Below are 72,089 nucleotides of genomic sequence, written 5' to 3' on the forward strand. Positions count from 1 at the left end.
TTTGAACTATTAGAGTTACTTTTGGAAATTGTAATTAGACCTAATACTTAATGATATTATTTTGAGACATTTGATTTTTGTTTAGACCTTATGATATTATTTCGAGACATTTGTTCTAAGTTAAAGAACACCTTGATGTGTTGATTCATGTTTTTGTTTTCTATCAACTGTGTTATTTTCGTTTTCTTGGTTTCCTCCCTTGTTTTTGTTTTGTTTAAGCACTTGAATTTGGTGATAATATATAGATTCAGTGACATTTCTGGAATTAAAGAGGAGTTTGTTTCAGTGACAACATTGCTTGTGTTTAATGTTGCAAGGGTGGCTAGAGTATGTGGTTGGCAACACTTGGTTGCTCACATTAACCTTGCAACATAGGTATTCTCATCACTAAGTTTATAAATTGAGTGAAACAAATGTTGCTTTAAATGGTACAGATAATATATAGTATAGATAACATTCCTTGACATTTTTTTGTCACCATAAATAAATATATAGTAGTGAGGAGTGAGTGGTTGATTGGTTCAAGAATCAATGTGGATATGTTTTATTTCAAAAGGTATTGTATGATTTGTCTTGTTGATGATATGAGATGGCAAATGCATCCAATTTGTTCATGAATTAATTGGACTAGGTATTTCATAAATCTTGAGTTTAAAGTATAAATATAGAATTTTCGTGAAGCAATAAGGGAGTAAAGCAATTTAAATTCTCTATTACTAAATTCACATAACAATAAATATGCTAGTGCCCCTGCATATCTCAAATACAAAGGAGGCATCAAAAGAAATGTTACATTTTTACATGCAAATTATATATGTATGTTGAATATAAACATGATTGATCATCACATGATAGATTAGGTAGTTAGGAAACAAAAATTTTAAAAAAAAATTGTTGCATAGCGACGATTTCAAACATATTCAGCAGTGGTTTTAACCGCCATTAAGTAAAAAATAAAAAAATTACTTTACGGCAATTTGAAACCACTACTAAGATGCTATGCATTGTATCCTACACTTTGGCTCAATGTTGGTTTAAACCACTGCTAAGTTTTTTTGCAGCGGTTATTGATAACCGACGGTAAATATCTTTGCATATGCAAATTCAATGGCGGTTTTACAACTGTGAGAATTCTAGATTAGCGACAGTTATAAATGCCAATAAGTGACATGATTAACCGGTGTTAAATCCCACTTTTTTGTAGTGTAAAAGCTATATTTGTTTTCCAGTTTCATTGTCTTCCTATATTAGTAAAAAATCTCATCAAATTCACTATATTTTAGGAAGATAAAAAGAATAATGCCTGAAATAACATTTAGAAGATAAATACTCAAAATGATAGTCGATGCAACCCAAAACACTTGGGAACTATACTTTGATGGTCTTTATGAGTTCTTTATATGATAAATTAAGGAATGCTAGAAACACATTCTCTTTTATTGATTAAAATTATAAGAAAAACTATAAAATTAGGAGAAAGAGTCATTAAGTAAAATGTGAGACTCACCAAATTTTACAATTTTCAATAAACTTCAAATGATGAAAAAAATATTTTCAATTTTTTTTGAAAAGACACTATTAGATGGATCACAAGGGCTTAAACCTTTTTCAAATTGCAGAACACAAGTGAAGATGTCATAATTAAATTAGCAAAGTTGGGTATGGAGGGGTCAATCATCAATTGGTTCAATCTCTTAAGAGAAACTAAGAAACCTTTGACTGGATAAATTTTAGAAGGTTGTGGTTGCAAGATTTGGAAGACTAAGGATGGTTGAGAGATTGATAAAAGTGAAACAAAATGGTCTAGTGGAGGAATACATTAAGGCCTTTGAAAAGGTTTGCTCTTAAGTTCAATGATTACCTTAGGAGCATGAGTTAAGGTACTTCCTTGGTGGACTTCAATGATAGATTAAATGTCAGATTCATATTTTTCATCCCCAATCAGGCATTCAAACCATGCAATTATTGGCAAGAGACATAGAAGAATTGGTTTAATCACACATAAAGAAAGAGCAAAAAATATAAGGGGAAAAATAATGATTGGCAACAACTTGGTGTTTGCAAAAAGTGTCATTCCATTACTCCCTTCATTCCTATTCATAAGACCCAAGTTTGAAGTGATGCTTATTCATTTTTACAAGACTCAATCTATAATTTTTCTTGCATTAATTATTTTTAGACTAGAAATAGCCCTAATTTAAAGAAAAGAGAGAATGTGTTGGTTAATAATTAGAAGAGAGAGAGAGAGAAAGAGAAATATTAGTTATAGGGATAATCTTGAAAAAAATTTATCAATTTAAAATAAATTTATTGCTACCAATTAAATTAACCAATTTTCTTGATCTTGATTTATTAAATAATTGAGTCTTATACATAAGAACGAAGGAAATATCATGGAAGTCCTGTATTAGAGGTGTTTCTTCTAAATCATAGGGAGGAGGTTAGAGCAATGGGTAAAATCAAAATAGTTATGGGTAAGGTTTGGTTAACTCTTTAGGGAATCATAATGGTCCCCTTCCAATATGTCCACACTGAGTAAAACTAGAAAAGGATTGAACTGATGTAAGCTCCATTGGAGCTTGTAGGCCTAAGATCTTCTTCATCAATGGATTCCTTTGCTTCTTGGAAGATGAATGGCAGCGGAATGGAGAAGGAAGAGAGAGAGGAGATGCCACTTCAAAGAGAAGATGAGTCTAGAAGAAGCTCACCACCATAGGAGGCCACGGATAAGAGCTTGGAGGAAGAAGGAGATGAATGAAGGGAGAGGAAGAGAAGAGCACAAAATTTTGTACTCTAAAAGAGCTCTGAAATCTGAAGTTTAATTTTCAAATGATCAAAGTTGAAAAAAATGCACACACATGACCTCTATTTATAGCCTAAGTGTCACACAAAATTGGAGGGAAATTTGAATTTCAATTCAAATTTCACTTGAATTTGAAATTGAATTTGTGGAGCCAAACTTTGGAGCCAAAATTTCACTAATTATGATTAGTGAATTTTAGTTATGGTTTAGCCCACTAATCCAAGATCAATTCCAAGATTCTCCACTAAATGTGCTTAGGTGTCATGAGGCATGTAAAGCATGAAGGACATGCACAAAGTGTGACTATATGATGTGGCAATGGGGTGTAGTAAGCAAATGCTCACCTCCCCCTCTAAAATTTAATTGGATTGGGCTTCTACCAATTCAATTAAATTTATTTCCAACCACACACATCAAATATTCACTTAGCGCATGTGAAATTACAAAACTACCCCTAATACAAAAACTAGTTTAGGTGCCCTAAAATACAAGGGCTGAAAAATCCTATATTTCTAGGGTATCCTATCTACAATATGGAGCCCTAAATACAAGGATCAAATATAATGATATCCTAGTCTAATATGTACAAAGAGAATTGGACCCAAACTTGGCCCATGGGCTCAAAAATCTACCCTGAGGTTCATAAGAACCCTAGGGCCTTCTTCAACAGCTCTAGCCCAATCCTCTTGGAGCCTCTTGCTCATGGCTCTAGTGACTGGTCCCTTCCTAGGGAGGATTGCATCATCCCCTTCCCCTTGAAAAGGATTTGACCTCAAATCTATTAGTTCCTCCTCCTCAATATCAGCTCCACCTGCAAAAGGAATTAAATCAGAAATGTTAAAAGTGGTGCTGACTCCATACTCTTCTGGGAGGTCCAACCTATAGGCATTGTTATTGATCCTCTCCAAAACCTGAAAAGGTCCATCCCCTCTAGGGATAAGCTTGGATTTTCTTTTAGTAGGGAATCTATCCTTCCTAAGATGGAGCCAAACCCAGTCACCCTTATTAAGAACTAGCTCTTTTCTTCCTCTATTGCCTTTAGTTGAATACACCTTTGTTTGGTTCTCTATTTGGTTCTTAACCCTCTCATGCAACTTCTTTACAAACTCTGACCTAGATTCCTCTTCTTTATGTATAAAAGAAGTGTCTAGTGGGAGGGGAATGAGGTCTAACGGTGTTAGGGGATTGAACCCATAGACAACCTCAAAAGGGGACTGCTTGGTGGTTCTATGAACCCCCCTGTTGTAGGCAAATTCTACCTGAGGAAGACACTCATCCCAAGACTTATGGTTGCCTTTCAGAAGAACCCTTAAAAAGGTGGATAAATACCTATTCACTACCTATGTTTGCCCATCAGTTTGTGGATGACAAGTGGTATAGAAAAGAAGTTTAGTTCCTAGCTTAGCCCATAGGGTTTTCCAAAAGTGGCTAAGGAACTTAGCATCTCTATCTGACACAATGGTCCTAGGCAAACCATGGAGTCTCACAACTTCCCTAAAAAAGAGTTTTGAGATATAGGAAGCATAATCCACCTTGTGGCATGGTATAAAGTGTGCCATCTTGCTAAACCTATCCACCACCACAAAGATAGAGTCTACACCTCTTTGGGTTCTAGGAAGCCCAAGGACAAAGTCCATACTAATGTCTACCCAAGGTGCAGATGGATGGGTAAGGGTGTGTATAGCCCATGAGGCATCACCCTAGACTTGGCTTGTAAACAAGCCACACATCTAGTGCAATGCTTATGGACATCTTTCTTCATATGGGGCCAATAAAACTTTTCTTTGAGTAAGACAAGGGTCTTATCTATCCCAAAGTGGCCCATGAGCCCACCCTCATGGCTCTCTTTCACAAGTAATTATCTAATGGATCCTTGGGGTATGCAAAGCTTTCCCTCTTTGAACAAATACCCCTCAGCCAAATAGAATCCATCTTGGGCCTTTTTCCCACAACTCTCATAAATGGGAGAGAAATGTTCATCTAAAGCATACAAGTCCCTAATATTATCAAATCCTAAAATTTGAGCTCCTAGGGAGTAAAACAATGTGTGTCTCCTAGAGAGGGCATCAGCTACCACATTTGTTTCTCCCTTTTTGTATTTGATAACATATGGAAATTGCTCTAGGTACTCTACCCATTTTGCATGCCTCTTGTTTAACTTGCTTTGCCCTCTAATGTACTTAAGTGATTGATGATCACTATGAATGACAAATTCCTTGGAAACAAGGTAATGTTCCCAAGTTTGGAGGGCTCTTATTAAGGCATAAAGCTCTTTATCATAGGTGGGGTAGTTAAGGGTGGCACTATGAAGTTTTTCACTAAAATAAGCAATAGGGTGCCCACCTTGTAACAATACAGCTCCAACTCCCACACCAGAGGCATCACATTCTAGCTCAAAAGTTTTAGAAAAGTCAGGAAGAGCTAGAACAGGTGCCTTAGTAAGCTTTTCTTTGAGCAAAGCAAAGGCTTGCTCTTGTTTTTCACCCCAGGTAAATGCCACATTCTTCTTCACCAGCTCATTGAGAGGTGATGCAATTGTAGAGAAATTAGGAACGAACCTTCTATAGAAGCTTGCTAACCCATGGAAGCTCCTAATATCTCCCACACTTTTTTGGGGTGGGCCATTCTTGGATGACCTTGATTTTCTCAGGGTCCACTTGGACCCCATTTCTACCAACTACAAAACCTAAGAAGACTATATTATCTACACAAAAGGTACACTTCTGTATATTTGCATAGAGGGTGTTTTTCCTAAGGACTGAAAGAACTTGCCGGAGATGTCCTAAGTGATCATCTAGGCTCCTACTGTACACTAAAATATCATCAAAATAAACAACTACAAATCTACCTATGAAATCCCTTAAGACATGATGCATAAGCCTCATAAAGGTGCTTGGTGCATTAGTGAGCCCAAAAGGCATCACTAGCCATTCATACAAACCAAACTTGGTCTTAAAAGCGGTTTTCCACTCATCACCCTTTTTCATCCTGATTTGGTGATAACCACTTTTAAGATCAATTTTTGAAAAGATATTGGCACCATGCAACTCATCAAGCAAATCATCAAGTCTAGGAATGGGGTGCCTATACTTTACAGTGATGTTGTTGATGACCCTGCAATCTGTACACATTCTCCACGTACCATCCTTTTTGGGCACCAACAACACTGGCACAACACATGGGCTTAGGCTCTCTTGGACCCAGCCCTTCTCCAACAATTCTTTAACTTGAGACTCTATCTCCTTAGTCTCCTGAGGGTTAGTCCTATAGGCTGGCCTATTAGGAAGGCTTGCTCCTGGGACTAAATCTATTTGGTATTCTATTCCCCTTAAAGGAGGTAGCCCAGGGGGTATCTCTTTGGGAAATATATCACCAAATTCATGTAAGAGTTCTTGGACCTTTGGGGGTAAGGTCTCAAATGTAGGAATTGTGGCAGTGCTAAGGGATGTTTCCCTTGATAGGAGAAGGTAGAAAGATTGTTTAAGAAGGAGTGCTCTTTTAATATCACCTTTTGTTGCAAAATGATTTTCCTTCTTAACAATCTTCTTGGAGGAATCCTTTTCCTCTTTTTCCTTCCCCCTAGCCTTTGAAGACAAGGCCTTACTATCCTTCTTTTTCTTTTGTTTTTCTAATTTTTCTTCCTCATCCCTCTTATCTTTCATAGTTAGTTGATCTTTGGCCACCTGTGAAGGTGTTTTAGGATGCAACAAAAATTTAGTGCCAAGATGGGTGAGGGTAATCTCATTAGTTAGGCCATTATAAATGATCTTCCTATCAAATTGCCACGACCTTCCTAAAAGAATATGTCCTGCCTCCATAGGAACTATATCACAATTAACTTCATCCTTATATGTCCCAATGGAGAAAGGTACCTTCACTTGTTGGTTAACTATCATTTCCCCTTGCTCATTGAGCCATTGAAGTTTATAAGGTTTTGGGTGGGGAATGATAGTGAGGTTCAACTTGGAAACTAATCTTGTGCTACAACAATTGCAACAAGATCCACTATCCACAATGAGAGAACAAGTTTTATCTAAAATTTTGCATCTTGTATGAAAGATGCTCTCTCTTTGGGATTGAGATAGATCACAAGATTGACCTCCAAGGAGCCTTCTAACCATTAAGAGGTCACCTTCTTCATGTGGGTAGACTTCCTCACTAGACTCTTCACCCCTTACTTCATCTTCACTTCCACTAGAGGAAGGGCAAGAAGTAGTCTCCTCTTGACTACTATAAATGTCTTGACCCCTCATGATCATGGTTTTCTTTGTGGGGCATTGAGAGGGAATGTGACCTCTCCCAAGACATTTGAAGCATTTAATGTTGCTAGTCCTTTCTTGGGAACTAGTCTTAGGGGTGTATTTCTCTATGGTCTTACCCTTATCTTCCTTGGGTTTTGAAGGTGCAGCCCCTAAAATTCCATGGGCTTGGTCCTTCCATGGATAAGAGTGAGAGTCATAAGATTTTGAAGAAGGCTTTCTTTTAAGTTGTTGCTCCACTCTTATACAAAGTTGGACTAGCTCATCTAGGTCCCTATATGGAAGGAGTTCAACCTTGTCCCTCACTTCCATATTAAGCCCACTAAGGAACCTAGCTATGCTTGTTCTTTCCTCCTCCCTAAGTCCAGCTCTTAAAAGGAGTAGTTCCATTTGTTGTCTATATTCTTCAACACTCATACTCCCTTATCTAAGCCTTTGGAGCTTGTCCATAAGCTCCCTCTCATAGTAGGAGGGAATGTGTCTCTTCCTAAGGGAACTCTTAAGATCATTCCAATACTCTACTGGAGGATCCCCATGAATCCTTCGTTCCCTAACAAGGAAAGTCCACCAATAGAGGGCATACCCTTGAAAGCTAAGGGTAGCCAATGGAACTTTTCTCTCTTCGCTAATATGATGGCAAGCAAAGAGTTGTTCAACCTTCATTTCCCAATCTAAGTAGGCCTCAACATTATCTTTTCCATAGAAATATGGGAGGCTAATGTTAACCTCTTGAGGCCTTCTATCCTTTTCTCTTCTTTGCGAGTGATGTTTAGTATGTGAACTATGACGCCCTCTATAATAGTCGCTATGTTCTTCACTTAAACTCTTGCAAGAGTCATGACTACTATAGGAGGAATGCTTTTCTCTTTTCATTTCTTTCATTATTTTTCTTCTTTCTTCCTCTCTTATTTTCTCTCTTTCATCTTGACTTATTTCTTCAACTCTTTTTTTACCTTTTTCTTTTCTCTCTTGTTTTTCTTTCCACAACTTAAGGGATCTCAACTCATCTAATATCTTATACAAGGGGTCCTTAGGAGTAGAACTCTCACCATTAGCACTAGATGAAGAATGAAGACTCAAGTTGGTTCCTAAGTTATGGTTCTTTCTTGTTGGGGGTTTGAAAAAAAGGTAAAAGAAACTATGGTTGAAACTAGCCAAAATAAACACTAAAAGAGGTGTGAAAGATAAGGTAAAAACTAATTGGTAAAAGGCAAGTTATCTAGGCGGTTTGACAATGGAGGGTAAAGGAAATAAGCTATGAAAGTAAGCAAGAAATTAAAGTGCAAGAAATGCAAACTAGGTGAATCCTAAGAGTGTTTGGATGACCTCATTTAAGGTTCCCAACAAAACACTCACTATCCTAAGGGAAAATTGCCTAAAATTATTACACAAATGGAAGTAGGGTGACCTATTGGAGGCTCCCAACTTACTTCCAATGAAAGGCCTTTTTGTTACAAAATTTGAAAGCAAAACAAATTGCCAATTACAAAAAAAAAAGTCCTCAATTGTGGTGGTTATTCTCTCTTTAGTGTTTCACTCAATTTGGAGTGCTTCTTAGTCCAATAGCTCTTAAGGTGGTTGGCCCCTTGCTTCTTTACTCAAATTCTTCAAGATATGGCACCAATACTCCTTTCCAATTCCCTATATGGCAACTCACAAGCAAGGAAACAAGGAGACAAGCAATAACCAAAGACAAAAAAAAATGAAATGAAAGCTAAACCAATAGAGTTTTAACAAGACAAATTTCCAAGGATTACTCAACAATTAAAGCAATGAAAAGCACAAAAAAAGCAAGTTAGGACTCAAAGAGAAACCTAGAATGGCTCTAGAGTAGAGTAGAAAAACTAAAAAAACAGACTCAAGAAACCTCTAGTTTTGGCACTTGTTTTCACAATAATTTTCAATTGAAATTTCAGAACTAGGATTGGTATAAAATAGGCACCAATTATAGAGCAAATTTTGAGCCAAAACAACAAGCACACTTTCCTTTCACTTTTTTTTTTTACTGGACACTGATTTTTATGCTAACTTGTGCGATTTTTATTATTTCTTCCTTTAATCCAAATCGCTTGGTTCTTTTTTTATAATTTTGGTCCAGATGTCTAGAAAATTCAGTAAAACTTTCAGCTCAAAAAACGTAGTGACCAATTCCCAGTAATTTATACAAGTTCGTATGTTCAAGCTGCCAGCACCATCGATTTCAACCTAGAAATCAAGAGTAGTGTTTATGTTGCTTAAGGCTTGGATAGTTACAATTTGTGTTTGCTTATGCTCAATTATCTTGAATAACACAATTCAGGAGAGCTTAAGAATTATTTTGATTCACAAATCCAGCCACAACTTAGCACCACAACTCAACTTCATCATAGGCATCATGTAGGAAACTTTGAAAACAAAAAAAAGTTCAAGAACAAGACTACTTCTAGGAATTGATTTAGAACATGTTATGAACTAAATAACATGCATGAATTAGACTCAAAATTCAAAATATAGGCTAAGAATGACAAGAATACATGAACAAATGTATCTAGAATTCAATCAACAAAATAAAAATTCAACACAAACTTAGAACATAATGTGGCAATTACTATGACTAAACATGACTCTAAGACAACTTGGATTAAGTGATTTACACTTAGATTTTTGTGTTTTTTTTTCTAATCAATATTTTGGAAGAAAATTTAGATCTAAAGGTTCAGCACAATAATATTATGAATGAAAAATGATATAACCTAAAATCAACACAAAAAACATGATTCAAGAGTAGATCTACAAAATTTGAACCATAGAAATGCAAGAACAAGTGTAGATCTAAGATTTAATCGGTTTATTTTTTTGAATCTACTCTAAACAGCACCAAACCATAAGACAATGGAGGATATACAAGGAGAATAAGATGGAGAACAAGGAATTAAAGAGAATTCACCAAACAAAAAGATAGAGGAAGCAAAAGAACATCACCTAGATGAAGATGCTCTTGATACCACATGATGTAAGCTCCATTGGAGCTTGTAGGCCTAGGATCTTCTTCATCAATGGATTCCTTTGCTTCTTGGAAGATGAATGGCAGCGGAATGGAGAAGGAAGAGAGAGAGGATACGCCACTTCAAAGAGAAGATGAGTCTAGAAGAAGCTCACCACCATAGGAGGCCACAGATAAGAGCTAGGAGGAAGAAGGAGATGAATGAAGGGAGAGGAAGAGAAGAGCACGAAATTTTGTGCTCTAAAAGAGCTCTGAAATATGAACTTTAATTTTCAAATGATCAAAGTTGAAAAAAATGCACACACATGACATCTATTTATAGCCTAAGTGTCACACAAAATTGGAGGGAAATTTAAATTTCTATTCAAATTTCACTTGAATTTGAAATTGAATTTGTGGAGCCAAACTTTGGAGCCAAAATTTCACTAATTATGATTAGTGAATTTTAGTTATGGTTCAACCCACTAATCCAAGATCAATTCCAAGATTCTCCACTAAGTGTGCTTAGGTGTCATGAGGCATGTAAAGCATGAATGACATGCACAAAGTGTGACTATATGATGTGACAATGGGGTGTAGTAAGCAAATGCTCACCTCCCCCTCTAAAATTTAATTGGATTGGGTTTCTACCAATTCAATTAAATTTATTTCTAACCACACACGTCAAATATTCACTTAGTGCATGTGAAATTACAAAACTACCCCTAATACAAAAACTAGTCTAGGTGCCCTAAAATACAAGGGCTGAAAATCGTATATTTCTAGGGTACCCTACCTACAATATGGAGCCCTAAATACAAGGATCAAATATGATGGCATCCTAGTCTAATATGTATAAAGAGAATTGGACCCAAACTTGGCCCATGGGCTCAGAAATCTACCCTGAGGTTCATAAGAACCCTAGGGCCTTCTTTAGCAGCTCTAGCTCAATCCTCTTGGAGCCTCTTGCTCATGGCTCTAGTGACTGGTCCCTTCCTAGGGAGGATTGCATCATGAACTCTACAACAACAAAAAAAAAATAGAGGTTTACCACATCTAACATGTCAAGAAGTGATGGAAAGAATAAAATGAAGAGTTTTGGTTTAGGTGGGGAGAAATGTTTCATCATTTTCATAAATGTGTAAAGAATGAGTATTAGGAGTTGATGAAGCTTTAAACAAAGATGATGAAATAAATGCTACTTAAGTAGATAAACATATGTGGAAGAACCAATTTCTTGCATTCAACCTTGAGAACAAGACTAATTTTTCAACTAACAAAGTGACAATAAAGTCAAGATTAAGACTAGTTATTGGTAAAGATTGGAATTAAATACTTTTTAGTCCTTATAATTTAATATTTTTTGTTTTTCGTTCTTGCTAAGAAAATTTAATTTCAGTTATTATAAATTATATTTGTTTATTTTTCATCTTTTAAGTGATTTAGATAACATTTTTATTATTATTCAAATCCAAACCGATTTAAGAATGAAAAACAAACATAATTTACAATAATTAAAACAAAATAAAAAATTGTAAGAACAAAAGACAAAAAACATATTAAATTACAATGACTAAAAAATATTTAATCCTCAACCTTGGAAAGGAATAAAACTCACTCTCTTTTCTTCTTCAACTCAACCAAGTCCAATAGAAAACACATTAAGCTTCGTCTAACAGGAAGTAGCACTTGCCGCCTTGCAAAATACAATTTTTGAAATAAAATTTTAAATTTGAAATATCAATCAATCATTTTTCTTATAAAAATTGGATAAAAAATTACAAGTTACATATAATTTGTAGGAGTTATATAGGTTATTACAACTTTGGGACAACTTCTATTGTAATTTTTTGGTTTGTGTGTGTCTAAATCTCAAATTTCAATGTTCTATCAAAATGCTTTAAAAAAAATTGTGGGTTTCCTTCAGAAAACATTCAAGAGTTGATGGGTTAGCAAAAAAAATTACTTGAAATACTTAAAGTAACAAATGTAAATTCCATTACATGAAAGAGTATAAAACGATAAAATATCATGTACAATTCACGAGTTACATTATTCAAAAAATCATACACACTTAAAACTCACATTTCACTTCCAATAATCTTTTTAGGCAAGAATACAGTATATTCTTTAAGTGACTTCTGAAAGTCGTCGTTACTTCGGTGTTTATCATTGCAACATTACCCAATTCTCACAATTCGCTTAGGCAAAAGATAAAATGTAGCATAGATGATGCCAACTTTTTGCTATAAGATCATTGGATGGGCAATTTGACCCCACTGGGTTGGTTTTAATAAGTTATTCCCAAAATGGGTCTGTTTTGGAAGTAATTACGAAGGGGGTCTGTTTTCAAAGCTTTCCGCCATTAGCATAAGTGAATCAACCACATGGCAGGACAGCATGGCATTTCGCCAGTGGTGTTGGCGAAACAACCATGGCATTGGGATGCGTGCTTCAGCTTTTTGCAGGAGATTTTGGGTATAGTGTATTTCGCCAGTACGGATGGCGAAATACTTGTAATTAAAAACAATTCCGCTATCCCTAACAGCGAAAATGGTTGGGTATATAATAAAAAAAAATTGTTCTGCCTCTGCCGAAAATTGCTTGAAAATTGTTTCGCACCACTTTCAATTCAAGTATTCTTTCTCCGCAGTATCTCTCATCTTGGTATGTCTCCCTTTGAATCCTCGCTTCAATTCATAGATTTTGTTTCAAGTAATATTTTTTTTTAGAATTAATTTTTAATCTGAAGTTTAACTGAAGTATTTTTTATAATTAGATTTTTATATTTTGAAGTTTTTGTTGTTATGATTAATTATTTATAATATTTTTTGTAGGTATATTTTGGTATATGATGAATTCGGTTATAACAGTCTTATATTTCAATGGAAGGGTATATGAAGAGAATGATGGTGTAATATTTGAAGGCAGTAAAAAAAACGGTTCAAATTAAACGGGGAATAAGTTTTAATGCTTTGAAAAAAAATTGGAGATAAGGTAAAGTTAGAAAATAATGAAATGATTTCTTGTACAACTTGTAGATTTTTAGTTTCAGGAAAATATGTTGCGTTGCAAATTTGTGATGACGAAGATGTTGAAACTATGATCGAAAGTTTTTAACAACAAGAAAAAATGTCAGTTATAGAATTGTACATAGAAAAGGATATTGCCGGTGGTTCTACGTTTCATTTTGCAAATGCTGTTAGATCATGTGGAAATAATTTATCTAATAATGAGTCGGAACCCCCAAGAAATGTAAGCAATTTAGATGATGATGATCATCTTGTGTCTAATTCATACGTTGAAGAGTCTTTAGATGAAGATAATAGTGTTGATGATATATCTGATATAGATGAAGAAGTCAACCACATGATTGAACCACTTACAATTGTTCAACCAAGAAAATGTATATTTAATTAATTTTATTTAATGGTAAATAGTTATTCTTGTCACATTGAGTTGAATTTTATTTTTTTAACTATTAGGTGTCGAAGGAATTCATAATCCATTTTGGAATGATGTTTTGCATTATAATAATATCAATTGGAGTCATCCTGATGAGGAGGACATTTACGGTTTAGAGATGTCATCGAGTTTTAATGTTGGGCAAGAATTATATGTTGGTATGAATTTTGATAGTAAAGATGCAGCAAAAAATGAAGTGAAACAATATGTTATGAAGGTGCATCAAAGTTTTAAAGTTCTTGAAATCAAATCGCAAAAATATATTGTTTGTTGCCCGAATAGAAGCGCAGAGTGTCCTTGCCCTTTTTATATGAGGGCAATTTTATCTTAAAAAACTGATTCATGGAAACTGACACAATGGGGTGGACCACACACATGTCTGAATATGAGTGTGATACAAGACCATGACAAGCTTGATTTATATTTAATTTCCACTTGTGTAATAGGTACATTTTTAATGTTCATATTATCATAGTTTTGCATTTTTTGTTATTTAATTTATTTTATTTTATTAAAAGGCATGGTTAGAGAAGATCCATCAATAAAAGTTTCTTTGATTCAAGAAAGGATAAACAGTGGATTTGGCTATAAGGTTTCGTACAAAAAAGCATGATGACGAAGCAAAAAGCTATTTCAATTGAATATGGAGATTGGGAAGAGTCATATGCCAAACTTTCATTGTGGCTAAAACACATGCAAAATAATTCTTCTGGACCCTATTTTCAAATATTGCATGATGATTTTATTGTTGGGAATCGGGTGAGTCGTGAACACCGTCAATTTCATAAAGTATTTTGGGCATTCGGTCAATGTAAAAAGACTTTTAATTATTGTAAGTCAATCATACAAGTTGACGACACACATTTATACGGGAAATATCGTGGGACCCAGTTAATGGCCACATCACAAGATAGAAATGGTGGTGTTCTTCCTCTAGCATTCGTCGTAGTCGAAGGTGAAACGTTAACAGCGTGGTCATGGTTTTTGACACATTTACATGAACACGTGACAGATAAAAATGGTATTTATCTCATATTTGATCGTCATGCGAGTATAAAGTCTGTTGTTGCTAACGAAGTACTTGGTTGGCAACCTCCCCACGCTGATCATGTTTACTGCGTCCGACACATAGCAAGCAATTTCAATCACAAATTCAACAATGCCAAACAAAAAGAAATGTTGAAGAAATTGGGTAAGATTTAATTTCTAATATAATGTTAATTTATGTATCATATATACTTAAAATTGTTGTTGCTAACTAATTTGATGCATGCAGCCTACACTCCTTGCAAGCATACATTTGATCAAAATTTAGAAAAATTTCGTCAATTGAGTCCAGTCATAGCAACATGGATTGATTGCATTTCAAAGGAAAAATGGACCATGGCTTATGATAAAGAAGGACATAGATATGGTCACATGACAACCAACCTCTCTGAATGTGTAAATAAGGTATTGAAGGATTGTCACAACATACCGATAACAACTTTGATGAAATCAACGTATAGTAGGTGTCGAAAGTACTTTGTTGATTGTGGTCGCCAAGCCCAAAGACAATTAAAAGAAGGACAAGTATATTGTTCTAAGGTTGTTAAAGAACTTTGAAAAAAATCAAGAACAAGCTTGTTCACACATTGTCCGCATCTATGATATCCACTCCACATGATTTGAAGTAAAGGAGACCTTCAATCCTATAACGCAACGTGACGGACAAAAGTGGGCAGTTAACTTGAATGATCATTATTGTCAATGCGGAAAGTATTCTACACTTCACTATCCATGTTCACACATTATTGCTATTTGTGGTTGTTACGTCAGCATCAACTACTTCCAATATGTAGATGTTATTTACACAAATGAACACATCTTAAAAGCGTACTCCGCACAATGGTGGCCCTTGTGAATGAAGCGACAATTCCTCCTTCTGATGACTCATGGACACTTATACCTGATCCAAGTACAATTCGTGTGAAAGGTCGCCTAAAATCAATAAGGATAAGGAATGAGATAGATTGGGTCGAACCATCTCAGAACCGACAAAAATGTAGTAGATGTGGAAGTTGTTAAATTAATTGATTTATGTATTTTGTTTGTCTACTTCAATGAAATTGTAGCTATCCATGATCAATTTGTTTTCTTAATTATTGATTACTAAATTTGATGACCTTCGACATAAACAACATCTATCACTAAATATTCATAACATAAACGATAGTACATGTCTACAAGTTAAATTCAAAACATACAATAAGCAATTTAAATAGCATTTTAAATAGTAATATTCAATGTCCGTGATGACGTGAGGATGTGCCGCATGGGCGTTCCCATCTCTGCGCTTGTCTATCAAGATTTTTTCTGCCATGATGTCTCCCTTCTTCAACTTGGTCAGCCTCAACAGAAAATCGGTGACGTAAATCAACACCTAATAATTCACCCATATCAGGTATTGTTCCGGGTACATTCCATTGAGTAGCTAATGGGGCATTAGGTGTTAGAATTGGAGCATCATGTTGCTGTGAAGGAGTCATAGTAGGCCATGAAAAATTGAGATATGTTTCCGCAACACCACTTAATTCGGTTGCAGAGGTATCACTTTCATGACCTTCGAATGGATACTGATACATCTGTGTCGGATATTAGGAAAATGCTTGTGGTGTGTAATACATTCCATGCCCACGCTCTACCATCTATGGGTACAAATATGGTTCCGCTTCAACAGTCTCCCTTTAATATTAAACTCTTGTGCTACAAATTGATGTTCTGTTGTTGGACCATGTGACATAGGTTTACTGATTCGCTCTTGCTCTTCAGATAAAATGGTTATTTTCTCCACATACGGCACTAGATCATCCACTGTCCATGTATTTCCCCCTTGTGGAGACACCATATACTGTAATGTCTCTGCAACTTCAGCCTGCAATTATTATGTGTTCAAATTAATGGAAAAAAATTTCATAAATAATTTGAACTTAAATATTAAAAAAAATACAAATGTAGCTGTGTTTGCATTTTTAGGGTCAACAAACATCTTCGTTTTTCGCCTATACCACACCATATAGTCAGAGTTAAAGCTCAGTAGGCCTTCTTGTCGAGGATAACCGTCAACCCTAAAATCAGCCCGATTGTTCCATTGATTGATCATTGGGCCTAACAGTTGCCCCCAATTTTCATCATGTTTTCCTTTCAATGTTATGTCATGAATATTAAAGGGCTGCGAAGGACACCGTGGAATTGGTTGTTGTGTGACACCCTCCACCCCATACATATATGTACTAATAATAAAAGAAATAAGAAATCAAACTTAATTATTTTTTTTAAAACACATTTAAATACAAGCCTTTCAAGAGGATAGAAGGCTCACATTCACCTTTCTAACATCATAATAAAACTTGTCTAAATAAATAATAAATGCACTTCGGCTCAAAACAAGGTCGTATAAAACTTTATATAATTAATATAGAACCTATACCCTAATGTCACATCCTATCAGAACATTGTGTTCCCGTGTCCTCTAGCATCAGGTTCTTTATAGTCATCCACCTATTCATCTGCTCCCACGAACACAAGGTTCGAGATCATCATAGGATCCAAGCACAAATAGCACACCGGGAGTGAGTTATCACATTCCTAACTAATGAAGAGTGACGAGACAACATGTAGATATAAATATCATAAAAACAAAATAAAACTTACTTAAACATAGCTCACATTATTTCGCCACTTTGTCACCCAACATCACATCATAACACAACACGTCTCATTCATTTTCACAACATTCACGTACTCAAGGATCAACACACAATATCACCAAGTAAATCAATATTGATCAATACACAAGCATTATGCAACATATACACTAAGACTCAATCCTATATGCAATGTGGTACCATGTCAGTGAAAAACCTCGTCGGGCGCATAGGAGTACATGACAAGACAAATCACACACTAGCAAGTCAGGTCACTCTCACTAGGTAAGATCATAGGGAGACCAGTCAGGGTCACAGTATTTTGCAAGAATGCTCCAATCATATGGGATCAACACAGGCTTAAAGGAGCACTCAAACCGGGTGACCCTCAAGGCCTACACTCTGAAGAGTCCATCAGGGCCTCTCCCTCCTGATTCAAGTCCAACCCAAAAAACATTTTAGCATACAAACTCTATCTATGAATTGTACAAAGCACACAACTCCTCAGTTGTTCTCAAAATAATTTTAACTTGTCGCCCTTTAAGGGTCTTAGCATTAACTCGTCTCCCTTAAAGGGTCTTAGCATTAACTCGTCGCCCTAAAAAGGACTTAGCATTAACTCATCGCCCTTAAAGGATCTTAGCATTAACTCATCGCCCTTAAAAGGTCTTATGGTCATATGATTGTACAATTCATAGTTCACAACTCAATGCACACAACATCTCAATGCACATATATATCTCAATCATATGCATACTCAATTTATCACTTACATTCGATCTCAATCACAATGGTATAATCTCAATTTAACACGTTATCACACCTCATGAATCATATATACTTTACCTATAAACTATGCAATACACAGAACTACTCAATTGTTTTTCAAAATTATTTTATCTCGTCGGGTTTCCACAGTGGATCCCATCACAATACTCGTCGTCCTTAAAGGGTCTTACAATTGTGTGATTGCATAGTTCATAACTCACAACTCAATACACACATCTCAATACACATTTATTTCACCATTCATCACAGGTTTAATTTATTACATACTCACAATTTGAATCACCATTTCATAATCTCACTATAACAATTTATACAAAAAGGTTTATCAATTAATTATTATCAGAACATCAATTGGTACGTAAGGAAAATAATATTCTATTTATAATTGTAAAGGAAAAATTATAATTTAATAAACACCCCAAAATAAACCTCAATTTAATCCTCTAAGTATCTCTATACATGTTCTCGCTAATCTCCAATTGTGAATAACTTATCTCTTATCTCTAAGCGGGCTCACGTGTCTTCCGACAGCGATAGCGGCATCTCTAGCAATTTCCTGAGATTCCTCAATTTTTTCCTTTGATTGCTCTGATAGGGTTCCCAAACGTTAGAGAGAAGGGAAAGAGATTGAAGCCTCCATTTGTACTATCTTCGTGCGATTCCGTTATCTCCCTCCATGAATATTATATCGCCAAATCCCAACAGTGAAGGTGTGCGGAATTAAATCTCAAACAACGTACCAAACTTTTATGACAATCCAACGGTTAAAAAATCCGGGATCATAGGTTTACCGAGACAATTATGGGTTTCTGCGGAAAAAGAAAAGGCTACAATGAGAAGTGTATTTCTCTCAGCTCCAACATTTTCTCGTAATTCTCAATGGTTAAAAGCCTCAGAATTGAGTTGCGAACCTGGTGCTTAAATTTCACGACGATCCAACAGTGAATGAGTCAGAGATCATCATTTTTCTGAGACAGGTTTGGTGGTCTGCGAGAAAGAGAGGATTTTGGGAGAAAGATAAGAGAAAACGAAATTGAGAGGAAGAGAAGGCTGAGAAGCGTCATACTGGCCTAACATTTCCTTATTTATATCTTGGATACTCACAACCTATTATTTAATCTATTTATTTATTTTTATTATTTTATAAAAACAAATCCTATTTTATTCCCTATCAAATGAATAAATAAAATACTTTTATTTTTATTTTTTTTCAAACCATTATTTTAATTAATAAAACTATTTCTCATTATTTATTTAATTATAAAAACCCTCAACACTCTATCAGGTTAGTGCCACTCAATAACTTGAAAACAAATTAGTGGCACCATCGCACACCACGCTACACTTCGAACTAAACAAATTGGAGGCAATACTGACATAACATTAGTTGTGTAAGGTTCCCACACAAACTGGATATAATTTCAATATTGTTTATTTTCAGTGAAATATGACATATTATTTATTATTTAAGCAATACATTAACATGTGGTTACCTCATGTTGTTTCATAATATCTAATTTGTGATGAAAAATTGTCAAATCATCATTGCCGATATGTTGATTTCCATGTCACAGTCACCTGAAAAAAATAATAAATTAATTAAGTTACATTATTAATTATTTTGAAATAAAATCTAATTTTTTAAACGACTAACCTGTGTCCAAGTGATTTATTTTCTATTAGGGGATGAGTCTTCTTTGGAGCCAAAGTTGTACATAGTTCTCATGTCCACATTTGTATTAAGATGCGCATATCTCCAATTGATTTAATTTTATAATCAGTGGCGCTGCACATCTCTCTATATAAATAAGCAAATACGGCAGGCCCTCATGCATACGTGCTGCACTTCCTAAAGTCCCGTAAAAATTGTAGGTACCTTAGTGAAACCTTGCTACTACCTTTGTCAACAAATAAGACACCTCCAATGAATCTTAAGAGTCATGCATGTGTAAACCTTTCTACTTGTTACCGTCATGGTTATTTACTTCTGGAAAATACTGAACTAGATAACTTAATTTAATCAAACTACCTTGAAGTTCACCTTCTTCTGGCGTTATCCTTAACAATTATTCACATAAATCAACCCAAATAAGATTTGTTGGACCAATTAATTGTGACCCATCCACACGGAGACCTAATAAAACAGATACATCTTGAAGAGTAATAGTGCACTCTCCGCATCTCATGTGAAAAGTATGTGTTTCTGGCCTCCATCTTTCTATCAAGGCGCTAATTAATGCTGCATTTATTTTTAAATATCTCATTTTCATAATTCAGTTCAAATCAGATTGCCGAATTAGAGGAATAATTTCTTCTGGTATTTGTTCTTCACCCTGATATGTGGGGACAGCTCGTCTAACATGTAATTTTCTATCTTCTTCCTCATTTTAAGTATGTTCTGAGACATGTTTATCTTGCATCCATAACACGTCCCCATCAATTGGACTAGATTTAATTTTTATATTTGATGAATATGATGAAGAAGATATCATTAATACTGCAAAATACAATATAATATAATATGTGACAAAAAAGTTTCTAAAATTTTTGTACATAATATAATAAAAATTAAATTAAAATTAAAATATATATCACAAATATTAACGACACAATAAATATTTATATCAAAAATTAAATTAAAATATACTTCACAAATATTAACGACACAATAAATATTTCAATTTTTGTTAGAAGATGCCATTAAGTATATTTATAAAAATTAAATTAAATATATATCAAAAATATTAATGACACAATAAATATATTATACAAAATAAATTAAAATGCATGCAAAGAAGTTAAACAAATAATAACATGATAAAAATTATAAAAGCTAAATTTAATATATGCAAAAAATTAATAAAAAAATAATATAATATATATATATATATATATATATATATATATATATAAACTAATAATTTAGCATAAATATTTTTATAATATTAACATATTAATAATAAACTAATACCAAATATTATTACTTTATTTATATATAATTTCTACCGCATTATAATATTTTTATACAATAAATATAATTTCTACCACATTATAACAAATTCATATTCTTAGTATTGAATAAAAAAAAATATACTCTCATCCTTATCTTATTTTATGTAAATAAAATCAATCAACATAAAATCATTATAAATAGGAGAATTTCATTTTCTTAGCAATAAAAAAGATTTTTTAATTATCTTCTAACAAAAATTGAAATATATATTCTCATTTCCTTGTTGTAAATATTTAACAAAAAAAACTCACATTTGTGAAGCCTTTCACTGCCACCACCACAAGCGGAACCACCACCAGAATTTTGAAATGCTTATAGAAAAATGTTGAAATGCACATAAGGGGGGGAGTGGGGAAGGGTATTATATAAAGGGGGAGAGGGTACCCGGATTAATTTTCCACAACACCCTTCTGAAAGGCTACATCCTATCCTACACTTCTGAAACGTTTAGGCCTGCATGCACGTTCACGTGAAAGCTTTCCTGTTTGGCCACTGCATGCGCGCCACGTCAACAGCAAAACCCTCACCTGCACCACGTGTTTCGCCAGTGACAATGGCGAAACCCATGCAACCTAGCCTATTTCACTAATACCACCAGTGAAACCCACTACTGTCGTGCCTGCTGTCCTGCGACGTGATGGGTGACTGTTTTGCCAACCCCACTGACGAAATGCCATGTTGTCTCTGCCACATTGTGTTTCGCTTATAATAATGACGGAAACCTTTGAAAAAATAGACCCCCTTGATAATTACTTTCAAAACAGACCCAATTACGGAAAAAGTTTATAAAACTGACCCCCTGAGACCAATTTGCCTCATTGGATGACAAATTACAAGATAATCTTGCCTGTTTGGTACACACAATTGATATCATAAAATCATCAAATAAAAATTATTGACCTAAAGTTTTGAATATGTGAACAAAAAAGGACAGAACACACACGTGGCCATGCTTTTATCCACGGATTGATGAAAACAGGAAAATAAAAGATGCCACACTTCCTTCTTCCACATTTTTGAGAAAAGAAATGCCCCATGTTGTGTAGCATATGCACGTGAACCAAAAGAAGACAATATATGGAAGGAGGTAAAAGACAAGAAACTTACATGACAAGCAAAGAACTCTTGAATAAAACAAATAAACAATGCAACAAATAGTCACAACTAAAATTTGGAATTTTTCTTCCCCTTTTCTTTATCATAAAGAGTCAAACATGAAACATCAACCGTTTCTAGCAACAAGGATAATGTGACATTGTCTCAATTTCCTGAGACCAGTATTTACATTGACTCAACTGGGGAAAAGGTACATTTATTTATTTTTATTGGAGGGGAATCTTTCTTCATTGAATCAGGCTGGCTTATTGCGTATGATCATATCGTAGAATGGTTGAACTTATTGCTTCAGCCATTATTACACAGCTGCAGAAAAACCTTCAATTATTCTCCTAGAACCCCAGACAAGCCAGACCACTGTGCTCGACAATGTAGCTTCTCTTTGAGATGATTTATTGTAAGCAGAATAGCACACTAACCAACAATGGCAACATTTTCCTTGACGCAATGAACAGAAGATAAAAGATCCACTGCAAGCACCACCATATGCCCTTCTTCAGCATCACCACTACATCAAACATCAAGTAAAACACATTGTTCGTTCTCACTTCAATGAATGCGATTTCATTGAAACCTGCAGGAGATAGTGGCACCGTGTGTCACAAAGCTACTCATGTTAGGAAAAATCTATACACATGCCACATCATTAAATGAAGCAAAATTAACATGCTTCACTTAAATGAACTCAGATTCCACTGCAGAAGATGTCACAACATGAAGCTGGGCTTGGTCAGAAAATGCTATACATGAGACCACCCCCCACTTCTCTTTTTCCATTAATCCACCCATATATTCAACACCAAGTATTTTTTTAATTGTTTTTCTTATTCGATCTCAATAATTTTTCACCTCCAAAATCCTTTTTTCTTCTTCCTCATCACAGTTTAGAAAAGCTCAGCCACACGTTATGCAACTCAAGCTCAGCAGTTGAGTAATTAAAATACCACCACGAATGTTCTACCATGCACACTCAGCTCAATTTGCACATCAAAAACTACCAGACAACCAAATGTGCAGATTCTGATCCAATGTATGTCAAAAGACCATGCAGACCAGGGGCACTCCTAGCCATAGAGACAAAACTGATACATGGTTGTCTGACTAATAATAGTACACTTTGTAGCTTCCTTTCCCCCTTTTTCCGGACAATGCAGGAACTGGTTCCAACAATTTAAACAAAGCAAGTCCAAACAAAATGTCTCTTCATAATCAAAGTCCTTAATGCATCTTCCACAATGGAGGCAACGTGCTATGCATATTGTGCAACCCCTACACAGCTGAGAAGCCTGATGTTTCGGTTGACAACTCTCGGCGGGGCAATCATAAACAGGTCTCAGTTTCTCGCATCTTGGACACACCTCTATGTCAATTGCACGGTCATCCTCACATGTGATATGTGAATACTCTCCGTAGAATTGTGGCTTCTGGTCTTGCTGTTGCAAATACTTGCTTGCATCCAGTAATTCCTTCAACTCTTCAAACTGCTGATCGGTCACATGACACACACCAGCAAGCCCACCAATTCGCAAGTGCTTTATACCAAGTTTTCCAGATGATTTTAGAGCCCTTAGGTTGAATAAGATGCCCTCAATTGTGAGTCTAATACAATCTGGCACACTTAGCTGAAAAAGGTACATGCAAATTTATCAGTTTAAAAAGTACACATATACAAGCATAATTATAAGATATATTATTTCAACATAAATTAAGCTATCAAAACATCATGTACATAAACAAAACTATGTTTTAATAAACACTGCAAAGGAAGTGGTAGTCTGGTCTACACCAGTTCACTTTTTCATTATAGACCAGAAGCTAAAGAGCACATTTGCACAGTAGCACATTCATCTTTATGTTTCTTATAACAAGCTAAAATAAAAATAACAATCCAGCTGAGCTTTGCTTGGCCTTGGCATGATAAGATATTGTATATTGGCACCATTATATTTACAACATATAAATACAAACCTAAAATATACAAGCACCACACTTACAAAAATCATAGTTCTCAAACATATATTCTTGTATGGTGTTTGATAAAAAGGAGGAGATTAATATGACTAAACATGACTCAACATCCTAGCATAAGTTCTTAAGTTAAAACAACAGCAATAAATAAATATGTACGTGCTAGGTTTTGGATCATGTTACAAATGCTAACCTTCATCAATCTCGGGTTACTTTGTAAAACTCGTCCAAGACCACTGTCAGTGATCCATAAGCAGTTCACTAGGGCCAGATGCTGAAGAGTACCTTGAGCCCTGTTGGTTAACTTTACTAGTGAATCATCCGTAATCCTCTCATTTAATGGCTGATCAATGTGCATGGTTCTCCATAACAAAGGATCACCTCTAACAGCATCACACAAAGATTTGCAAACCCCTTCAACAGAGAGAAGGTCCCTCACACCTAGATAACCCAACACAAAAAACAAAGCATCATGTGGAAAACCTCCTTCAGCATCACATTCAATTTTGGTGTAGTTTCGCGATTCCTCGGCTTCCTTGCTTTGAACCCTATAGTCCCCATGACGTTGGCTAACACTCAGAAACCCCCTTGTGCTTCCATCGGCCACAATGCCCTCATCAAACACCACATCAAAATTTTGATATCCATTGAAAACATCACCAGAAACCAACATATCGTTCCCCTTAGCATCAACCGTCTGAGGCTGCAAATTCTCAGGGCCATTAAAATCCCAACTAAGACCCAAAAAGTGGAGATGATCATGATCACCAATCTTTTCATGCGTTTCATCCACCTCAAACTCAACATCCAGGGGTCGGAAACCCCATTCAAAATCCTCAATCCAATCTGAGAATGCCGTTATGTTCATTCCAAAGGGATCCATTGGCAACCGATCAAGAACATCATCTTCAATTACGACTTCTTCTGTATCATCCAAATCACCCAACAAAGCATTGATCATCTCAAAACATGTCTCTCCTTCCAATTTCTCATTGAAACCACACAGGCTGCAACAATTGATCAAATAGCCATCCAACACTGACCCAATAGAGGGGCACGAACCCTTCTCCTGAGGAACCAAAAAGCTCGATTCCCCAACAGAATCCATTCTTTTTTTTTTTGTTCTATCAAAAGTCACTGTAACAGAGAGAAACACAAACCCTACAAAGAATAACAGAGATTCAAAAGAACAACCCCATCAATCCGCAATGCCCAATTTCTCATTTTTTTTCTCTCAATTGGGTTGGAGGAAATCACAAAAACACGCACCTCCAACGCACAAATAGATCGCTGCAGAAAAAAGAGGGGAATATTTTTATGAAGGGAATTGATAAAAAAAACCAAGTGGAGTATGGACCAAATGGATCATTGAGATAACAATGTGTTGTTGTTGTTGTTGATGCGGAATGGGGGTGGATCTAGAGGAGGTAGAAGAAAGTTAGGCAGAAATAGTTAGAAAAAAAACGTGATTTGGAAAATTAGGGTTTGTAAGTAGCCAAGAAAAGAATGAGAGAGAGGAACAGAAGGAGAGAGAAATTACGCTCCTCTCTAAATTTTGGCTAATTCGGAAAAGGGATCTAGATAGTCAACAAAGAGGCAAGGGTCAGATTCGTCCGCAACAAATGGAGGAGATTAAGTGCAGAGATTCTTTGAGCCAGATTATTATCTTTATAAGGTTATATTTTAGTATTATCTTAAGAATCCCTTCAAGATATATGCAGAAAAATATATCTATTTTTACATTGAAAATACTTTTAATCATATAAATTGAAATTTAATTTTTTTATCATAAATAATTTAACTGTGATATGGAATTATTAGTTATCAATAACTACTTTAATAAAGCCTTCTAAAATTTAATTTGGAGTTAAAGATTAAAAAAAAGGGGTAGATTGAAACAAATAAACAATAAAAAAATAAAAAAGAATCAAATATACAGATAAAAAAATGAATGCTAGTTTGAAATAATTAAGAGATTTTTCTCTAAAACTGTTGCAGAAATATTGTACATCTAAAGAAGAGAGAAAGATAATATTGAGTGAGGATGAAAGTCTCACTCTCCAATTTATGTGTTTTCAAATCAAATTTATGAAGAGAACAATATTATAACCAAAATTTATGAGATAATAAAATAAATTTAAAAATATAGTATATATTAAGGTAAGCTATTTCAATACTATAAATTTCGATCATCATCTTGAGCAATAGTAATTTTAGGAATTATTTTTCAATCAAAATACTTTTAGAGTTAGTATCTCTCTTGTCGAGTTACATATCTAATAGTAATATTATATTTTATGCATTAATTTATTTTTGATATATTTAAAAATACTTATAATTGAAAGTTACTAGACTGTCTATGAAGCATATAGATAAATGAAAGTAAATTTTGATTATTCTAACTAATGTTCTTAAAATTGGATCAATCATTAAACTGATGAAGGTTAAACCAGCTTTGAGTCGATTTAGCATGCACTGATTTTCGGGATATGCTAGGTGCACCCAGCAATATTGCTGGTGCACCCAGCAATTTATTGAAACTACCATTTTACCCTTCATTAAAAAAGTTTAAAACATTTAAATAGCTTTCCCTCTCCTCTCCCGGAATCACTCAGCCTCTTCTTCTTGCTTCTGCTTCTCTTCCTTTTCTTCCCTCTTCCGCAAGCCTTCTCCTCCACCGCGAGCCCAGCTGCTGCTTCTTTCGGTTGGACGCCATTTCCGTTCGAGGTAGGTGTCCCTAACCTTCCCTCTGCTTTTATTATGCACTGTAGTTGTAGCATTTAGGGTAGGTTAGAAGAACCTTAGGTTAGCGGAACCTTAGGGTAGAAGACGAGAGCAGGAGACGCCGAAAAAAATGGGGAAAATGGCTGACGGCGGAGGCTTCCGGAAGACCCGTTAGGGGTTGTTCCGGAAGTTCTGGAAGAACCTGTTCCGGAAAGTTTCTGGAAGAAGTGTTCTTCCGGAAGTAACCAAACGTCTTCTTCCGGAAGTCTCCCGGAACACCTCTTCCGGATACTTTCTGGAAGAAGTAGTTCTTCCGGAAGAAGGGCTCTTCCGGATGACCTTTCAAATTTCCGGAAGAAGTGGTTCTTCCGAAATTGTTCCGGAAGAACCATTTCTTCCGGAAAGTGTGTTTTTTTTTTTAAAACAGAAATTGTTTTGTTTTTTTTTAAAATGAATTATTATATTTTTTTTGGTTATTTTGTTTTTGAGATTTTATGAAAAATGAGGTTTGGGTTTTTGATGTCATGTTTTTTTTATAATTTAAATTGTGTATTTTTACTAAATATTAATTTGTAAATTATTTATTTTTTTGTTTATAAAAGTAGTTGTGTTTGTTTTTGTTTATTGTTTATTTTTTAAAATTAGTGTTTTTTCTTTATAAATGAAGTTGTTTATTTTTATAAATAAAGTTGTGCGTGTTTTGGAAATTTTTAAAAAATACTAATTTTTTTTATAAATGATATAAATTAAGTTGTTTATTTTATTATAAATGAAGTATTTTTTTTTAAAAAAAAAGTTGTGGATGTTTACTAATTAATTTTTTTTACATTAGTTGTGTTTATTTTATAAATGAAGTTTTTTATTTTTTTTTAAAAATTAAGTTGTGGATATTTTTATAAATGAAGTTGTTTGTTTTTTTTAAAATTAAGTTGTGGATATTTTTATAAATGAAGTTGTTTTTTTAAACTAAGTTGTGGATGTTTACTAATTAATTATTTTTACATTAGTTGTGTTTTTTTTATAAATGAAGTTTTTTAAATTGTTATTTAAATTAAGTTGTGGATGTTTACTAATGAATTTGTTTTTACATTAGTTGTGGTTTTTTATAAATGAAGTTTTTTTTTTAAAATTAAGTTGTGGATGTTTAGTAATGAATTATTTTTATATTAGTTGTGTTTTTTTTATAAATGAAGTTGCTTATTATTTTTTTAAATTAAGTTGTGGATGTTTACTAAATAATTTAGTTGTGTTTTTTTTTAGAAATGAAGTTTCTTATTTTTTTATATAAAGAAAATAATTTGATTTAAGTTAGTTTTATTTGTTTATAAATAAAGTTGTTTTTTTTATAAAGAAAATTGTGTATATTTTGACCGAAAAAAATACGTGTTCGACATGATTTGCAAATCATGGCCAGAACACGAGGTTTAGGTCGTGCCATAGGTAGACTTGTAGTCAGAGATAAACCTGTTGACCAGGATGCTGCTGATGTTCCCGAGAGGTGTAGGCCTACTGCCTCAGCCCGTAGGTTACGCGTTCATCAGATGACTACGGAGGGACGTGATATGGCTGAGGACGTCGCTGACATGACTGACGATGTCCCTGAGCAGGCTACGGAGGCACCTGAGATGCGTGCGGACGCACAGGGTGCTGATAGTGGTGAGGGGTCAGATGGTGATGATGCTGCTGAGGAATTCCCTAGTGGTCCACGTGACCCGTCAGTGCTCACATCATTTGTCGAGCATGTTGCACATGCTGTTTGGAGTGGACATATATTTTAATTTGTTAATTATTTATCATTGTTGATTTATTTGTTTGTGATTAATTTTATTTAATAATTGTATAATTTGTACTTCAAATCAAGAACGTCCTGATTTGAAGTTAGTGTCACATGGGAGGAAGGTGACACTGATTGGGAGGCCAGTGCCTGAGATTGAAGGCTTGGTGGCTGCCACAGGATTAAGTCCACTGATAGATTATTCAGTTATTACTGGCGATCCTGGACTGATATCCGCATTTGTGGAGAGGTGGCACGGTGAGACTAGCACCTTTCACCTTCCTGTAGGAGAGCTGACGATCACATTGGATGATGTGTCGTCAATCCTACATTTGCTCATCACTGGCGCCTTGCACAGTTTCCACGCTCTTTCTACGGAGGAGGCCAGATTTTTGCTGACGGATTTGCTGGAGGTGTCTGCTGAGGAGGCCAGAGCCGAGACAACACTCATGCGTGGGGCATATGTACGATTAGGATGGGTTCGAGACATTTATGAGACGAGATGTCAGGCCAAGCAGTGGATTGTCGTAGCTCGCGTTTATCTGTTGCACCTTGTCGGTTGCACTCTTTTTGCTAATAAGAGTGCAACATACGTGCATGTGGTTCACCTTGACGCTTTCCGGGACCTCACTCATAGTGGTGGTTACGCTTGGGGAGTTGCCGCACTGGTTCATATGTATGACCAGTTAGATGAGGCTTGTAGGACCACCACCCGACAGCTTGCAGGGTACTTGACGCTACTTCAGGTAAATTTTGTGTTTATTAATATGTTACGTTTGATTATGATTTAAACATGTTTTTATGTTATGTTAACTTCAATTATTGTGTAGTGCTGGATCTATGAGCACTTCCCTAGTGTGCACCAGTGCGTGACTGACGATACATACCAGGAGATGTCCCCACGTGCTTCCCGGTGGTTGACGTTGAAGGTGCACATGAAGGGAATCACAGGAGCACCCTACAGGGCACGTTGTGATGGTTTGACCGTCACAGATGTGTCCTGGTTGCCGTACACGGAGCATCGGGGGGTTAGGACGTTTCAGGAGATTTCATCTTTCCAGGGTCAGCTGAGATGAGGTCCTATAATTGTCACAACTCGACCGGAGAGGGTGGTACGCCAGTTCGGTTACATCCAGAGCATCCCTCTGCCGCCTATTAGTGCACGATTGTCACACGATCAGATAGATGACAGGTGGATGCAGTTTGCAGATCACTTACTACCTGCGGGTCAGCTTTGTCTAGTGCCTGGGCAGGTATCTGCGGATTACATGGAGTGGTTTTTCCGCATATCTCACTCATTCATGATACCGACCCAGGAAGGTGACCAGCCGAGAGATGCACCAGCTGCAGACCCTGAGGACTACATACAACCGCCCAGCCCCCAGGTTCGAGTAGCATTTGACCCCCCTCCACATGTGGTAAGATTATTTGTGCGTTTAATGTTTTATGAGTTGTTATTTATTTTAAATTTCATAATAAATGTTTTTAATGACTTTGGCAGGATGATTACGAGGGATATGAGGCAATTGCATAGAGGTTGGAGCGTGTGCTCAACCTTAGGATAGTCACTGCAGGCACAGAGTTATATGACATTATGCAGGATTGTCTGACGATCGCGAGAGGGGGACCCAGTGCTGATGGGACTGTCAGGGCTCGTCAGAGACGCCGCACGGATCATTGATCATTGTATTTATTTTGTGTTGTAGTTGACATGAATATTTGTAATTATTACAGTTTTTTGTTTAATAGTTGACGTGTTTTGCACGGTTTATTATTTTATAATATAGTTTATTATTCCGATTGTTTGTGGTCGTTAAGCGAAGTTTACGAGTGTTTTAAATTTATTTTTTAAAAAAGTGAACCTAAAATCATGAGTTTTGTTTGTAAAAATTACATAAAAAATAAATGTTTTTAAAATCATTCATAATTCATAATTATGTGTTAGTAAGATTTTTAAAGTAATTATGATATATAATAAATTATGATTCGATCATAATTTGCACCATTAATAAATAAGGTCGTACCAAAAACAAAATATTAAAAAAAAAATTACATGACAATGAAATCGCCATATAAGATACTACAAGGATGACTTTAAAAAGAATTCATGTTCAAGTACCCATGTTTGGGATTTTTTTGCGTGGGTGTGCCAGTGCCGTGAGACAATGGAGGGCGGCCATTTCTCATGTTTGGACGTCAAAGAACCAAAAAAAAATAGTCCCGTTCCCCGGTTCCGTAAACTAACACTTAAAAACAAAGCCTGAAAATAAAAAAAATAATAGGAAATCGACCCTTTTCCATGTTCAAGTACCCATGTTTGGGATTTTTTTGCGTGGGTGTGCCAGTGCCGTGAGACAATGGAGGGCAGCCATTTCTCATGTTTGGACGTCAAAGAACCCAAAAAAAATAGTCCCGTTTCCCGGTTCCGTCAACTAACACCTAAAAACAAATCCTGAAAATCCAAAAAAATAGGAAATCGACCCTTTTCCATATTCAAGTACCCATGTTTGGGATTTTTTTGCGTGGGTGTGCCAGTGCCGTGAGACAATGGAGGGCGGCCATTTCTCATGTTTGGACATCAAAGAACCAAAAAAAATAGTCTCGTTCCCCGGTTCCGTCAACTAACACCTAAAAACAAAGCCTGAAAATAAAAAAAAAAGGAAATCGACCCTTCTAACAATTAATTTTTTGGACCACTGAAACAACACATTCAACTTTATTATGGGAATTAAACACGCCGTAAACAGATAACGGTTACATCAACGAAAAAGCAAAAAAATAAACATCACATTTAGTAAAGATAGCTAAAATTTCTATTGGTCCATATTTTTTCCAGTAGTTAGATTGTACTAACACCTTCAGCAGTTCTTCGTTGGTCATCAGCTCATTTATTTCATATTTTATAACCGTATCTGAATACTCAAAGCGAGCTGGTTGGCAGAAAAACAATCATCTTACCGTTTATGATTCGTGAATTCCAAGAGAGGGAATCCCTTTAGGTGCAACTTGCTTGATTAAATTCTTCAGTTCATCGATGGTACATGTTGAAGGAATTTGAAATTTCTTAGGATTTTTTCCTGTGAACGCACATCCAAAAAATTTGTTCTGCGGTGACATGTTCCATTTCCCGTTGTAATACAGGATCGCGTCATGAGTACGGGACATAGTGCGTTCAAGTAAGTTTATTATTGCATCTGGTGTTCTTCCAACAGTGCATAATAACTCAATCGGACCAACACAAGAAAATTGATCATTACACATTAACATTGTGTTGACATCGTCATCATTTATCAATTTCATACACTCAAAGCGAATTTGGTTACCTGTATCGGTGAATGGCTTCCGGTAATGAATTTCATCCAAAAATTGTTTGTCGGATAGCTGAAGGGTATTATGTATTCTGGTTTTTAGGCTTGCAAAATCACAGCTATTTGATACTCGAATGGGCACCGGAGATGAAGTTTGGAAGTAAACCCTAGTATCATTGTGAATAATCGATCCATTTGGAAAAATAAAAGCCAACCTTGAGTTGACAATCGTCTGACTGCTAGTTTCTCCTAAAAATGCCATACTTTGTGTATCAATTGGGAGACTATTTGAAATCATGATAATGTGTGATTTATTAGCCTAGTCTGCCATATATATAGATGGTTGTGACCGAGCGATTGCTTAACTTTGTTTACAAAAAAATAGACACGCGTGAACATGTTTCGTGATTATGTTTCCTTCAGAATGTGTAGAGTCAGCCAATGTGTTGTCGCGCTCAAACTGTAATATGCATGCATGTCATTATGTGTTGTCAATGATGACAATGATGTATGCTGCACGCGTAAATGATTTTTGTTGGACCAAAAATTTTCTTGCTTAACCAAATGAGTACTTAATAATATTAATTGGTTAGTAACGGGTTACAACAAATTATATCGCATAATGAATACAATTACATAAACAATGCATGTTTAGTCTTCATTTAGGTCTACATAGTGTGTTTTGAATGACATCAAGCTTGTGTATTGTTGCATTCTACTAATATATGGAATTGTCCACTATTTTGCCTGAGAATAACAATTGCTTGACCACAACAACGCTGGAGACGGCAAGGGACAATGGTCTTTCAAATAAACCTGTTTTACATGAACAAACATTATATCATGCGATGACCGTGTCAAACGAACCAGCGAAGTCATTGCATAATTGTTATACTAACTATATTCAATGTACCTGAACAAAATGATTTCCAAACACGTGACCGACACATATCATGTGGTGGCCAGAAGAATCAGGTGGTAGTTGACTTCTAAGAGGGAAAAATGTCATGCTTTGTTGTCGGGACAACGATACAAGGATTACGTTATACCGTGAAGCAATCACATATCCCATGTTCGTTATATCCATCCACTTGTCCACACTAACCTGAATGAACCAAACATACACATGTAAGTAATTTAAACATTGTTATTAAAAAAAAATTAACCTAAAAACATACCTTTGAAAACCCATCAACAAGTAGGGACAACTTTAATTGTTCAAATCTCTCTGTGCCACCGAAGAGGTTCATGTACTCATGCGACCACCTGCCAAGTTCTTTAATCAATTCATTACGCACTAACGGCCACGAATCTTCCCCCCATACCTAAAAAAGTGGCAATGTACCGATATCCACAGTTACCGTCCGCTTTCACATCCACAACGTCACGAATGAAACCTTGAAAGAATGGCGCAAATTTATCCAACATCGGGATGATCCTTGTTGGCTGAGGCGGTTGAGAACATGATGCACTTCGTTTCACTAGAGAGTTGCTGCTTTGAACAGAATGAAGAGCATCAACATACTCCCAGTAAGACGGATCACGCTTTGTGGATCTTTGACTTATTTTCATCGATTTCTTCGGTGCACCTTTAGTGTTGACCTTTGACGGAGGAGGGCACATAGAGTTATGATCAGGGTATGCAATTTCTCAAAGTTTACTCTTCAGAGTTACTTTGCCAGCCATATCAAGTTCATCAAACCTTTTAGATATGATCTCTATATCTTCCTTGATGGTGACTTCCGTCTCACATAACCCTTGGTCTGAAAAGCAAAGTCTCCTCCAGAAAAGATGGACTGACTCCAATAGGATGTTGCCAGCAGTATACCTAGAAAGCTCACATGCACAAGGAAGACCGTGCGTGTTTCTCATCACACAACCACAAGAAGAGAGATTGTTGTCAAGATAACGTAGACGGTCAACCTCAGAAGCAATCTGATTTAAAGCATCCCTTGAAACCATCCCAAGAAGCCTCTTGTATAAGGTTTTTTTAAATACATGCCCAACCACATGCGTACTGGTTTCAAAGGATGCTTTAATTTCGACGTGTTGCAGCGTGATCATGTTGTTCATGGCATCCCAAACACTACATAGGTCTCCAACGCTATTTTGTAGTACTCTTTTGAGAGCCCAATGAGCTGATTCAACCCTACATTTAAAATACACAACAAACATGAAAATATACAACAATTAAATACCATTTATTAATAATCCTTACTAACAAATAAAATCAGTTCTTAATACTTGTTTGTTGTTGTGTTGCCTAGGTGCATGACCTTATTCGTCCATGCTGTAATAAATTTTTCCTTGTGGGGGATAATCCATGTGTCGTTAACATAGTCAATGAACATCGGCCAAGGCGAACAAGCAACTTGAAACTTCTGATGTGACTCATGGAACTGGTGTTTGGACAGACAATCAACCAAAGTACCCCAGTTATCCATTACATAGTCCCACGCATTTTTTCCCCGATTAAAGATTTACACTTCGCTTTCACATTCTTATCGATATGAAACCTGCACAACAAATTAGTAGACTCGGGAAACACAGTTTTCACTGCATTCATCAGTGCTAGGTCTCTGTCAGTGGCAATAACAAGAGGGAGGCGATCGTTTCTTAAAAATAGGCCTCGAAATCGTTCCAAAACCCATACAATATTATTAACACGCTCAGTCTCCAGATATGCAAACCCAGCAGAGAATGTCATCACCGTTGGTGTCACTCCAACAAAGTCAAGTAGTGGGAGTCTGTACCTGTTTGTTTTGTAGGTACTGTCTATAAAAAACACCAGATGACATGCATTGCATAACTTTACTGCATCTGGGTGATACCAAAACAGATCACGCACCACAACTTCATCCTTCAATCTATGCCAATGAATGTATTGATCATGTTCAAGAAGCTTCATCAGATGCTGCATTTCGGTATCAGCTCCTCTTATTGAAGAACGATATGCACTTCTTGCATTGTAAATTTTCTTTATTGTGGTGCAACTGTTGGCATTGTGTTCCTTCAACGTTAGCAAGATGTTTTTCGGTTTCACCATCGACTTTGTCATATCAGCAATAATTTTCTTTTCTTCCTTAGTCAATCGCCCGGCGTATGGATGTCTAACTAAGGACTTCGCCAATTCATGATTGTGAATCCCACAGATCAACTTCACCATCCAACCTTCCCCTCCACGCACTGGTTTCCCACGAAGCCTGAAGGGACAACCACATTTCCTACTCCCAGTGTCTTTTCTAACGAATTCTTTATTTCTACACTTGTACATACCACTCCTTTCACATCCAATTAAGACAAATGAACTTCTTCCTCTGCTACCGGTCTCTGTGTCAGACCTCATAATCACTACAACAAATCCATTTTCATGGGCAACTGTTCGAGCCCATTGCAAAACATCATCTCGAGTAGCGAATACCTACAACGCAACCCTAACATATTAATTTTCATACAAAACATCAATTCAACCAAATGACTCAAATTATCTATGATTACCTGAGACGTATTAAAAGCATTTGAACAATCCACATGTGGTTCATTCATTCCACATTCTTCTTGATTATCATAATCATAATCCATATGAACTTCTTGTGACATCGCAAAGTCATACCTCCATTGATCTTCGTCCATCTTAAGGACATATGCATCATACACAAGTACATTCAAATTATCATATAACCACATCCAAAAATTTACTACACATTAAATAACAAACATATTAACAGCACATATGCATCATACACAAGTATATTCAAATTATCATATAACCACATCCATAAATTGACTACTTATTAACTAACAAACATACTAACAACTAATACAAATATATTCTAAATTTATAACTATATTATTTACTTAAACTAAACTTATCACTATAATAAACAACTAATAAAACATTTTTCTACTACAACAAAATACAATTAACTTACCTAAATCATTTAATATTATACCATTATACCTAATTAAACCAATAATTCACAACATATATATATATAAATTTTAAAACAGAAATAAAAAATTTGTTAATAATTTAACATTCCGGAAGAAGTTCTTCCGGAAGTTACTAACATTCTCATTCCGGCACTTCCTCCTGCTGTGCCTAAAATTTCTTCCGGATACAGCTTTTTACTGTTTTTCTTCTCTAAAAACTAGTCGGAAAACGAAAAAAATACTCATAAATGCGTACCTCCGACAAATAGGAAGAACAACGACTAACAAAACTTCAAATACGGAACACGGGGACCACCAAATCTTCAAATACTTCACGAGACCACCAATGGAAAGCGCAAAAGGGACCACCACCGAAAGCAACAGCAACCAAAACGAAAGAAAGAAAGCAAAGAAGGAAGAAGGCGCAGTAAAAAAAGTGAGTAAAGGAAGCGTGAAATCGAAGCATGCAACGCGTAACTTTAAAGAAAATTACACAGGGGCAAAATAGTCATTACATATGCATTAAATATTATTTTATTTATACTTATTATTATAAAATGAAAATTATTTTTTCTTCACTTTGTTATAAAATAATTATCATTTTTTTATTATATATTAACTTTTGTAATAGAAATTAAATGTTATCATAATAAAAATTTTATATTTTAAATAAAATTTACGAATTAATTAATTTTTATGGTTTAAATTATACTAAATTGTCACACAAATTAATATTTTACATGCGCGTAAAAAAATTATAAATATTAGTCATAATTACATTCACTAATTATTTAATTATTTATGTATAATAATATTAATTATTTTATAATTTAGTTTATTCATTAAAGGTAAATTATTACAAAATAAATCATTTTTTAAAAAAACTAACTTTTCGGAAGATCCTTCTTCTGGAAGTAAAAGGATATCTTCCAGAAGAAGCTTCTTCCAGAAAAATTCCGGATGACGTTCTTTCGGAAAGGGTTTCTGAGTACTTCCGGAATCACTGATTCTTCTTCCGGAAGAAGGTTCTTCCGGAAAGTTTCAAGAAAAATAGTCTTCCGGAATGTTTCCGGAAAAAGCTTCTTCTGGAAATGGATTTCTCTGAAGGGCATTTTCATCACTTCACTGTTTGCTGGGTGCCCCAGCAATAATACTGGGTGCACGTAGCAATTCCCCTGATTTTCAGTAAACAATGGACCACACACATGGCCCGTTCCCAGTCGAACCAACCTGTCCGTTCCAATTTTCAAAACAATGATTATAACAAAATCTTCTTCATACGTACACTCATGGAATCAAATATTTGTCGTAAAATACAATATATATTAAAAATAGTCAATTTTAATTATAATATAATTTTTAGACATGGTTATTTATTATTTTATGCATTACATAGAGTAAAATATTAATTATAAATTTTAAAATAAGATATAAAAGTAATTACTGTTAGTATTTTTTTATCATTCATTAAGGTTAAGCACTAAGGAGCATCCTAAAAAATAACATATCTAATTATAAGTATTAATTAAAAATCAATAAGTTAAATTCTATAATTTTAAATTTAGTGTATATATGTGTGTATTTATAATCAATGCATTTAAAATCTGACATATCATTAAATTAGCATAATGAAGTTGTTGATTTTATTAGTAGAAATAAGTAATGATAAATATATTTTTAGGTATAATAGAAGATAAAATAATAATTTATAATTAAATAATACAATACAATTAAAAATAATAGACTAAAATAAAATTTTGATCTCTTATTTACCTTTTAGGATTTAGATTGATCGGTTTCACTTTGATCTTTAAATTTTTTCTATTAGATCAAATTGATCAGTTCTTTAATTTATCAAATTAATTTAATTGATGATACATAGCAAATTGTGAAAGATGCTATATAAATTAAAATTGACATTCTTAGTTCCACAACAATGATGAAAAACATCATTTTGGTCTAATAGAGACACTATAAAAGATCAAAGTGAAACATTTTAAACTTACATAATTAACCTAAAACTTAAAATATAAATGTGATAAAAATTTTATTTTGGCCAAAATAATAATATAATATTAAAAATATTATATTATTCAATTAAGAAATAGTTTCATAAATCCAACCCAGTCCTTAAGCCTTTTGTCTTTTTTTCTCTGAGTAAAAGTAAGACTTATGAATAGTTGGCGCAAGCCCATAAAGTAAGTATTAGGCATGTAACTAACTACAGGCAACTTCTACGTTAAAGCCCCAAAACAAGTGGTTCACGGGTGAGTTAATATCTCAACACCGTCAAATATATTATAACTTAACGGATAGTCTAAGTTATGAACTAGAAACTTAACCTAACAATTAAAATGTTTTAAACTAGTTAGCTTTCTTTTGAAATCCCCTTCCTTTCTCAATTCGAGAACTCCAATTTATTACAAAATCTTAGGTGGCATTGTTACATCCTCACAACAAGCTACGAATAATAACAATAGGATATAACTAATTTAATGCCTTTTATTAATGTGTTAAGTGTGATTAGTGGTTAGTTAGGATAGTGGAGAGAAAGAGTAAATTTCTAAACTCCCACTATTTCTTCTTGTACTTTCCATTGTATTATGGAAAGTCTATTTCAAAATACAATTTGCATTTCATAATAGATTTTCTATAATGTAAAGCAAAATAAAAAAAGGAATAATTAGAATGTAAGAAGCAATAACCTAAAAGCACCCATGAAGCCCAATAGGGGCCTAGAGTCTACTTAAAACTCTTTAACTCTTTCACACCCCTCATCTTACACCCACATTCCATACTCCACATGTTCTTGGAGACGAGAGAAAAGAGAAGAGAAGAATACAAGAAGGAAGAAGGAGAGCTAAAGTCATACATACGCCCACATTCTTGGCATTATCTAGCGAGTGCTTCTTATTCATCTCTTTCCTTTTTTTCCTCCTCTTAAGCATGTATTATATTGATTGATTTGGGAAGGTTGGGCTTGAATCCTAACTTCATAGATTTAGGGATACAACCCAAACAACCTAACTTCATAGACAAACAATCTAGGCATTTTCTCCTCAGATTTGGGGTCTGAACCCTAACTTTATAGATTTAGGGATCATATTATCAACCCTATAACATCCAAAGAAAATAATCCAATAACTATTTAAATAAAGATGTCTAAATATATCTTTTAGTAAAGGAAAAGATGGACTAAATTGTTTTAATATATTAGAATGTTATTTTTATTTTGAAAAGATGTTAGCATAATATACTAGATTGGTTAAAGATAATTATCATTAAAGATAATAGAAATAATAGATAAAGAAAGATCGGTTAAATAAATTTAAAATTACGTGCAATTCTTATATAAGGATAGACAATTCATTCTCTTAGAATCACCCACATAAAAGGTCTCTCTTGATATTAGTGGATTGCTAAAGGACGGAGGAAAAGAAAGAAAGCGAAAAAATTCTTTCAACGCAATTGGTAGAGAAGAAGAATAATGAATAATACAAATTTCTTGCTTCAAGAGGTGAGTAAAATAACTTTTTCTAAACCTCTATAGTATGAATTCTTGAAAATGTGTTTTCTTGATATATATATATATATATATATATATATATATATATATATATAGACATTATCTGAAAGGCTTTATTATTGAATTAATGAATATATAATTTAACCTTTAGGATCATGACAAATTTAGTCATTATATTGCTATATAATTGTTGTTATATATGTGGTTTCATATTATTAGTTAATTCTATTATTGTTGTGGTGTGATCTTGAGAATTATTATTGAATGCATGAAATTAGGGAGTTTGCTGGTAGCTTTTATAAGTTAATCATCACCTTCTGAGAAGGGAAGATGGTATACATTTTATTATGAGATTATATGATAGATACCTCTATTTGGGATGTGGATGGAATTACTATAGATACCTCCGTATGAGATGGGAAAGAGATTCTAGATACCTCCATTTATGATGGGAAAACAGTGGGACGTCATTATATAAGATATGAGCTCATAGACTCTTTGAAGAATCTAAGATCTACATTAGTTCCAAGAACCAAAGAATTGAGTCTTGTGATTCTAGAAATCACTAAGTTGTGTCTTTTATATTTATTTGGATGCGTTGGGGTGTTTCCATTTATTTAAATATTTTATTTATTCAAAATTTCATGAATTGTGATTGTTTAATATGATTTTTATTGGTGTGTAAATATATACATATATAATCTTATATTTATATTCATTGTGGATATTATGGTTGATTTTTTGGATTATCGCGCCGACTGAGAACAACATTATTTGCGAACTCCTGTTAGTTGTTTTATTCACTAGGATTATCATCTGATTATAAGTGTTATTTTCAGAGCACGATGAAGAAGTTATTGAGTTTGAGAAGACTTAAACATAGTTTTCTTAATTACATTTATTTTAGTTTGATTACTACTTCAAAATAAGATGTCAGATGCGATCATTTTCGTTATATTTTTAGTATTCATTTAGTTTAGATGCCCATATTTTGAGGATAATATTTTTACTTATGTTAAGATTTATTTATTTGATTTTATTTATCATACAAGAAGTATTTTCAAATTATTATAATATTGAGATTTTATATTCTTTTAGTATGGGCTATTTTTTTTAATGATGGGTGTTACAAGACCACTAATTTTTATGGTCTAATACAACTCAAACAACCTTTACAAAACTCAAAGATGTTATGACAAACATGTATGTCTTAACCTTACCCAACTTTGATCTTCCAGTTAAGGTGGAAAATGATGCTTCGGGATGTTTGTAGGTGCGATTTTATCACAAGTAGGTCACCCCTAACTTATTTCAGCAACAACAAAAATGTCTCCTAAGTTGCAAGCTTCTTCGACATGTACTAGGAAAATGTATGCAATAACCAAAGCTATTAAGGAATGGGGACAATACTTGTTAGGCATATCATATTTATCAACATCACAGACTAGAAGAGTTTCAAACAACTGATGGCACAAACCTTTCAAACACTAGATTAGCAACGATGAGCTACCAACCATTGAGCTTCAACTATTAGATCCTTTATAGGTTGAGGCATGAAAGTAGGATTGTTGATGGGTTATCCCACAATTTCTCTAATTTGTCCTCTTTAGAGGACATAGTGTTTTAGCCCTTTCACCCTTTGATTCGTGAACTATTGTAGGCAAACATTGCACCAACATTGAGGAGGGTCAAAATTTTATGATTGAATTTTTTAGAACAAGATTTTCATTCCTGGTATTGTTGCCATGAAACAAACTCTACTCTAGGAATTTCATAGTTCCTAGATATATATTGGAATTATTAAATCACCTTTGTCTTGACTTACTTGTTGTGCTTGTTCGTAGATTGAGTTTTGATGCTTTTGAGATAGATTGACTTTGTTATTGTTTCTTCATAATATATATATATATATATATATATATATATGTATGTATGTATGTATGTATGGGGAATGCTAATATCCATCCTAGTTTGAATGCATTAACATTCAACACCAAAAATTTTGGACTAAAAACTCATTGAATCTTTTGTTTTTCAAAATTTAATTTAAAGAGATTATCATACTTTATCATTTAACTTTAAAAAATAAAAATATTTTTCATATATATGAGAAGAATCGTGGAAAAAAGATAAGAGAAAAAAAAAATTTATTATTATTTTTTAAATTAATGATAAAATACCATAATATCCAATTTTTTTGGTATTGAATGTTAATGCACTCCAACTAGGGTGGATGTATATATATATATATATATAATAACATACTATATTGGTTTTGTTTAAAGCCGATGTGAAAAGTATACTTTCAACATCGATTCTTATTAAAAACAGATGTAGAAAGTCATTTTTTACACATTTTAACATGCTTTCTATATCGGTTGACGAAAAACTGATGTAGAAAGTGATTTTCTATATCATTTTGAAAATCAATGTGGAAAGCACTGACTTTCAACAAGAGCCATCTCAACATCGGTTAAAAACTGATGTTGAATGTAACATCTCATTTTTTCATAAAATAAATCAAAAATGATTTTATTTAAAATAAATAAAATTTTAGGAAAATAAAGAAGTTTTTATAATTAAATAAATAAGAGAAATAATTTTATTAATTAAAATAATAGTTTTTAGGTAAATAAAATAAATATTTATTTTTAGAAAAAAATATTTTATTTATTTTTTTGATAGGAAATAAAATAGAATTCATTTTTATAAAATGAATAAATAAATAAATAGAGTAAATAAAGGACTCATAGTACCCTAGCTATAAATAGAGACGTAATAGGTCACTCTTTACATTTACGACACGTCTCCGCATTCTCTTTTTCTCTCAAATCCATTTTTCCTTCTTTCTCTCTCAAAACTCTCTATTTTTCCCGCATACACTTAAACCTATCTCAGTAAAACGACGATCCTAGACTTGCTAACCGTTGCATCGTCTTGAAATTTGAAAACGTGCTTCGAAATTTATTTTTGCACACACCCACTATTGGGATTTTTGAGATAATGTCTGTGGTGGAAGAAATGTCTCTCGCACTGAGCTTTTCCTTTTCTTGCATACACCCAAAACCTGTTCTAGTAAAACTATGATTCTTGACTCGCCAACCATTGGATTGTTATGAAATTTGGACACTACCTTCGCAACCTATTTTTTCATATTTTCACCGTTGGGATTTGCAAAATAATATTTGTGCAGAGAGAAATTAATCTCTCATGTTGACAGTGAAGTAGAGGCTACAATCTTTTCTCCTTCTCTCTAATGCTTGGAAACCATAATAGAGCAAACATGGAAAAATTGAGGAATTTTAGGGAACCAAGACGCCGCTATCACTGTCGGACTACACACTTGAGCCCGCTTAGAGGTAGGAAATGAGTTTATCGCTATTGGAGTTAAAAATAACATGTGTAGGGATTCTTAAGGGATCAAATTGGGATTTACTTTGGGATGCTTATTGTATTATAATTCTTCATGTATGATTATAATTGCGAGATTGTTATATTGGTATCATGAAATTGTGTATAAGTGATAAATTGAATATGTGATAAATTGTGAGATAACATGTTGCATTGAGATCATAATATTGTTATTGAGATTGAGTATAAGTGCAAAGTTGAACATGTGTTAATTTGTGAGATGCACGTAAACATTTGATGGTGGATTGTGACATTATGAGATGTTAAATTGTGGACATGAGATTTGGTTGTGAATAAGTGTGTGGTTAATACTTAATGTGACAATACTTGTGTTGTGAGCTGTGAATTATACAATAATCCGACTGGTATTTACCTTGAGAAAAGTGTTTATGCACAATGTTAAAGGAAAAGTGTATGATTCCTAGTTAGGAACCTAAAGTGTTAAATTATAGTGCAATGTGTCAAACGTGTTTGAAACACGAGTGCGAGGTTGTGGGTATTGTATAATTCATTGTAGAAGCAAAGCTTCATGGTGAATGTGATTCAAAGGTGTTTTGATGATAACAATGATGACAACAAAAAATGATGACAAAGGTGATGAACAAAAAGCTCAAAGATCAAAGAACAACTCAAGTGAATCAAATAACATCTCAAGTGAATCAAGAACAAGTCAAGAGTTCAAGAAAAGAATCAAGAAGAATTCAAGACTCAAGAAGAAAGCCTAGAATCAAGAATCAAGATTCAAGGTTCAAAGATCTCAAGAATTAAGATCAAGATTCAAGACTCAAGATTCAAGAATAAAGAAAAGACTCAATCAAGATAAGTATTAAAAAGTTTTTCAAAACTTTGAATAGCACATGAGTTTTTGACAAAACCTTTTACCAAAGAGTTTTTACTCTCTGGTAATTGATTACCATATTGTTGTAATCAATTACCAGTAGCAAAATGAGTTTGAAAAAGTTTTCAAACTGAATTTACAATGTTCCAATTATTTTCAAAAAGCTGTAATCGATTACAATGTTTTGGTAATCGATTACTAGTGCCCTTGAACGTTGAAATTCAAATTCAAAAGTGAAGAGTCACATCCTTTCACTTAAAAGCTTTGTGTAATCGATTACACTAATTTGGTAATCGATTACCAGTGACTGTTTCTGAAAAAATCAAAAGATGTAACTCTTCAAAAGGTTTTTGACTTTTTCAAACTGGTTTTATGTTTTTCTAAAAGTTATAACTCTTCTAAATGGTCTTCTTGACCAGACATGAAGAGTCTATAAAAGCAAGGGTTTGCTTTGCATTTTAAATAATTCATTCAATCTTGAACACATATTCATACAATCCTTTACAAGCCTTGAATCTCTTTGAACTTCTTCTTCTTCTTTGTACCAAAAGCTTTATGAAGTTTTCTGGTTTTCCAAACTTTGAAAACTTGTGCTATTCATCTTTTCATTCTCTTCTCCCTTTGCCAAAAAGAATTCGCCAAGGACTAACCGCCTGAATTCTTTTTGTGTCTCTCTTCTCTCTTTTCCAAAAGAACAAAGGACTAACCGTCTGAATTCTTTTGTGTCTCCCTTCTCCCTTGTCAAAGAATTCAAAATGACACAGTCTGAGAATTCTTTTGATTCTTCCCTTTCCCTAATACAAAAGTGTTCAAAGGACTAACCGCCTGAGAATTCTTTTGTATCCCCATTCACAAAGTATCAAAGGTTTAATAGCCTGAGATCTTTGTCTTAACACATTGGAGGGTACATCCTTTGTGGTACAAGTAGAGGGTACATCTACTTGGGTTTGACTAAGAACAAGAGAGGGTACATCTCTTATGGATCAGTTCTAGTGGAGGGTACATCCACTAGGTTCAAAGAGAACAAGGGAGGGTACATCCCTTGTGGATCTTTGCTTGTAAAAAGATTTTTACAAGGTTGAAAGAAATCCCAAGGACCGCAGGTCGCTTGGGGACTGGATGTAGGCACGGGTTGTTGCCAAACCGGTATAAAAACTCTTGTGTGTTTGTTTCCTTCTTCCCTACTCTTTTACTTTCCGTTGTGCATTTAATTACCGCTTTTACTTTCTGTTAAGTTTTCTCTTCTACTCCTCATTCTCTTAACAATTTAGTAAAAGCCTTAAAAAAGTAATTTTTTAATTAGTAAAGGTTTAGGAATAATTAATTCAACCCCCCTTCTTAATTATTCTGAGGTCACTCGATCCAACATTCATGAGCAGTGTCTGCGTGCAAAAATTATTTTAGGGGTTGGATCTGAATCAGGAAGGTGAGGCCCTAATGGATTCTTCGGAGTCTAGGCCTTGGGGGTAAAGACACTCAATTTGAGTACTTCTTTAAGCTTATGTTGATCCCATATGGTTGGGACATTCTCGCAAAATAGGGTGACCTTGATTGGTCACCTTATGATTTTACTTAATGAGAGTGACCTGACGTACCCATTGTGTGGTGTGTCTTGTTATGTACTCTTAAACGCCCCAATGTGGTATTTTACTAACATGGTACCACATTACATATAGGCTTGAGTTTTACTATAATTGTTGCATAACGCCCGCTAATTGTTTATTATAAAATTGATGAGTGTTATTATGTCTTGATCTGAGTGTGTGATTTATGTGTAATGTGATTGATGATTGAAAAATGAATTTTAAATGATAAATTGGTGAAGTGACATTGATTGTATTAAGTTGAGCTATGTTATAAATACTTCTATAATTTATTTTGATCATGTCTTTGTTTATTTGTATTTTTTAGAAATGTGATAACTCACTCCTTGTGTGCTATTTGTGTATGAATCCTGTGGTGATTTCGAACCTTGTGTTCGTGAGAGCAAATGACTAGGTGAACGACTTTAAAGAACATTGTGCTAAAAGACGCTGAGATACAATGCTCTGATATGATGTGACATTGAGGATGAGTTTTTATTTTAATTGCATGATGTTATTTTATTTTACCTCATTGATTTTACACAATTTATTATGTAAACTTTGACGACCTTGTTCTGAGCCAGATATGCTTTTAATAAGTTTTATTTGATAATAGTGAAGTGAATGTAAACATTTTATCCACGTGAATTTGTTTATCTGTATTTTTATATGTTTTATTTATTTATATGTATGTCGGGGTAGAAGGTGTTACATTGAAAGCCTTTTATAGCTGACATGGAAAGGCTTTTTTGTAGTAGTGCATGTTGTTGGACATTCAAACTTCAAGCCTACTTTATTTCGTTTGAAGTCCTCCTTCCATTGGCCAAACATGTATAAAGATACTCACCATTTTGTGGACTCTTGTGCAGCTTGTCAGCAGAACAAGTATTTACTTGCATGAAAACAAGGGCTCATTTAGCCTCTTGCTTACCTACAAGACTCATGGCGAGACTTAACAATGCTTTTATCACAAAATTACCTCCCTCCATTGGCCACACCACATTGGGTGATTATCGATGACACCATTTTCGGTGTTATATGAACCACTAAGGTTGGCCTACTGGTGGGAGATTTCAGGTAATATGCATGAGATCGTAGGTTCGAATATACCCAAAAGAGACAAAAAGGAACCCAAATGGCTTGGCAATTTCAAACATTAAAGCCACATTTTATAGGGATTTAAAATGATTCTTTTTGTTATTGGTTTTCCAATCTGTATTTAGGTGGCAGAAGCTTCTAGTAATCCTTTGAGATGTTTTTTTTCCTGTCTTTTCCGGTTGGAAACATCATACCATGTGTAGGGCCACAAGGAATTCTAGGGTTTCTTCTTTCTCTGTACTTGATATCCCTATGAAATGAAAAGAAACAAAGAATGTTACCTAGTAGATAGTAATTTTATATACTCTTATATTAGGTCAAGATAGCCTTTATATTGTAGGGTCTATCAAGTTATGTACGGTCTCAAGAAACTTAAGGGGTGTCAATATAATATACTCATCTAAAAGGCTTAAATATGTTTGAGATCCATAATATACATCCGATTTTTGTTTTGAGTCCTTGATCAATTTTTTCGATGTTCTAAGTCCGTCATATATTAAAAGTTTTGTTCTGAGTCTCTACTGTCAATTAAGTGATGATGTGACATCATCTCAATGACTTTTCCAACATATATCAGTCATTGGGATGGTGCCACATCATTATTTAACCAACGACAAGGACACAAAACAAAATTTTTAATATATCAAGGACTCGAAATAATAAAAAAATTTATTAGGAGTTCAACAAAAATCAAGTATATATCAATGACCTAAAAGTTATTTAAACCAATCTAAAATAAACAAACGTTACATTGGTTTCAGGATTGTGAATCAATGAATATAGACCATAACATAAATGACATGAGTCAAATTTATCTTGGAGATTATTGCATAATGGAATACAAATACTACTAAATGAACTTTTATTTTCCATTTATTCTTTATTCACAAGCAAATAACGTTACATGCACCATGTCAACCACTTATTCTTCTGCATTCGTAGGCAGATAATATTAAATATACAATGTCAACCACATTTATTCATATGCTTGATAAAATCACCCATTAGGGAAGAGTCTTGCTCCAAGGGGATTTTCCCAAGCTTATTAAGTGCACGCATCAACAAATTTTAAGGTAGTGCAAGCTAGTGTAACATTGTTCTTTCTACAATGTTGGAGGGATCCATCTATAACCATGTGTTTGAACATAACCAGCTTTTTCCAGCAGTAATTTATCTGCTTCTACAGGACCTCTTGTTCCAGGTTGGTAAGGGGTTGACTTGAACTCCCCCTTATCAATGCGGTGCAAAAGTGGGGTGAAGATCTCCCATGATGCCTGATGAGAAACAAAATACAATCACTGAAGTTGTAAATAAAAACACTTGCAATAGTCTCACGCATGTAATGATATTACCTTCAACTCATCTCTGCGAACAAAATGTTGTTGATCACCTCTAATTCTGTGAAACAAATTCCATTTCTCAATAATATTCGTTCAAAACTATTTCCTTCAAACAAAACTGTTTGCTAAGTAATTCATGTAATCCAAATTCTTGTATACTCTTTCAACACCTTAAGATGTCTGTTTTCTACAAAAAAGCCATAAACAATCAAAGATGAAGTCATTAGAGGAGCATACGAGTCAAGAATCAGACGCTCATAAGCCTCTGGAATGGTTACTGCTTGATAGCGTTGCCTATAAGACAAATCTAGTTCACTTTGAACTGTTTCCATCTCCAGTCCAGGTTTCTTGACCTGCAAGAGAGAGCATAGAATTAATCCATTCTTAGACATGTCATTGAATTATTTTAGCATTTTAGGTGCAGCAGTGGTAACAAAAAAGCAAGACAGCAGACAGTCAGAAGGCAGGTCATGGTGCATTGTAATGTTCTGATACCATATTAGAAATGGATTGGACTTAACTCCCTCCCATAAACTAACTCAAGAGAGGGGAATTGTCTTAGTCTTGCGGAGTATTCTGGCTGTATTCCTAGCCAATTTGGGATATCTTAAAACACTTCCCTCATGCCTAGGACTAGACATTTGGAATGTGAAGTTTGTAGGACTAGACATTTATCAGTGGCCAACATTAAGACGGGATAGACTTTGATACCATGTTGACTTTAGAGGAAGATAGAAGAAAATATTTTAGAGAGAATTTAGAGAATGGAAATGTTTTGTTATTCAGTCAAAATGTGAGAATAGGTTCTGGTCTGCATATCATCCATATATATAGTCTCTTAAGTTAAGACTTAGTGGATGGAAACTATTTCCTAGACTACAATTGATTAAATACAGCTTCCGAGATCCATATACTCATGAATACTAAATGCACTTTATCATGTGATGCATGAACATACTATTTCCTAAGTGCATTAACTATGATTATTTCCAACAGAATTTAACATATAAAGTAATCTAACACTTTCATTGGCACATGATAACAGGTAAAATAGATAAAATGTTTGCAGAATCTGACAACAAATTAACCAGCAAAGTTGCCATTTGCATTTCAAGGAAATTGATTCCAAACAATGTCATGAAAAAATATATATATATTTTTCAAAAGGCTAAAATATAACTTTGGTTCCCCTATTTTGTGCAATCCGCAATTTTGGTCCATCCATTTTAAAATATATAAACACTGAATATCTTAATACCTACACAGAAAAATTAAATACTTGTCTCAATGATACATATGAAACTTCCAGAGGTAATCAGGTCAAACAAATGGCAGAACAGTTCTCATAAAAGTATTATCAGAATGATAGACATACTGTAAGCTTCATGTACATAGCTTCTGAAGGTTGCAGGCGTATAACAAACTCATTTCTCCCCTGCTTTTGACCTAAACAGGAATAAGTTTACAGTAAGGTTTAAACATAAGTTGATATTTAGATTAATAGGCACTTGCCATCAAGATAAGGAAACATACACTCTAGCTAATATTTATATTCCTTGTCAAAGCATTCATACTGTGCCATTAATGAACAGGTTCCTCCTGTATGTTGCCTTTCTTGTGATTATGGATCAAAGAGATGAACCCCTCTAAAAAATTTACTTTCTAGTGATATAAAAGTTTTATGCCATACCCAAATATTTCTATTTCAAATAGAAGATAATTCTTAAAATTTGAGCTTAGGGCCTAACTCAACCTCATAAAACCAGCTTATAAGGTGAGAACTGCCCAAGCTTTATTAGCTTTACTTAAGCCATATCTCTAGTCAATGTAAGACTAAGCTACCCTTGAGGCTTCAATTAAGGCATCCCCCCAAAGAGGCCACAATTAAGGCGGGTTAGGGGTAACTACAATTAAGGCAGCTTTCCTACAATGTTATTTGTGCACTCATTACAATAGACATCAAATTAGAAAATCGTCTAACTAGGCAATACTGTCACAAAAATGCCGTATCTTTGAAAGTAATGGCTTGTATACAATATCTGACTCCTCATCAAGGATGGATTAATAAATATATAGATTCAATTTCATGCTAAATATTGATTTATATACTATATACAATTCAAGATGCATGATAAAAGCGTGAACTGAAGAGAATTCACTCAAATATTGAAAATCTGGTCTCATACACTTAAAAATATCACCAGGAACATCCTTGAATTGAACCCGTATGTCTGCCTTTCTCGAATTTAAGGCCTTCCCAGCCTTTAGTATGAAAGGAACACCTAACATCAGAAAGGAGCTGGTGTGAAAATGTTTCGATTGCAATTTAATTGATCAAATGCACAGAAATATATAGCATAAAATACAAAATAATACACACAAAAAGTAAACAGAGAGAATGAATATGAACCATTATATCCCAAACATTCAGCATAAATAAAGCCAAGGGAGGTCTCAAATTTCCCTATAGCATGCCCTGAATCTACAATGCAAATTTGTCTTACAGGAAAAAGATTGATGGCATTATTCTCATACCCTCCCATCTTTCATTGTGTACTCGCAGAATAACAGTTGCAAAAGTAGGAGTGTTTGAATTGTCAGGCACAGTTGGATCATCTTTATAGCCTTCATATTGTCCTAGAACAACCTCATCATCTTTAATAGGAAGTACTGATTCAAGAACCTGCAATTTGTATGTATATCAACAAGAAAGTGGTATAGAAGCTATGAGCATTATGAACAAGAATGGAAAGCAAGAATTGAATGACTGAAGAGGGAGAAAAAAAATCCACACAAATTGAATGGAAAGAGACAAACCTTCAGTTTCTCATCCCGAATGTGCTCAGGCTTGAGAGAAACTGGTTTTTCCATAGCAACCAAGCAAAAAACCTGATTTTGTAGAAAAATAATGAATAAGATTGACATATTAGATTGATCTGATGTAAACTATGAAGTAACCAAAGATCTATTTAATAGGTCTTGTTAGGTTGATAAAAGTCTGACATAACAAGGTCGAAAAAACTGTGGATACTCCAAAATCTGCAAATTTTGTTCAAGTCTATTTATTAAGAAAATCAAAGATTACAGGAAGTTGCAAAGTTCAAACGCATTTATAAGCATTAATAAGGTCTATTTGAAATTCAATTCAATTCTTAAAATGACAAAAAAAATCAGAACTCAAAATGATTTACTGTTGTTTGTTTAAAGCATACTAAAAACAAATCAGTGATAAAGTGGTGAAAATAATCTAAGACATGGGAGGTCACTGTAAGCAATCAGCAATAAGAGTTTCTTTTTTCAAATCATTGAAAGAAAAAAGTTCCCCATAGTGTGGCCAATCAAATGCTAATATTTCCTCAATACACCTTCTTCATATCTTAAAATGTTTTTTTTCCCCAAACATTGCAAATACAATGTATAAATATTCAACACAAAATATTTAGTATTAAAGTTTCTGCACTGACATTATTTTATTTTATCAAAACATAACCCTAGTAAGATTAAAAGTTTAGAGGGGAGTGAAACTAAGAAATATTGTTGCATGTGATTATTTCATTTTATCAAATATGGAGATAGTAATGTCAAAATATGAAATCTATTTCAGTCTAAACTGGAGACCCTACCTGTAGCAGATGATTTTGAATTATATCTCGAATAATTCTGCCAAATAAAATGTACATTAATGATTCTGTTCAAATCATAATAATATAAAATGAGTTTAATATCTTTAGTCCTTAAAATCATTAAAAAAAAATTTAGTCCCTGAACTCTTTTTATCTGTTTTTAGTCCTTTAACTATTTTTTGTCTTGACTTTTAGTCCCTTAACTTTTTTTTCATCCTTACTTTTAGTCCCTTAAAAGGATTGAAACTAAGGACAAAAAAAAAGTTAAAGGACTAAAAGTAACAATGCAAAAAAGTTGAGGGAATAAAAACATAAATTAAAAAAAATTTAGGGACTAAAAAATATAGTTTACCCATATAAAATTACACAAAATACATCAATAAAAAGTTTTAAGTATCGACAAAAGTAAAATGGGTATAAACAAATTTGTTTTCTCAATATCACTTGATTTGAGAACCTATTATTGCTGCAATTTGTCATTAGACATCTTTGTTTAAGAAAATAATTAAAAATAAATGACTAACTACACATACCCATACTGGTCAAAATATCCACCTCGACCTTCAGTTCCAAAATTTTCTCTGAAAACGATCTGCCAAAGTAAAAACAGCCAAAAACTCAAGTTTAAGATATGGCATATAAATGTTTGGTCATGCAGTAGATGAATTAGGTAATAACAGACAGACCAAATTCTTTTACAAGACCATAAAAAAATTATTTGACAGTTAGATGAGGCAAATTATGAAATATGAATTTGTCAAGCCAACTAATAAGGCCTTGTTTGATGACTTCAGTAGTAACTTTGGCAGCACACTTTCTCACCTGCACATTAGCAATGTTGTCACGGTTCCATAGAGGCATGAATAATCGGTTTGCAAAACGAAGTACTAACTGGTAATACAAGTCAAATGGAGAGGGATTAGGCCAAGTTTATGAAGCAAGCAATATGAGAGCCAATAAGCAATCATTTACTACCATATTCTGCACAAGTTCCTTTCCTAAGTAGTGATCAATTCGATAAATCTGGGGTTCTTCAAACAACTGTCCAATCTGGGTACTGAGTTGCTCTGCAGATTCCAGATCCTTACCAAAAGGCTTCTCAACAACAATACGTGTCCACCCACCAAGATCAGCTACAAAATGTTAATAGATACAATCATCAATAAAAACTATAAAAGCAATGTTTGATTGATAGACTGGGCCTAAAGAGGTTCAAAAGAAGTAAAATTAAGTGGCTTAAGGATTTTATAGGATGGGCTTAAAACATTAGAATATTATTTATCTTTAAGTGTTATTTTATTTTTAATTTTTCAAAGCAAGGATGATGACATAATAAAAGAAAAGCAAATTGAAATGTATTATCCAACTATCTGAAAATATACTCAATGAGAGCACAATTCCTCCAGAGTTACAACTCCTATACCTGAGGTTTCCCTCCTCTCTCCAAGTAATGTAATGCCTTCCTATCCTCTCCCCTCACACCTGTTTCCTTATATTCCTCAATTGCATAACAGAATCGTCACTCCCTTCTATAACCACCTGGCACGTTGGCATTCTTTCTCCTAGAACAGACACAGCTGATCCCCTGCCTCATTCAGGGGTCTAATATAACACTTGTAGGGTCATCATTAGCAGCAATTAGGTAGAATTCTTCATATAGCAGTAGCTTCAATTATCAGCTTCCAAAAAATTTTAATACTCTGGCTTATGCAGGAACCTTAATATGAAAAAGAAATTAGGAGAAACTGACGTGTTCATGCTACAAAAGGTCAACATGCAATCATATAATTGTTAGAAGAAACGAGACCCGCAGGAAACACTTATAACCCTGAGATCTGTTTAGTTGATACTATTATCAATCAAACAGACTCTTATGTTTATTTCAGAATTATTTTCTAACTTAAACACCAAAAATCTAACAAAGCCACCTTTAATTATGCATTGAATGGAAAATCTAAGCAACATTCCAACCACTGGATGTATATAGTATATACCAACAGCAGTGACTTCAATTTAGATCCAATATTATCAAGAAAAAGATCCCAAAGAAAAAAGATAAGCAATGTACATTTTAGATTTTTTTTTTTTAAAAAAAAGAGAAGAGGTTAAAGTGCACTCTGACTGCCTAGACAGTTGTCTGACTGAGAATTTCTCCTAACTTGTCTTAAAGCTATGGCATACAAGGTTTGTTATTTTTCCCCAGCTAAGAGTTCTAATAAAACATTAGTAACCAAATGTTTTATTAAAACAATGGATGACTGAATCTTACATTTATTCATGCAACAAGTCTTGATCATCTTGCAAACTGATGGATATACTGAAGGAGGAAGGGCAAGATAGAAAAGCCTTCGAGAAGAACCCTCAGTACTGTTTTTCAAAAGTTCATGCTCTGAAATCTCTTTATCCAAATTACAGAAACTGTCCTCAGAATCATAAGAGCCGCTTACATATTTGATCTAAAGGGAAGAAAAAGGGAAAAACAGAATGAACATTTGATCAATCAGATGAGTAATTTTAGTGAGATGATTGCAGAAAATTATATAATGATTCGAGGCAGCCAACACTGACCAGATGCAAGAACTTTGATACTTCCTCCAACTGCTCAGGGGAAAAATCTTTGCTTGGAACAAGATAGCTGCATATCAAACCACAGCCAATTTCCTAACATTTATTATACTTAGAATCTGGTCAAATAACCAGGGATGATAAAGATAGATATCATGAAGTATGTCACAGAATAACTAAGAAAGAAGCAGCAAACAAGCATGCAACAAAAACAATCATGGAACAAACTTCAAATCAGGTCCGCTGCTTAGTTTGTTTTAGAGAAATAATCACTTATTTTTGTTAGATTTCTGAGAGATCTTTTGAAAAATAAACGATTATTTTTCACCAAAATTAAGCTTTACCAAACATGCTATAAAATTTTCAGCTTATGTAAACACAGGGATTCAGGAAATATGCTTGGTTATTCATCTAAATCATTCACAGGATACTATTGGAACTATAATAATGTTCTGCTTACATAAAAGAAATCATGGTTGTGAAGTAGTAGAAAGAAAGTGATTTCCATGATTTTTTATTTATTTCATACATAATTGGGGAAAATATAGATTTTACATACAGTAATAGAAAGAACCTCACCCATGTAAGCGGTTTCTCAACTCGTCATCAGTGAGTTTTGACCTAGCATAGCCAAAAATACAAACCTCATCTGGTAGTAGGAATCCCTGCAAATAAAGGCAACAAAATTAAGAAAAACAGTTTGTTCCTTTTTGAGAAACATATACCAGTTTAGAAAATATTCCATGTAATATTTCAAGAAAAAGATGAATTAGGAAAATATATCTACTCAGATTGCCAAGCAGAATATATGAATAACAACAATCAAAGCCTTTTCCCATAATGTGGGGTTGGCTACATGGATCAAACAATGACATTGTGTTTTGTCATAAACCAATTTTTCAAAAAGACCATTTAGATTTTAGATCTAAATCCTTTTAAATGGTTTCACCTAGATTTTACATAGCTAGTCCCCACCCCCAAGTCCAAGCAAAAGAGGAGGGTTGTGTTAGGCTGTTCACATCCAACATAAAACTTTATCAAATCTCAATGACAAGTAGAATGCATGAATAGGGAGAAAAAAGTGCTTGATAGGAATTATAACATTCTGAAACAAATTCTATTAAGGGTCTTTCAATGGTCCACTAATACTTCAATGATAATCTATATCAAATCCTTTTGATTTTGTAACAAGCACCAAATAACGCAGGGGAGCCTTTTCTGTATTGAAAGACTTTTCCAATGATGTTGGTCAAATATGAAAAATGCCCAAAGTTACATGCCATACACATCTGCTCTTTCCCAAGCTCTGCAGCATGAGTGGTTATGCAAGTTATGACATTTCATTTCATAAATCTTTCAGAGGGTAAAGGTGGGATAATGTAATGTGTGACATGATGTGTGTTATGCATTGTGTATTGGTGTAGGTGGTGATTTTATAGCTACTGATTGTATTTAATAGGTGCAGGGGTTTGGATGGTTTAGTCTTAGATCAGGACTTCGATTTTGTCTTCTTTCTTTTTTTTTTTTTTGAGAAATTGATCTTCTACATTGGAGATTTTGGAACAGCTGGGATTTAATTAGACACTGTATCAAACTTTCTATTTGTTGAATATCTCTTGTACTCGACATCTCTAATATAATTCTTTTTGTGTTTTCTTCAACAACAAAAAAGCCACTAAATAACATGGTTCACAAAGGTTATCCTTTATTCCTTTAACACAAATCTTAGATTATCAAACCTGACGGTATAGGTTGAAAAGTGCTGGAAATGTCTTCTTCTTAGCAAGGTCACCAGAAGCACCAAGCACAACAATGGAGAGTGACCCAGTTTCAGTTGCATGTTCTAGATCCCTCGATAGAGGGGATTCATTAGTTGAGCTTTGCCTTCTTTCAACACGCCATTCACTTGATGTCATCCTTTATCAGTAGCAAACAAATATAACCCTGTGTTTGGCATCAAACAAACAAGTTGAAAGTAACCAAATATCCAACAATGATGTTAATAACAGAAAGTAAATTAAAAAACAGTGTATAGACCTAAAGCTTCAATTCCTACAAGATCTAGCTCCTTTGTAGTGAGCAATTCACTCTAAAGGGTAAATTAAGTTATCTCAGTCATTAATTAAAAAATCAAAGAGCTCATAATGTTATGTGTATATGCATAACAAATCATGAACATGTTCAAATATCAATAATTGATTTTCTTGTTAATAACTAAGAGAAACCAAAGAAGTTATAAGGTTGGTTTGGTGATTAAAGGAAGAAATGAAGTGAGAGAACTCACAAACTAATAACTAACATTTGCCAAAATAACAAATAAAAAATCTAAGAGAAGCCAAATACATTCCTACATTCACACAAAGTGCTTTTGGTAAATGCAAATCTAGACTCAATCTCAATTACAAACTAAAGGAAAACAAAGCAACTATCACGTAAAATCATCAAGCTTGTAAAACTTAAATGAATAAATAATGATGAGTTTGAGTCAAGAAATTGACATAAAAAGGGAATGGAAAATTACGGTGCCCACACAGAAGGGAAAGTGAGAGTGGCTAAACCTTGATTGATTTCTGAACACGACCACTCTCAGTGGATTTCTTCTTTTTTAGGATAATGGAACAGTACCCTCGTTATCGTTCAACGACTTTCCCCGGTTAAATCAATCGTTCAATCGTGAATAAGACATAAACATATCCACAAATGCTGTTGTCTCAAGTGACAGGTGGCAACTGCAATTTCATTCACGCTCACCCTCCAATTTCTCTTATTTACCTTCATACCCCTCACTTTTATCCATAATTATTAATTATCAATAAGCACAAAATTTAAGTAAGTGCTGCAGCCTGCAGGTCTTCCTTTTTTTTTTAACACTCATATCCATAAGTGAAAATACTAATCAGAAATTTGATAAAAAAAATAAGTAAATAATTTAATCTTAATTTTAGTATATTCATCATTTAATGAGTTCTGCGTGTTTGACAAAACACAACCAAAATCATTTGTAGAATAAAAAATAAAAAATATTTTTTTTTCATAAACTCAAATTAACTTTATATCCAAGCTAATTTATAGGAGTTTCCTACTTGTCTTTTATAGAAATTATATAAAAGAGATTCTAATTTTTAGCTCATGGATAGTAATAACGAAACATACAAGTTTGTTTAATCCTCTCTATTTATAAATTTTGAATAATTATTTTGAACGATAGTGTTTATAGGCAATAGGTATAATTTTTGAACCAATGTGTTTTCCTTTTGTCAGTTGTCATGATTTTTTGAGTTTTTTTTTTCTAAACTTCTTATCTCTTTCAATCGATAATTTTTAATATTTTTAATTCCAAATCAAACTTCACTAGTTTTAAAACAAATTATCAATTATTAAAAATATCATTGAATTACAATATATTTTTTTTATCATGCATTTAAAATATAATTTATATGTTGTAAAATATTTATTCATTACACATTTTAATTATAAAATAATTTATAGTCATTCAAAAAGTATTTATTTATTATAAATTTTAGTTATATTAAAAAAATTTAAAATAAGAAACTAAAAAAGTGTTTGATAAGAATAGTTTTTGAAAATCATTTTTAAAAATATTTTTTTTCAGTTTTTAAAATGCTATTTTGATTTTTTCTTCTTTCATTTTGTACTCATTCTATTTTGCACTGTCTCATTTTCTTCCCCTCTTACTTTCTAAGTATTTTTTAAATTTATTAAATAAAATAGATTTTAAAATTTAAAACTAAAATCGAAATAATAAGATATTACAATTAAATTTTGTCTTAATTATAAAGTCAAGTAAATATAATATCTTTGAGGCATGTGCCTTTTTTATGCAAGTGTAATTTCGACTTAAAGTTTTATATTTAATTTTTAGTGTTTAATAATTATGGTGTAAATTAATTTTATACAAACAGTCAATAAAAAAAGTCACCGTGAGTCTATTTTTAATGAAGTTGTCCTAAAAATTAACAATTTTATTATATGCAATTTTTTTATGATTAAATGATAATATAAAATTATATTTTACTGTTAGTGCTGAAAAATCAAGAAGCACACAAGAAAGGAATTATATTATGTGTTATGAACTTCGAAAAACTTGTTCACAATTAACGTTTTTACAAGACAAAAATAAAAAGGATTGTCCAATGTTATATAGCATTAGGAAAGAGAGAAAAAAAAACTAGAAATTTATACTAGTTCATTCACAACTTGAACTATGTCTAGTCTCATCTACTGAGAAAAAAGATGGAAAGTATTTTGCATTTTGAAATGAAATATGTTCATGTTGCTAGGTCGTGTCTTGGAGAAAGGAGACCTAGCTTAGAAGAATTCAAGTGTGAAAGTGTAATCTCTCTCGCTTTTTAGGTCTAGTATGGGTTATAATAATGTCTATTTGTGTTGTGTTGTTCGACATCTGAGTTAATGGACCTTGGACAAGTCGATCCAATAAGAAACGAATGGTACAAAATCAATTTGATTTCTGAAATAGGAAAACCTTTCCTTGTGTTAGAATATATGTTTTTAATCTAAAATATACACAATCTGTAAATTTAGAAGCCTTGCTTTAAAGTTCAACAGGTACATGATAAGCAATTTTATAATAACAGAAGAATATAAAAATGATCTAATCCCTAAAGAACATAATCTATCTAAAAACACCTTAGTAGTCTTTGGGTACTTGAATCATAAGTAACTAAAGCAAGAAAAATAGAATGAAAAATGATCATGGAAATGATAAACTAAATTGTCTTTGTAGTCATAGTAAGTTTGAAAACATAAGGAGATTTAAAAAAAATGTTATAGTTGGTCACACATATATGTAGTAATAGGTAGTGTTGTTTCTAGTTTATGAGATATGAAATATAACGATAAAAGAAACAAGATAAGATATTGTGGTTGTAGAAGGAATATCCAAAACAGAACTGCTAATAGATAGATAAAACAATTTGTTAAACAGTTTCAACAACTACATCCTTCAACACTCCTCCTTGACTTTGGAACTACAAACTCCAAGCTTTTGTCTCAAGTATTCAAATCTTGCTTTTGAAAGTGCCTTGGTCAGGATGTCAGCACTTGGATTCTCTGTTTTGTAATATAATAGCTATACTTCTCCTTCCCTTTAAACCTTTCTTAGAAGAAAAATCTTTATCCTAAAATGCTTTGTTTTGCCATGAAACACCATATCAATGGAAATTGAGAATGCAGCTTGGTTGTCCACAAACATCTGTTTGCACTCTTCTTGTTCCATATGCAAATCTATCATGGTTTTCCTGATCCAAAGAGCTTGATTCCCTACAACATCAATTGAGCTATAACTTCTTGTTTTTTAGAACACCATGAAAAAACTCCATAGCAAAACTAAAACAATAACCGGAGGTCCTTCTTATGTCATCAACAAAACCTGCCCAGTCACTATTAGAGTATCCATGAAGCTTAAAATTATGAGAATGAGAGTACATCACACCATAGACTATATAGCCTTTAATATATCTAACAACTTGTTGGGCAACTTGAAATTGTACTTCACTAGCACAATGCATGAACCTTGAAAGTATATTTACTACAAACAAAATGTTTGGTATGGTTGCAGTAAGATACATTAAGCAACCTATCAGGCTTCTATAATGCTTTTCATCAACTTTATTAGCTATATCATCCTCGCTAAACTTCTCTTTTTGGTTCATTGGAGATGTAGTGCTTTGATAGTGCTCCATATGATACTTTTTTAGTATTTCCCTTGAATACTTCTTTTGGAAAATGAAGATTCCACTATGATCTTGTTTCACCTCCAATCCCAAAAAAAAACTCATCAAGTCAGGTCTGTCATTTCAAACACTTTGCACATTTCAGTTATAAACACCTTTATGAGTTTCTCATCACTTTCTGTCACAAGCAAATCATCAACATAGCCAACAATAATGATTAAATTTGCATCAACCAACTTCAAATATAATACAATTTCACTTGGACTTTTGAAAAATCCAAGATCCTGAAGATGAACATTTATCATGTTGTACTAGACCCTAAGAGCATGTTTAAGACTATATAGTGCCTTTTTCAACTTGTAAACTTTTCTCCTCCTCTTCTTTGACTTGAAACCCTTCAGGTTGCTCTACATAAATCTCCTCCTAAAAGTAACCATTTAGAAAAGCAGATTTTATATCTAAATGATAAACTTTACACCCTTTATATGCAATCAAGGCAAGTAGCATTCTAATTGTATCAAGGCGTGCAACCAGAGAAAACGTTTCTAGAAAATCTACTCCAAACACCAGAGCATAGCCTTTCACCACCAACCTAGCCTTGTATTTGTTTATAGAACCATCTAAATTGAGTTAGGTTCTATAAGTTCATTTGACTCCTATAGGTTTCTTATGTTGAAGTTTGTCCACTAGCTCCCAAGTGTCAGTTTTTCCAATTATCTTTAGCTCTTCTTTCATAACATTTATCAATTGTTATCCTTCTTAACTTCTTCAAGTCTCCAGGTTCTAAGATAGCAACATTACTCCTTTGATAAATCTCAGATAAAGATCTTGTACTTCTGACAAACCTTATTGTTTGCAACATGCAACCACTTTGATTCTCTACTAATGCTTTATATTTCCAGAAAAAATTAGCAACCTCACTCTTGGATTTAAAGAAATAAATCCAACAAAATATGGTATAATCATCAATAAATGTAATATAGTATTTATGCACCAGTTGTAGATTTCGAGTTGCTTTCCAAGTTGTTTGAGGAAATGGTTTTCTGACTAGCTTACCATATTGGCAAGCCACACAATCAACCAAACTGTCTTCATGCATCAAGACACCTTTAACCAAGGCATGCTTCTGCATGTATATAAAATTCCAGCACGGTGGAAATGTCCGAGTCTTTTGTGCCATAGTTCAACATTGGTGGTTGTGCTTGGAAAATCTCTTTGCTCCTCCTCCATTAGATTTATCGCATAGCTTTTAGATTTCATTTTCACCATGAATACGTCTTTGCCTTTTGTGTCTTTGATCAAGCACCAGTTGTCTTGAAATATGACTTTGTAGCCCTTTTCTACAAGTTGTGCAACACTGAGTAAATTTTGATCATTGTTAGGAACATATAAGACATCAGAGATATATTTCAAACCTGTCAAGCTTTCAATAGCAATGGTCCATTTTCCCTTAAGTGAGATGAAATCACAATTTTCAATTTTTACTTTGGAAGTGACGGTTTCATCAAGGTCTTTAAAGATCTTATGGTTATTGGTCATATGGTTTGTCCAACCACTGTCTATTAACCATGAATCACTGGAACTATTGCTTGTAGAAAAACATGTTGCAACAAAGAGTTGCTCATATTCTTGTTCCTTCATAGTCACCTTTGCTTCTCGTAGTTTAGACTTGCATATTCTTTCTACATGTCCCATATCGCTACATTTTTTGCACTTGACATCTGGCCTCCACTAACATATGACTTGAGGATGGTTTGTCTGTTTGTAATGCGGACAAAGAGGAAAGGTCTCACCTAGATGCTTGTTAGAGCGTTCTGGTTTTATGTTCTTCCATTTGTTGTTCTACTTGTCTTTGCAACTTTTTGAATTTTGTGCTTTTAATATGAAAAACATCTTGTACCGCCTCCTATTGTCTCATCATTCTTCTCTGTTCTTGTACTTGCAAAGCATTTATCAATTGTCCCAAGTGATGGTTGATAGGTCTTTTGACTCATGCTGATATCTTTGATTCATACTTTTCAGGTAGAGTAACCATAATCTTTGCACTATTCTTTCATCAGGAAAGTGCTTCCCAAGACATTGCACTTTATTTGCTATGCTTAACAGTCGATCAACATAGCCTTTTATTGTCGTAGTCTCCTTCATGCTTTGCATCTCAAATTTTCTGCCCAAGTTGAGCACTTGTATGGCTTTGGTTCTTTCACAACCTTTATACTGTGATTTGAGATAATCCCAAATCTCTTTGGTAGACTTGAAGTTCATAATTCTAGTAAAAATGATTTTTGACACAGTAGAAAAAAAAGGCTCATCTTCAACATTTTTCTTAATGTTTTATGCCATTTGCAAGGCTTATCCTCAGCATTTTTCTTAATCATAAGATCAAAATTTTTGTTGGTTGCCTCAACTTGACCATTAGCTTAAGCATAATATGAAGTTGAATGAACCAACTTAATTCCATGCTTACTTTTAAATCTGAGACTACCTCTGCACTTTGACATAGAATTCATGATTTCCTTTCTGCTTATGCTTTCTTGCTTTTGAAGTTCGACAATCTTCAAATTTAAGAAACCTTCACTTTAGGCCAATGCTACACATTTTCGGTTCTTAAAAGTTTGTTGTCATTAAACTATTTAGTTTAGAAAGGGTTTTGCTTCAACAAATGGAACTACTCGGCTTGATCAAAATTGCCTCCAATAGAGCATACTATGGTGCAGAACAAAAAAAAATATGGTACCCTCTTAGAGCCTAACAAATTCATGCAATAAAAGCCTCTTAAATGAGTAATGGAAGGGAAATGGAAGAAGTATGGAAGGGAGCCAAATTTTTTTGTTATCTATTTTTTTACATAATATATAGTTCTATTTTGTTGTTACTTGTGAAATAAATGGAACATACTATAAGGAAGTCGAATAGTGTGTCAGTGCAATTCTAAAACTTTTTCTCAAAGATAAACTTTTTTTTGAAGTCAAATATGGAAACGAAATTTGAAAACATGCTTATAAAAAGATCATCAAATGTGTTCATAAACAAAATTGTTAAAACAAATATATAAATAGCTTGTGCACTAAGGGTGTAAACAAGACAAAACAAGTTAGGTCTAAGAAGAAAGTATAAACACTTGTTTTGTACTAGTTCATTTAATCTCGTAAGGTACGCTAGTTCTCCTTTAGAAAGGTTCCACTAATCAAAACATATTACAAAACAAGTATTCTACTTTGCATACCTGGCTTACAACAAGTATTCCTTATGTCATTTATGGCATACCCTTTTTCTCACCTTGAAATTGATAAACACCCAAGTATTGTTTTATCTCTATGTCACTCATGGATTTCCAAACAACCATTTGAATGATTAAAATTCATATAATTCTCAAAGAGAGACTATATAGTGAAAACATATTCCAAGAAAACTTTGCTAAGAAAAGGATGACACACTATGCACTCAAATTATAATCATTTAGAGACTTATTTTAGAGCAAGAGATTGAAGATGATAAAATGCCAAAGTTATTTAACTGTTTTGCTTCCTTCTTGTTTTATAGGCTTCAAGAAAAGCCTTATGAAAATATTTGTTGTCTCACAGACCTTATCTCATTGCAATGTTCAGCTTAAGGCGGAGAGAGAAACAAATAATAGTATAGTCCTTTTTATGAGCAAAGTTCACGTTGTCTTTACTACATGTACATCGGTGATTTTTGAAAAGACTGTGTGTTTTGATATTCCTTTCTTTTGTCCTTCCTTTTCACAAACTTGAAATTCAAATGATGAGGTGAAATAAAAAAAGGCAAGGGGACAAAGGTACAAGATATTTAAGCTAAAGGCATCCATGTTCAGAGTATAAGTGCATTCTCTCAAACTTGAAAAAAAAGTTTAAAAATTTGTATAGGTTTCTTAGATCCAATTTGGACGTTCAAAAGACTTAGAACATTGGATGTTATTTTTCTCAAAGGCTTTTGGACACTTGTTTGTTTATAGCAGATTATACGTTATAGAGTTCTTTTTAAGAAAACAAGTGTAAGAATTTGAAAGATGATATTGGACGCATAATATAAATGATCAAATTTTAATGTTTGTTATCATCAAAACTATCAGAATTTTGAGGAGCAAAACATCATCCAATGTTTTTGGTTCTTGTTAAGTCTAGCTACGTCCAAGTCACATTAATCATCCAATGTTTTCGGTTCTTGTCAAGTCTAGCTGCGTCCAAGTCACATTAGACTATACCAAACAATTAAATCCCTAAGGTTTTGATGTTAACACAGTATAAATTTTACGTATTAACCTTTCATGCTTAAGCTACAGGTTTATCTATCTATATGAGATACAAGCATAAATCATGAACAAAAAGGCTTTGGACGATAACCAAAGTCTTAGTCATTAGACGATACTGCCTTAATGTCCAACCCTTAGAAGACAAGTGCTTTAGCACTTGGCGCATAGTACAAAAGCATTAGAATAGTTACTCGATCCTCAAGTACTGAAAGCAATCATCAGAAAGTAACATCCATAGGTTCAGTGAATAACTTGTGCCATAGCGCATAAAAGGGAAGATTTAAGTTATCTTGTCTTTACATTCTTAATTCATTTTGTCTTATGTTGTTAACATTGTATTTGATTTGTACGCTGAAAGTCGGCTCTGAGCACAAGGTGACACTGGCGAACTGTAATTCTCTGAAGATTTGTGATAAACGTCAAATTTATCGTATTTTCATATGCAATTTGAGACATTTATTTGATACTTTAGTATACTTTAAGCCTTGCTTTGAATCAAATTTGTTATATTTTCAGTTTTTAATATATTTTAGATAGGATTTGCGATTTAAGAAGTTTTTAATATGATTTTGTGAGTTTTTACAGAGAAATAAGGAAATTTTACAAGGTAGCCTCACTCAAGCGAGGTATAAGCTGCTCAAGCCAACTCAAATAGAGGAAAAAAATGAAATTTTACAGAAGATATCTCGCTTAAGCGAGGAACATGCCAGGCAGTGCGTCTAGAAACTGAATTAATTCAAAATAGAGATAATTATGGAGATATAGATCAAAGATAAATGGAAAAAATCACTTGGAAGATAATTGTTACAATTAAAACAGATTATATCAGCTGAAGAGATAATTTTCTTGTATAAATTATATTATTTTGTAAATTAAGGAGATTATTTGCCTATATTAAAAACATCTATGATTCTATAAATAAATAGGCATAGGCAACAACAAAAACACTTCTACACACCACCCTTCACTGAAAAACCCTTTCCCCTTCTCTCTCTTGTATTTCATGAGTGACTAGTTTCTTTCTTAGCTAGGAGAAGAAAGGATTGAACCCTATTTGATGTAATTTTTTCACATTAATATATTGCTTGAGTTCATTATTCACCTTCTATACTTAATGGTTTGTGAGTCTGCTCACCTCATGGATGATTTCAGGAATTGACATTCACTTTGACGAGTCTCGTTGAAACATGAACTAAATTAGATACTTAATTGGGGTTATCTCTAGGGATAGAATGATCTTGTTTAAGCCTCATACTTTTTGTTTTGATTAGTTTTAGTTTTAGGAAATTTAAAATATAAAACACAAAAATATCTTTATTCGAAAGGTTTTAATTTGAATATTCATCCTTGCACTATTCCCTTGCGAGACAACCTAAGCTTCAGTTCAATACTACAATTGGGATTTTGTTACACTTGGCCAACTTAAATTCTAACATAATTAAAATGTTAACAATATGCTATAGAAAGTGTTAAGGGTCCCCACTCTCTTTCTCTACAAAATAAAGGCCTCGTGGGAAGTGCCAAAGCTATTAGACAACGACTAGCTAGGATCTCTCAATGGATCGAAGCTCTAAAGTCTATATAAAACTTAAAGATGCTTATGTTAAGGTTGTCGAATCAATAAAGAATAACCTGAGACAAAATGAACAAAGTGTAGTAATGTTGTCAGTTTTAGTTTATGAAAGAAACTTGAGCGAATTGAGTGAATCTTATAATACACTTTCTATCAAACATCTGATGTTTGTGAAAGCCAGGAGTGGCTTAGCGACAAAGAATAGTTGGCTCTTAATCTTAGGAGGAGATTAAGGCTAGTGCCAAGAATGGCCTAGAGAGTACTCGTTGTAGCCAGAAGTGGCATAGAGAATACTAGTTGTAATCAAAGAATTGATTAGTGAAACCCTTCAAGTTTTGAAGGAGAATAAGACGTAGCCCAAGAGTTGGGGTGAACCAGTATAAAACCTCTGTTTTCTTTACAACTTCTATATAACAAGTTCTTTTCTATAGTTTACTTTTACACTATTGTGTCTAAGTTTTCTAAATTGGTTTGCAAAGCACAAAGTGATTTCAAACCCCTAAGAAAAATCCCATCGTCCATTGGTATCTATTTTAGAAAAGCTTTCAAAGTTTTCGAAAGACTAAGTTTTCTCCATCACACTATTCTACCCCCCTTCTAGTGTGTTTCAGGTACTTCAGTTGGTATCAGAGCTTAGCCTTTGGGTTGAGCTCTTGATAGACTAGAGAAAAGTTAATTCCTAAAACAATGGAAGAAGGATTTGTTGTGAACAAGCCCCCTATGTTCAAGGGAGCCAATTATGACTAGTGGAAGAAAAGAATGATTGCCTTCTTTGAATCCACTTACATTGATATGTGGGATGTTGTAGAAAATGACAATCATATTCCCCTAGATTCATAAAAGAATGATATCCCCAGGGACAAATGGATTGAATGAACATAAGTCCAGATTTCTTCTCAACTCGTGTGCAAGAAATGCTCTATTGTGGGCTTTATCACAAGAAGAATACTCTAAGGTTTACAACTTTAGAAGCATTGAACAAATGTGGGACACCTTAGCCATTACCTACGAGGGGTCCTCTGAGGTAAAATGTAATAAGTTGAGTCTTCTGACATGTAAGTATGAACTCTTTAGTATGGAAGAGGGAGAAGATATCCAAACCATGTTTGGACGCTTCCAAGCCATTATGAATGAGCTTCATTCTCTAGGTAAACATGATAATTATGATCACATTGATCAAATCTTACAAAGTGTCGCAACCTACCCTTTGGCGGGAGGGCGACGCGAGGCTCACAGGTGCATCTTCCAAGGAAGGAAAACGCGCAGAGTCACCACCAGTGTTTATTCGAGGAAAACGTCAAAAAAATTAAGAACGAGTCTACAAATTTTAAGAAATAAAGGTTCGGGAGTTGTTTACGTACGGGAAGGTATTAGCACCCCATGTGTCCGTCACAAGGGACGACAACCTTTAATCAAATGTGCAAAATCATGACTTTAAAATTATTTTATTTCCCTTTTTTATGTTTTTATCTTTTTGGGGTTGACAAAAGTGGGACTTTTGCTCCTACGAATCCTCAATTGCGATGAGGAACTCAAACCTACGTAGTTCTTTAAAAAGCAAGAAAGTTATGCAGGGTGTTGATTTTATACTTTTAAACGATTCGTTTTAACCGATAAAAGTAAAAAGGCCATTTAAGGCGTTGGACCTTTGAACGGATTCGAGCGATTTTCTTGCGGGCAAAGCTTGATTTGTGAGTTGATTTTAGCTTTGGTTTCACTTGGTTATTTCTCAACTCATTAAAAGAGAACTTTCAAAGTAAATGACCGGTTGAAACTTATTTTTTTGATGATTAACTAGGGTTACAACATAAACGATTGGTTGAATTTTATATTAAAGGTGATTAAACAAGATTACAATACAAACGATCGGTTGAAATTCATTTAAACATTGATTAAGTGAGATTATGGCTTAAACGATCGGTCGGAACTCGCTTAAAACAAAGAAAAAGAACACCGACGGTAGAAGAATGAAGATGAAGACATGCAAAGCAAGAATGGACCCCTAAGGGTGCATAGAATGAATTCAAAGCTTCGAAATTAGAAACTAACCGATCGAAGAACGATGAACGACGAAGAACGGTGAAGAACATTCACAGAAATGTTACGGAAGGTTACAGAAGCGCCTCGGCCTTGATTTTTCTTCTTTTTTTCCTCCTTCTTCTAACTAATTTCAGTGAATTATGCTTACTAAGGATGCTGGACCCCTTCCCCTTAGCCCCACGCCTATTTATAGCAAAATGGGGGGAGGAGGTTGCAACACAACTCCCCCAGGCGAGCTGGTTACTTCTCCTCTAAGTTATTTAATGGGCCCAGGGGTTGAAAAATACCCCTAAATTGACCATTTTGCCCCCATTTTGAGTATTTTGCTCATTTCCTTCCGAAATGGCACAAAATCCTATGGATTGCGTGACAATTGGTGTTAAGCAGCTCAACTCGGTTGGCAAAAATCGACATGTTAAACAATCGTCCCCGGACAAAATTAGGGTATGAAAATTGCCCCCTTTTACTTATATTTTATTGGAGATAAAAGGGAAGTAAAGATAAGACACTAATTTCGTTCGAGCGATTTCTCCACTTGATTGACCACTAGCTCAATCAGCGAAACCTGTCAAAAGAAAGAGCATAGGAAGCATCAGGTATATCAACAAAAGCCTTGAGGCCTTGAAAGTTATGAAAGTGGACGATCATGACGGTCTCTGCATGCTATCGGATTCGATTGTCTCTGGATAGCAACAGAGACTACAATAGTCTTGAAATCAAATGAAAAATGGATGACCATGAGGGTCTCCTTGTGCCAGCGGACTCGCTTGTCTTTGGATGGAAAAGGAGACTTCAATAGTCTCAAAATATTTAAAAACAGATGACCATCATCGTCTCTGCATACCATCGGACTTGCTTGTCTCTGGATGGTAAAGGAGACTAAAAAATAGTCTCAAAATAACGAAAGCGGGTGAACATGTTGGTCTCCACATGCCATCGGATTTTATTGTCTCTGGATGACGAAGGGGAGACTTTAACAATTTTGGCCGAAAGACATTGAGTCTTCGACAAAGGGAGTAGATGACCATATTTGTCTCTGCATGCCATCGGACTTGATTTTCTCTGGATAGCAAAGGGAGACTGCAATAGTCTCGGTCGAAAGACATTGAGTCTTTGACAAAGGGAGCAGATGACCATATGTGTCTCTGCGTGCCATCAGACTTGATTGTCTCTGGATAGCAAAGAGAGACTATAATAGTCTCGGTCGAAAGACATTGAGTCTTCAACAAAGGGAGAAGATGACCATAATTGTCTCTGCGTGCCATTGGACTTGATTGTCTCTGGATAGCAAAGGGAGACTGGAATAGTCTTGGCAAAAGACATTGAGTCTTTGACAAAGGGAACAGATGACCATATTTGTCTTTGCGTGTGATCGAGGCCGTACCTGAATCAAATAAACATTAAAAATGCAGTATCTAGGAAGTGATCCTAGGTCGTCTCCCAACGAGCAATGGTAAACCAAACGTTCATAACAGATAGTAATAAAACAGTAACGAATTGGGGGGGGGGGGTTGTTTGTTTTTGTAAATTAAACAGCAAGTAAATTTGAATTAGAAAATATCAGAATTAAAACATGTTGTTCCCCTTGATTCACAAGCAAGTCTCTTATCCTAGATTACGAGAATTTATCCTTTATCAATTCAACCACTTAATCCAACCCTAAATTAAATTACTAAGTGAAATTTAACATAAGGCATTCATTATGTGATTAAGTAACACATACACCAATTAATCATGAACAAAACTGATCATTAAGCATGAACATAAATTAAGCGCAGAGACAATTAATCAAGCACTAAGCATGCATGGATTAATAGCAACAAATATAGAGTAATTGGTGAAGAGGAGAAACTGATCAGAATTCAATAGAAATAATAAAACCTCAAAGAGAGCTGTGCTTGATCCTCAAGAGAAAACAACGCTGGAGACTTAGCCTTCTATTAATCAGTAGAAACAAAATTGTAGATTGAAGCAGAAAATGAAATTTTATTGCTACGTGAATAGTAAAAATTGGAATTGCAAAATCTAAAATTATTCTTTGTCCCTAAAATGAAAAGTGGCTAAAACGAAAAGAAGAGACTAAAACGAAAAGAGAGAGAGAGGAGCGAGGACTAAAACTAGAACCTTGGTGTTGTTATATAGTTCTTAGCCCCAATGCTTACAAATCTGTTTTAAGTCCAAGCTCATAAATAAAATAAAATCTAGATAAGATAAGATAAGACAAAATCTAGATGAAATAAAATCTAGATAAGATAAGATAAGATCTAGATGAAATAATATCTAGATGAGATAAAATCTAGATATGATAAGATAAAATCTAGATGAAATAATATCTACATGAGATAAAATCTAGATAAGATAAGATTTGGTAGAATAAAATAGTCTGATCTCTTCAAGTCCAAGCCCAATTCTGGATTCAAGCCCAATTGCTTATAATTCTGCTGAAATTAAATTAAAAACACAAAATTAATCCAATATGCCTAAATGATAAAGCTGCATAATTAATTTGACAATTAAGGCTAATCAGTAATTAAAATGGTGACAAAAAGGGTTAAGAATTAGGAGAAAATGATGACACATCAAATCCCCTCACACTTAGGCTTTTGCACTCCTGGGCAAAATAAAAAACAAAGCAAGGGACAAATCCAGAGACATTAAAGAGAAACAAACAAACACAACAACAATTACATATTTCTCAATGAATCTCAAGGAATGAAAAGAATGGGTAACATCCAACACGTAAAGAGTTAAAGAGTGAAGGCCGTCATGAAAATCATCCAAGCATCTCAAACACGGCAAGATAGTCAATCAGCTCAAGAATGAAAAGTGATAAAGCTTCACAAGATATGCACTCTATCTCTCAAGTGTCTAGGCTACTGTTTACTCTCAGAGCACCCATGTAAACAAACACCACATAGACTTGGCAAGACTCTAAAATTGACAACCACATCACAAACACATGCACATGCGGATCAAAATGTCTTTTAAGGTTGTAATGGGGCTAAGGACAAGGTAGATGAAAGTATGGGATGATAGCTAAAACCCAAAGAAATAGAGGAGCAATGGGGAATAAGTGGGAAGTAAGAAAAAATAATAAACCTCAAAACCAAAATTACAAATTAAGCTCTAAAAAGTAACCTAAAACAAAATCAACCGAGTCCTCAAACCAATTCAAGTCTTTAAACCAAGACCTCATTTATTCAACCTCATTCTTTTTCTATATTTTTTTTTCTTTTTTTTGTTTTGTTTTTTTAATATTTTTTTTAACGTGAACAGTAACAATTGAAAGCATTTGAAAAATAAAGCAACAATTAGGCAATATATGTATATACATCAAGCATGGCCAACAAAAACATATCATCCAATGAAGCATACCCCCCCTTCACACTTATTCCCAAAACAATTCCAAAGCTCCAAAATTCCTTAAGGGTAGGGTGAAATCATGGTTTTTCACTTAAGGCTTGTAATGAGCTTCAAAACAAAGAAAGGGAAACATAGGCTCAAAGGGGCTATTAAAGGAATTAATTCAAGGTAGGCTCATTTGGCTAGAGGCTTATAAGAACAAAATGCCTAAATCATCTCCCAACATGCATGTGAAGCAAGAAGTATCAACAAGAGTAAAGCCAAGGCTATTGTGCAAGCAATCAATGGGGCAAAACACACCGAATAAAATAGGTGATGATGGCTCAAATTCTCACCAAGGGTAAATCTATCACTTTCATTTCGAGCTTTCAAAACTAACTTGACATGTAGAGAAAAACAAGGATTCAATTCACAAAATGCCAAGAAACTCCTATTTCAAAAACAATTACCCATTACCTGTACATAACCTATAATTCAAAGAGAACATGCAATGTTGTACACAAAACATAAAACCAAAATAACAAAATTAACCTAGAAAACCTAACAAAATTAAACTAGAAAACCTAATAAAATTAAACTAGAATACCCAACAAAATTAAAGAACAATCTTCTCCCCCCCCCCTCACACATAAACAACACATTGTCCTCAATGTAGCACAATAATAAGATCAAGAACAATCAAAGTGTCATACCCTAATTTCGTCCGGGGACCTTTGCTTGATGACATGCGACCTTTCTTTGGTCCTTGTGAGGTGCTTGGCATCCATCATTGGGCAATTTGTGAAATTCCAGGACATGCCGGAAAACCAAAAAATATTGATGCACAATCCGTAAGTTTCCGTGACACACCGGAAATCAAATGGAAGCATCGTTGCATAATTAAGTGAGGTTCCGTAACATTCCGTAAGTCAAAAGGGGGATGATTATGTAATCCGCAAGGTTCCGTAATATTACGGAAAGAAAACAAGTATCGTTACGAGATTCGTAAGTTTCCGTAACTTTACGAAAAAAGAATCACCAAAAAAGGTAAGGGGGTGAACTTATCAAGATAGGGGTGTAAATAGCAATTCAAATCTAGGCCCTTCTAGAACATTTTGGAAGTTGGGTTGCTTAAGGAGGAAGCAACTGGGCGGCAAGCTCCTCCACGTTTTTGAAAAATGGTTTTCGGGGCTTCCGCGGCTTCCGTAATACTTCCGTAAAATTTCCGAAAACCTTGGGTAAGCATATTCCACTTAACATTGGTGAAAGGGAAGAGAAAAAAGATGAAAATCAAATTCGAAAACAGTTCCGTAAGGCTTTCGTAACTTTTCCGTAAAATACGAAAAGGGAGGTGAACTTAGTAATT

At 34.0% G+C, this 72,089-nt stretch overlaps 3 protein-coding genes across 4 annotated transcripts; 1 reads left to right on the plus strand and 2 right to left on the minus strand.

Annotated features, from left to right (window-relative positions):
• Positions 1–22,147: 22,147 nt before the first annotated feature.
• LOC100781716 (F-box protein SKIP14) lies at positions 22,148–25,698 on the minus strand. The gene is made up of 2 exons (XM_006604033.4): positions 24,255–25,698; positions 22,148–23,715 (listed from the first exon to the last, which is right to left on the minus strand). Exons 1-2 carry the CDS (start codon positions 25,167–25,169, stop codon positions 23,158–23,160), a joined length of 1,473 nt encoding a protein of 490 aa, XP_006604096.1. The 5' UTR covers positions 25,170–25,698; the 3' UTR covers positions 22,148–23,157.
• Positions 25,699–29,452: 3,754 nt separating this feature from the next.
• Positions 29,453–30,093, plus strand: LOC106797345 (uncharacterized). Its single transcript, XM_014771619.2, has 3 exons — positions 29,453–29,587; positions 29,741–29,977; positions 30,061–30,093. Exons 1-3 carry the CDS (start codon positions 29,453–29,455, stop codon positions 30,091–30,093), a joined length of 405 nt encoding a protein of 134 aa, XP_014627105.2.
• Positions 30,094–47,101: 17,008 nt separating this feature from the next.
• LOC100806107 (glucose-6-phosphate 1-dehydrogenase, cytoplasmic isoform) lies at positions 47,102–56,494 on the minus strand. 2 transcript variants are annotated; one of them, XM_006604034.4, is made up of 16 exons: positions 56,343–56,494; positions 55,524–55,728; positions 54,364–54,449; positions 53,788–53,854; positions 53,489–53,675; positions 52,195–52,352; positions 52,042–52,110; positions 51,753–51,811; positions 51,220–51,256; positions 50,414–50,485; positions 50,132–50,279; positions 49,783–49,878; positions 48,972–49,042; positions 47,834–47,949; positions 47,609–47,654; positions 47,102–47,530 (listed from the first exon to the last, which is right to left on the minus strand). In XM_006604034.4, the coding sequence occupies exons 2-16, from the start codon at positions 55,698–55,700 to the stop codon at positions 47,360–47,362; spliced, it is 1,560 nt and encodes a 519-aa protein (XP_006604097.1). In that variant the 5' UTR covers positions 55,701–55,728; positions 56,343–56,494; the 3' UTR covers positions 47,102–47,359. The 2 variants fall into 2 exon arrangements, with proteins under 2 accessions (XP_006604097.1, XP_003553875.1); XM_003553827.5 differs by having other exon boundaries at positions 56,306–56,462.
• Positions 56,495–72,089: the final 15,595 nt, after the last annotated feature.

This window comes from Glycine max, chromosome 19 (genome assembly GCF_000004515.6).
Source record: "Glycine max cultivar Williams 82 chromosome 19, Glycine_max_v4.0, whole genome shotgun sequence".
Taxonomy (NCBI): domain Eukaryota; kingdom Viridiplantae; phylum Streptophyta; class Magnoliopsida; order Fabales; family Fabaceae; genus Glycine; species Glycine max.

Coding starts and splice junctions, on each gene's coding strand:
- LOC100781716 (XM_006604033.4), bottom strand. CDS start 25,169: ATGGATTCTGTTGGGGAATCGAGCTTTTTGGTTCCTCAGGAGAAGGGT. Junction 23,716..24,254: donor GTAACCCGAGATTGATGAAG/GTTAGCATTTGT, acceptor TACCTTTTTCAG/CTAAGTGTGCCAGATTGTAT.
- LOC106797345 (XM_014771619.2), top strand. CDS start 29,453: ATGTCCCCACGTGCTTCCCGGTGGTTGACGTTGAAGGTGCACATGAAG. Junction 29,588..29,740: donor CGTACACGGAGCATCGGGGG/GTTAGGACGTTT, acceptor TCACACGATCAG/ATAGATGACAGGTGGATGCA. Junction 29,978..30,060: donor TTGACCCCCCTCCACATGTG/GTAAGATTATTT, acceptor TGACTTTGGCAG/GATGATTACGAGGGATATGA.
- LOC100806107 (XM_006604034.4), bottom strand. CDS start 55,700: ATGACATCAAGTGAATGGCGTGTTGAAAGAAGGCAAAGCTCAACTAAT. Junction 54,450..55,523: donor TTTTCAACCTATACCGTCAG/GTTTGATAATCT, acceptor CTTTATTTGCAG/GGATTCCTACTACCAGATGA. Junction 53,855..54,363: donor TTGAGAAACCGCTTACATGG/GTGAGGTTCTTT, acceptor TTTGATATGCAG/CTATCTTGTTCCAAGCAAAG.